Source organism: Ischnura elegans, assembly GCF_921293095.1.
Source record: "Ischnura elegans chromosome 13 unlocalized genomic scaffold, ioIscEleg1.1 SUPER_13_unloc_2, whole genome shotgun sequence".
Taxonomy (NCBI): Eukaryota; Metazoa; Arthropoda; class Insecta; order Odonata; family Coenagrionidae; genus Ischnura; species Ischnura elegans.
In genome coordinates, this window is record NW_025791658.1 from 6,347,036 (window position 1) to 6,419,124 (window position 72,089).

The 72,089-nt window shown below is 38.7% G+C and overlaps 2 protein-coding genes across 2 annotated transcripts; one reads left to right on the top strand and one right to left on the bottom strand.

Annotated features, from left to right (window-relative positions):
- Positions 1 to 1,401: 1,401 nt before the first annotated feature.
- LOC124172759 (protein ANTAGONIST OF LIKE HETEROCHROMATIN PROTEIN 1-like) lies at positions 1,402 to 3,917 on the top strand. The gene is made up of 2 exons (XM_046552247.1): positions 1,402 to 1,585; positions 3,053 to 3,917. Exons 1-2 carry the CDS (start codon positions 1,455 to 1,457, stop codon positions 3,915 to 3,917), a joined length of 996 nt encoding a protein of 331 aa, XP_046408203.1. The 5' UTR covers positions 1,402 to 1,454.
- A 7,177-nt stretch (positions 3,918 to 11,094) lies between these two features.
- On the bottom strand, positions 11,095 to 53,936 carry LOC124172653 (zinc finger protein 37 homolog). The gene is made up of 6 exons (XM_046552103.1): positions 53,411 to 53,936; positions 53,146 to 53,283; positions 45,513 to 45,680; positions 45,027 to 45,146; positions 43,396 to 43,468; positions 11,095 to 13,110 (listed from the first exon to the last, which is right to left on the bottom strand). The coding sequence occupies exons 1-6, from the start codon at positions 53,576 to 53,578 to the stop codon at positions 11,570 to 11,572; spliced, it is 2,208 nt and encodes a 735-aa protein (XP_046408059.1). The 5' UTR covers positions 53,579 to 53,936; the 3' UTR covers positions 11,095 to 11,569.
- Between the last annotated feature and the right edge of the window lie 18,153 nt (positions 53,937 to 72,089).

A 72,089-nucleotide genomic window follows, 5' to 3' on the forward strand; every position in this document is an offset into this window, starting at 1 on the left:
AAGCTGTATTTAGCTTTTGATACAATTTCCGGGTATGAGTTACGCTAATCTATGCTCCTCAGTGATTGTAATCTAATTTAGGGTTAACATTTGTCTTTTATGTTTAGGAAAGATACGAAATATCTAAGCTGAACACTTCAAAATAATAGTAAATAATGAAATAAATAGCATTTGCCACTCCCATTAGAGCTAATCTTGCATATTTGTATACCCAGAAACAAACACCAATTCGAAATCGTCGGCGTACTGCCGCCTTGACGCAGAGAAAATCCGACAGGTTCAGTTTTTCTGCGACGACGCAGCGAGCTGGAGACATGACGTCATCAATTCTCAAAGACGGGCTCTGATTGGCTCGCTAGCCGCGGCGTCAACGCAACGCCGAACTGTGAAGGCCCCCTTGGTTAACCTCTCAATGAAGGGGCAAAGATAAAACATATAGTATTAATGTGCCTTTAAATTTTAAGAAATAGGCACACAAGTCATGTAATTAATGCTTCCGTTGGTATTTTCATTATAGAAAATATATTTATGGTAACTATTAAGACATTCGAACTTTCGATGAGCATAAAGATGTCGGTTATTTACTTTCTGATACCTCGAATGTATAAAGCATTATTTAAATATTTGTTCATATAGGATATCTCAGGGAAAACTTTTTGCTTTGAAACTGCCTTGGAACCCTTTTGAAACTGTTTTGGAACACCAAAATCTGCATTGGAACTGCTGTGAAACTCATTTCCACTCATTTGTACCAAAAATTAGAAATATGAAGACGTTTGTAACTCATTTGTGATCCCATTTCTAACTCCTTTGTACAGAGCGTGTTCGTATGGAACTGCTTTCTACACATTTGGAACTCCTTTTGAACGATTCGGCAGGATTTCCAGACGTCATCATTCGTATTGTAACTGCTGTGTACGGAAAAGATTCATTTGGAACTCCTTTTGAACGAGACGACAGGATTTCCGGTCGTCAACATTCGTATTGTAACTGTTGTGTACTGAGAAGATTCATGTGTAACGGCTTTCCATACATATGATTTTACACTTTCCCGGCGAACAACTTCAGAAAAATCTTCTCGGGATACCGCGCGGGTAAGATTATTTGAGAGCGCCCGAATAATCAACAACATATGGAGAATGAGTTGTTGGTATATTATTATTTTGGCGCTCTCAAATAATCTTACCCGCGCGGTATCCCGGGAAGATTTTTCTAAGGCTTTCCATACGTTTACAATTCTTTGTTGAACGATTCGATAGGATTTCCAGACGCCATAATTCGTATTGTAACTGCTGTATACGGAGACGATTCATGTGTTACTGCTTTCCATACGTTTGCAATTCTTTGACTCAGGCACTGGGATATAATGGGTTAATAAAGTGCGACAAGATCTGGGAGAATATCACCATCTGTTTTCCCAAATAAAAGAATACCCAGACAAATTCCAGGAGTGCATGAGGATGTCACCTGAAACGTTTTCATACATTTGCGCCAATGTGTCACCAAAGCTGGATAATTGCAGAAAATACTGTAACCTCCATATTAACCCTATCTGCTCTGAAGAACAGATTGTGGTAACAATAAGGTAAGATTAGTAATTAATCATTCAGTATAAAAGTATATTATATATAATAATCAAGTCATGAATTTATTGTTGATTTCAAACAGTTAAATACTTGTTCGGTGTTAAGTAATACAATTTTTGGTTCAAGGTGAAGAAATACACTATTTAATAGTTTACACTAAGGATAGTTGGAAAGTGATAAATTAGATTATATTATACAATTAAGGATAACCTATTTATTTGAAAATACTTTGTTACATGTTAGTAAATTTCTGGACATTGTGTTGTTCCTCAATATATGGTGATGTTAGCGGAGTCGGTGTATGAGAGGAAGTGTGGGCAAAGGAGCTGGTTGTGAGGGTAGTACTCATTCCGGTGACTCATGGCAGGGTTTGAGGGACGGTTCTTGTACGATGGTTCCTGTTCCGGTGAATAAGCCATGTCGAATAATTATTCTTGAACCTTCATCCGGAACATCATTTTTTTCCTTGGGTCCAACGTATTTACATGTGGTAGTAGAGAGTTAAAAAAACCCACATCTTCGTCATTCTTGTTAACTTCATCCACTTTGTTCATTTTTAATTTCAGTTTTTCTTTCTCGATATTTACTAATTCTTGGCCAATTTTTGCCTGATTTGTTAATCGTTTTTTGTACCCTGTTCTGGTGTACTCCTCCGTGGTTCTCTTAGATGTAAGTGTAGGTGTAGGCGACGAATTGTTGCTTCCACTTTGATTAGGTGTGCCCGGAATGTCAATTTGTGTAAGTTCACGATCCCCTTCTTCGTTATCCATCACGGAAAGGCTATCCATCTGCTCCTCAACGAAATCGTCGTTCAGTTGCCCTTCGTCAAAGTTCGTGTCGTTCGACAAATCAGTCAGGTTCCCTGTTGATTTCCTCGGGACGAATTGGTACAGGAGGAAAAGCATAGAATCAAAACATTTCCACGATGATGTTGACTCTAGAGCTGCATCTCCGGATCTAGGAGTTTTGCTATATTGCTTCCGGAATTCATCTCGCAGATTTTTCCAGATTAGCTTCACATCTTTATCTGAAATACAAAATAAAACTCATGGCATATTGAAGAATTGAATATAGGTGACAACTTGTACACATAAGAAAGACCTGTAAGCTATTCTTCCATAAGGAATACACAGTAACAGAAATTATTAATTAATTTATTTAAATAAATAAATAAATCTTCTACTGCCTCATCGTAAGCCAACATAGGGTTTATAATGAAGAAAAGTACATTAAATTATTTTTCTATCTAGTAATGTCTTAAGTTTTATTACCACATCTGCAATGATTTCGGAGATCTTGAGGTGTTCCGCGACACAATTGACACCCTGTGAATGTATACACATATTACCAAAACATATCAATAGTTTATTGATTAGTCTATCGACAATAGGATATTTATAATAACTGCTGTATTATGTTTTGATTGTGTTGATATAAATATACTGCATTGAGTTGTTCTATTGCAGGTATTTGGCAACTGGAAGCAGTTATAAGACTCTTGGGTTTTCATTCCGGATGGGGGATAATACAGTGGGAAAAATTGTGAGGAATGTATGCAAACTACTATGGGGCACCTTTCAACCCAAGCATATGCCCATTCCGACAATTTCAGATTTTGAAACTGTGGCTAGGAGGTTTGAAGAAGTTTGGAAATTTCCAAACTGCATTGGTGCCATCGATGGGAAACACTGCAAAATAAAATGTCCAGCGCTTTCTGGGTCCATGTACTTCAATTACAAAAAAACATTTTCGATCGTTCTGCAAGGAGTGGCAGATGACCACTACAAATTTCTATTTGTTGATGCAGGTGGTTATGGCAAGCAAAGTGATGGGGGCACTTTCAAAGCATCGGATTTGGGCAAGTTGTTGGAACGGAAGGAACTAAACATTCCAGGTGAAAAATGTTTGCCCCGAAGTGATGTTAAGGTGCCCCATGTTTTTATTGCGGATGAGGCGTATCCTTTGCAGGAATATTTGATGAAGCCGTTCTCACAAAAAACAGTTGGTGAAGCTGAGGATGTGTACAACACCCGGCTGTCTAGTGCCAGAAAGACAATTGAATGTGCGTTTGGCATTTTATATGCTAAATGGCGGATTTTAAGTGGGTGTATTGAAACATCCCCGGAAAGTGCAGACCAACAAATAAAGGCTGCGTGCATTCTTCACAATATCATAATTGATAAAGATGGCTGGAGTCCAAGTGTGTCCGACATCCCGCCTGTCCCTCCCGAAGCCAATCTACAACCTTTGGGGAGATCCAGAAATTCCGCTTCAAACCGTGCGAAAGAAGTCAGAAATTGCTTTAAGGCATACTTTGGGAATAATGTATAAAAACTGAAGGAAATTGAAAGTAAAAATGGTTTTTTAACAAAAATAATGATCTTGGACCCTAACTTTTTGTATTGATTTGTTTATATTAACATATTAAAATCATTCTTTTTGTACATATGTTACAGTACATACAAGTGTTTGCATGAAAATGAAGTGCCACTGTCTAAATATTTATTATGTTATAGACTCAGGCCTTTTCCTTATACGGTATGTCAAAGTAGATAATGTAAGGATTATAAAATAGTTACATCACCATATATAGTATAGTTTTAAAATACCCTCGTCCCAGGAAATTTGCTAATATATTAGGTTTCCAGCTTCGACTATTGAAAAGTATGTAGGGCTTATTTTTTAAGACAAATCTCATGTTGTATTGTCTTATTTGTTTATTTTTTGCTTACAAATAACCCCGTATTTTTTATTGCCTATATCGGAAGATTATTACTCCTGGAGTACGTATTTCACGCTTTTAGATTTTTTAAATGAAGATATCTATTTTTGGCGATTAAATGAAAAGTGAAAGATTTCAAGCGCGCGAAAACGCGACGGGTAAGGAAATCTCTCCGTGTGACGTATTTCTGGTTCCCTCTCCCGTCTTGTGAGGTGACCTTGATCGAGGCTCTGAGCGCTGATAGGACGCAGGATGCTAGCGGGTAGCTGAGTACCTTGATGGCTGGTAGCGCTTGGCTTAAAAAAGGTTTATTAATACCTTATCAAATGAAGAAAACTTTCCGAACTTAGGTACTTTTAATAGGTGATTATTAAGACATGTTTCCCTGAGCGCTGTGCCTCATGCATGCATTGGTAACCTCGGACGATGTATAACTCCTATCTTCTCCTATAGAAACTAGGTCCCTGTGACGTCACGTGGAGTGGCATCGCATGGGCGCCAATCTGGCCCTTTTCAAATGAGGATAAAAATGGACCATTGCCATTCGTCTAAACCGGTATTTCAAAAACGAAATAATTTGTATATTATGAACACAGTAATGGTGGGTAACAAATCGCAATCAATGCCTTTCGGTTTCTTTGATGGAGGAAACTACCCTATTACCATACTCAACAATTGAAGTTTGAATAGCGCAGTGAAAGAGTTTTCGGCTTGAAATGGGAGGAGCTGCGTTCGGTCTTCTCCAATTCCCAAATTTTTTATTCTCCTCAAAATCGTATTTTGTTTTAAAGTTTTTAATATTTTTTTATTGTATGTTAAGAAAATACCAAATGTTGAATTTGAGCATTTTTTATAACAATTTCTAATTTAAATGATCGTGCGACGGGAATCCTTTGTTTTTAGCGCGGTAGGACGAATCATTGCGTTTCCCTTGAGGGAACTCCAATCAGAATCACTGGTGAATATGATTCCCAGTGTTACAAGGTTTCCTTTACAGGCCCGTAACTGCTCATCATTATTAACCTTTGGGATGATAACTATTGTAGTAATCTAAGGTTCCATACACGTAAATTCTTAAATAGATCTATTTTAGCTGGTTAAAATAACAATTATGGGTGATATTTTGTAAATTTTGCAGCAATTATGCTGTCCGTCAATGTAGTATGCTGTCTCATAGGGTGGTTTCCTTTTATTTTTTTATTGCCTAAATCGAAAGATTATTACTCCTGGAGTACGTGTTTCACGCTTTTAGATTTTTAAATGACGATATCTATTTTTCGCGATTAAATGAAAAGTGAAAAATTTCAAGCGCGCAAAAACGCGACGCGTAAGTAGGAACGCATTTCTGATTCCCCCTCCCGCCTTGTGAGGTGACCTTGAGGCCAGGCTTAGCGCTGATACGACGCAGGCTGCTGGCGGGTAGCGGAGTACCCTGCTGGCTGGTAGCGCTCGGCTTAAATAAGGATTATTAATACCTTAACAAACGAGAAAAACTTTCCGACCTTAGCCAGTTTTAATAATTGATTATTAAGACATGTTTCCCTGAGCTCTGTGCCTCATGCATGCATTGGTAACCTCAGACGATGTAAAACTCCTATCTACTCGTATAGAAACTAGGTCCCTGTGACGTCACGTGGAGTGGAATCGCATGGGCGCCAATCTGGCCTTTTTCAAATGAGGATAAAATTTGACCCTTGCCATTCGTCTAAACCGGTATTTCAAAAACCAAATAATTTGTGTATTATGAATACACTAATGGTGGGTAACGAATCGCAATCAATGCCTTTCGTTTTCTTTGATGAAGGAAACTACCCTATTGTCATCAACTTGTCGCCATTTCCCACCAAGTTAATTTTTCCTATAAAGTTTTTCAGAATAATTTTACCCTTTTCCGTTTCGCAAATGAGCGGTGACGGAAACTTTTCTTTGAAAAATTTCAAGAAAAAATCCCTCGATAGAAAAAGATATAAATTAAGTGAAGAATTTTACTTCTAAACTTTAGGCCTCAATATTCTATAATCAGTGCTGTATTTAATACAGGAAATTTGATGGAAAGGGACAGAATGTGAGTCCAGCTGATCTACTGAGTACAATCCTAGGAATAACCTATGTATTAGGCAATCCTTATTAGTGCACGCACCCCGGCGCTTATTTTTAAATAAAGGAAAGGCTTATCTTGAGGTATTTATCAACTACTCTTCTAGTGCGTACTTTCTTCAAGCAAATTATAGCATCAACACGTATATGATGGATCTACAAATTGGCCCCATATACACTTTTTTGGAAGTTTGTGAGAATCGATTACGGCCTTCAAGTTTTACCCCAGGTAAATTGCTTCCTCGTCCCTGGCTGGTAAAGTCGCGATAAAGATGTAGGGCAAGATGAGGTGCAGGACCTATCAGATGACCAAAGCTACGGCCCGGGAGCACCCGATTGAGCGTTGGAGAGCTGAGGGAGCGGCTAAATTCAGCGCACAATATTTTACCTCCCTAATCGATAGTCTGGAATTTAAAAAGGGCGAATTTTGGTTGAAATTGGCTTTCAGTTTAATCTCGGTCCGTCGTTGTTATAGGAAACCTTACCAATGGAGGCATACATGGATAGGGAAAAATCGTACTATTAAGTCACTTTTTAAGTTGGCTGTCCTTAAAAATATAATAATGACCTAAATATTAAAATCGAAACAGTAACTAATTCATTAAAACAAAAAGAATATTAATGCCATATGATCACTAAATATGTTAGTGCTATCGTAAAAAGTTAAGTCTCTCTTAGATATGTAAACAGTAAAAATAAAGAAACATTCTGCTAGCAACGATGAGGCCTAGCGATTTTTTTTGCAATCAAAATTCCAATTATTTCCGAGGAAACATTTCCATCGGTGTAAATATATTTATCTAATTAACAAACATTGATAAATAATGAAGAAGAAAGCTTATGAAGCTATCTTTATCAGCTTCAACCTACGTAAAGAACTATTTAATGTCAATCAAGTACTGATGGTGGAGTCGAAAGAGGAAAATTGCCAGTTAATTTTTTTTCATTCGTTAATTCTCCTATATCGAACAAATATTTCAACAACTTATTAAGTCTCCTGAATGACGTTGAATCCCCAAAAAGTGTTACGAGCGAGTTGATTTCCGTGTTCCTAACGGCGAAATCGTGCACCCAGCCGGCCTTATCGGGTTTACCATTGGAAGCCAGTCCCCATAGGTACCCACTCTTTCAACGGGTAAATATTTTCAACTCTCTACTCCAGTCAACTACGAGTATAAAAGTAATCTCAAACGCCGCGACGATGCAACAACATTAACGCTCGTTTACTCAACTGAGCATCGTAATGATTTCCTACGTCTCATTTGCCGGGTCTACACTAGTAACTTAAGTGCCCATACAAAAATATCTGTGCTGCGACTGCACTAAATCTGCACTGTAACTGGACTAAACTCTGTGTTTAGCACAGTCACAGTACACTTTTCTGTACTAGACTGTACTATGGCAGCTAGAATTTGAGAAGAACTGTACTGTAACAGTGCTGGATCACTGTGCTTGAACTGTGCTAGAGCTCAGACTGCACTTTGACTGGGCTGGGTAACATGACTGGAGCTGTACTATGGCTCAAACTGGACTGTGACTGGGTTGGGTAACTGGACTGGAACTGTACTATAGCTCAAACTGGACTGTGACAGGGCTAGAAAATATGACTGGAAGTTTACTGTGGCTAAAAGTGGACTGTGACTGGGCTGGGTAACATGACTGGATCTGTACTATGGCTCAAACCACTGCGACAGGGCTGGACTTAAACTAGTCATTGACAGGAGAAAGTATTTCCTATATTATTTCATATTACGATCAACTATCATTTACATGAGAATATGAATGCGTAAATTATATAAAAATTTATGTTGACATTACAGCGGCAATGCATAGCTCCAGCTTGCTTATTATTTTGGTAAAGTATGGTCAAAAGAACAACTTCCGCCGATACTCAGCCATCTTTGTTAGAGCATTGGTTGGCATTGGTGATGAACCGGTTGTAACATTACTTGTTTACGTGCTCTGAATTCTACGCTGTACGATGGATACGTCGATGTAAGATCGACGCTAAGAACATGAAGAAGTGAACTTTACTTCAATTACATCAAAATTAGCTACTTAGCCGGGAATTTTTCTTGCGGGTGAAGTGATATCGTCGATTTTGCTGAAATCCGTGTGGTTCGCGATGAATCAACTTTCCACGATTGATTTCGACGACTCGCAATCTACTCCTTGCGAAGCACGAGAGAGTTGAAAAAAGACATATCTTTATTTATACTCTGCTGCTGGAGGTAAGGACTCAACTTCTCTAAAATTAAATTCAGACAAACTTAAACAGTCAAATTTTGACGTAACACTTTATTAGATATCAGTATGTAATGTTTTTTCCTTTTAATTTCAGGAAGGAAAACAAAGAGGCAAATGAATTGAGCGGCCATACTTAACAAGACTTTCATTTTTATGTTTATAATCATGAGTATATTTGTATTTAATAAATTTGTTTTATTTTCATATCTTATTGTCATTTATTGTGCTCCACGGCGTTGGTACTGAAACTTCATCAACAAAAACTATCGAGGTGGGCATATTTGTGGCAACTAAACAAATAGCACTGAAGTAAATGTTGGTGGTTTTTATGTTGAGTGCCCGTTGATGTGCAGAATAGGATTTGTCAATTTTTCTCATAGAACCTAAGTGCTTCGATAGCAATATTTTTAGTGCCATAAAATTAGTTCATATTAAGGAAGTGGAACGTAACAAATTCAGTGAGTGTCTGTTAGGAATATGGTTTATCTTTCCTTAGACTAGTCAACATTTGAATGAGTGTAGTCGTTTTGGCCACTGTTATCTCTTTGCGGTTTTCTGATTGGATCAGGCAACCAATCTTCAAACACCCAAAAAGGGAACTATATATCTCTGCTGATTGGCCTATCTTGATTTAATTCTGCTTCTTGTTTTCAATAAGATATACAGGGAATGCAATAGCCACATCAAGACTCAATTATTGATTCATGGAAAGAGTATTACAGTAAAAACTGTGCTATGACAACTCCACTGTGACTGTGCTATGGAAACTCCACTGTGACTGTGCTATGACAACTCCACTGTGACTGTGCTATGGCAACTGCACTCTGACCGTGCTATAACTGTACTGTGATGTTTCAATTCAAGTGCAGTTTAAGTAGAGTTACAGTACAGCCCTTTTAGAACAGTTACAGTGCAGCTTTAGTACAGCCGCAGCACAGATTTTTTTGTATGCGTGACTACTTAAGTTGGCTCTGTATTTAAGTTGGTAGTGTAGGTGTCACCAGCTTCATTTAAGTACACCTCCACTTAAGTCATCTTAGAACCCAACTTAAATTGCGTAGGCAACTGTTTCCGCACGGTTGAAGCTCTTCATGTGTTGTAAATGGCACATAATACCCATCTCACATCATCCCGTTGACAATGTTCTAAGTTGTGCTGTATTGTATGATGTGGTTATTGAGCGTTCTATTTCGTTAGTTAATTTCTATTGTTGGGAATATTAATTCGACGAATTTATTTTGTAGTGTTTCTCATCTTATTGTCGGTTTTATTTCCGTGAAAACTAATTGCTATGCCTGTTGCTCACGGTGAAACTCGATTTATAAAACTTAGAAACGTTTTAAGGAATTTTAGGACTGACAATGAGACGACGGCAGAGGATCCGGTAAAACAGTTTATTTTCCATGGTGTCATAATCGAAAATAACGTAAACGAATGCACTCAGTAACTTCCCACACACTGTTATTGAAACTATTGCATAGGGCTTTTATGTTACTCCAAGGGATGCCGAGGGAGATAAGATGTGGCGATTTCATTGGACGTGGGAGGAATTAATGGTTGAAATTTAACATCAATGGTTTTAATAAAGTAGTGGAATTTGACTAGCAATAAGTGTTTTTGTTTACGTTATGAATATGTCATTCCACGAAGTCACGCTTAGTAATTCTAAATTCCTCTGGCTCCATCACCTCTCGCCATATAGCGTTCCCTCAGGAACTGAAATCGGTCTTTCTTTTTAACCTTCTGAATCCAAAATGGTTAATTCACGGAGTTTGGAAGTTTATTTCAAATAACAGTCACTTTGGATCAAAGAATCACTAATTGCTCTCCTAGACCTTCATCTGTCAACATAACTGTTTCCCGATATAGACAATCACGGTGCTGAAGTCGACTTAAAGCTCAAGTGTAGCTACCGCACCACATTTAAGATTATATTTAAGTGAAGTCACTTAAGTTAAGTGTGTAGTGTAGACAAGGCACCTCCCGTGTCACGATGACCCGTTCGTGAGTCGTTCCCGAGCTACCATGAAGATTCATACCCAGATAGTGATCATTCAAATTTAATGGTGGCCAGAAATCGACAATGGAACGAAAGTGGCGCCGCTCGATTTGTTGCAAGACCTTTGCAAATGATAGTATCTGCCTCTAATTAGAGAAAGACTTAGATTACAAATTTCTCACTCGTGTGTACACACACGTGTTCGATATGGATGGAAATTTATGTGAAAGACTTTTTGCAGTATACTCCGGTTAATTGGGACATACCGGTACTTGTGATTTTTGCCCCAACTAAGCGGCTGCCCCAATTAGGCGAACTCTCTTGTATATGGGCATACACAAACGTTGAAATGATAGAAAGACGACTAAAGAACGTTGATAATGCAACATAAGTTTATTAAAATATTAATTTGATAAATAAATCAGCGATTTCAGTTAATTTATTATCATTTTAAAGAATTATAACATTTTTGTTATGCATACAAAAATTACATGGTTGTTACAAAAGTTGTTATAAAAAATACATTCCACAGCCTCGGGCGACGCTGAATGAATGTCTTTTACTAAGTCATATTAAAGAAAAGTCTTACCTTCTTGCGGGTGGTATAACAACAAGATCTTCAAAATAGGGCAAGAGTAGGAACATTTGTGAAAAACAAGAGTACATCGAAGGAGGAAAATATAAAAAAATAGTATTCTTACAACAAAAAAAATTTAATTTCGTCGCGGGTATAGAGTCTATGTCGCCAACTAATCGCCCAAGAAATAGGCATGCTGGCCCAATTGAGCAGAGAATATACTCTGGGATATTGCTCTATTGGGTTCTGTTCTTCATGATATGCCCAAATTAAGCGGCTGCCCCAAGTAACCGGTGGACCCATTAAACGGAATCTACTGTGTTACATGAATAAGGATTTCCTCAAGCGTGCGTACCCAAGTGTTCGATGAGTCTGCTCTTCCTACTGAATGACTTTGCGCAATAATCACAGGAATGAGCTTTTTTTCCCGAGTGTGTTAACATGTGATTCCTAAGGGTAGAATTATGACTGAAAGATTTGCAGCATAGCTTACAAGTAAACGGCCTCTCTCCAGTGTGCGTGCGCAAGTGTTCGATGAGGCTGCCCTTAACATTGAAACACTTTGCGCAATAATTACACGAGTGAGGTTTCTCCCCTATGTGTGTCCTTAAGTGCATCTTAAATCTGTCATTTCTAGAGAAAGACTTTGCGCAGTAATTACACAAAAAAGGTTTCTCTCCTGTGTGTGTCCTCAAGTGTATCACGAGTTTGTCCTTCCTAGAGAAAGCCTTCATGCAATCACTACACGAGTAAGGTTTCTCCCCACTGTGGATAAACATGTGTTGAGTGAGGAGAGGTCTTCGACGGAAAGATTTACAACATATCTTGCAAGAGTGAGGTTTCTCCGATGTGTGTGCAGGCATGTGCTTAGTGAGGTCAGATATCGTAGCGAAAGACTTTCCGCAAATCCCACATGGATGTTTTCTTTCTTTGTGCGTGCGCATGTGATTGCTAAGACTGCTACTCACAGCAAAAGACTTATTGCATACACTGCAATCGAAAGACCCTCCTTTCGTGTCTCCTAGCGTGTGATTTTGGAGGTTTTCAGCACAAGAGGTGGACTTTGAGGACGTATTCTGTGTGTACGGTTTCCCATCCCCACCAGAACAACTCACTCGTCCCACAGTTTTCTCCTCTCCTATTCCAACAGAAATTTGTACGACAGACGTATTTTCTTTTTGCATCGGCCCTTGTCTTTTCCTTCTCAATCCTATCAATGTCTCAGAGGTGGATGACTCACAAGAATTATTATTTTCTTCACTTGATGCAGGGATTGTGAAAGACTCATCTTTTCCCATACATGATTCATCATCAAGATCCAAATTGCTGGAAACAGAATGAATTTCCATGTGTTTTTTCAGATCATTTTTGGTGTTGAATCCACATCTGCAGTTGAAGCAATGATATAACTTTTCGTTTGATTTTTTGCTACTACTAGGATTTTTGATCTGAAAATTACTTATCTCTTCTTTGTATTCCATGACTGCCTCAATGCCACTTCTCCTGCTTTCACCTATTCTGATTAACCTGAGGCTATCTGTGATATTTGGTGCACCACCTCTACCCCTTAACACAGGCATTGTGGCTACACTGTTTCCACTGTTTTTAGATTCTGGAATGTGTTCCTTATAACTTTGTCCACCATTAGGAATTGAGTTACAAAATATCTTATCAGCATGAAGAGCACTGCCTTCTTCCAAATCTTCATCTATCACATTCCTTCCTTCCCCCGCACCGGACGCCACAGTCTTGGATTGAGTGTCTGTCACTGAGACTGATGGAGCAATACTGTCATTGCTAAGATCAATTCTTACATTTCTTTCCTTCAGCATACATGAAGTTGGTGTTGTTTCCATCAGCACTTTGTCAGGAGTTGATGGCCCTAGAAGAGATATTACAGTTACAACTTTCAGGATCAGACATGAAATCTAGGACTCCCTGACCTAATTTAAAAAATTAAACATTTGATAGATAAAAACCCATGCACTTCAATTTATCTTTTTGCCAGTTGTAATGCAAGTAGAACTGGTGTCAGTCTTTTTCGGTCATTTCAATATTGATTCAATTTTGTCCAAAAAGGGAAGGTAGGAGTCAAGAATTATTATATACATATCCATCTTAAAATTGCTGAAGAAAAACGAAATCAGGTCCCTATAAATATTCGATCATTTCAAAGACAAAAATGTGTATTCAGTGATTTTGTGTTATACACATTGCAATGTTCCCTGAGTTGATACTTAAAATGTCAATTAATTTTTCATTTAAGAATACTTTAGGAGAGAATAATGTTTTCCTCATCCTCCTATGCAAGAGAGCAGCAAATACTGCAATCTGTAAGGAATATTATTCCTTGAATGATAAAATTGCTCCGGATTTTAATATGAGTTTGCTTTTAGCAGCTACTACTTGAGATACAAACAAGGACCATTTTTTCACTTAATTACTGATCAGCTGACATCATATATCCCGTGGAAGAGGCCACAATGGATAGTTTTATTTCCAAATTCACAGCACATTTTTGTTGAAACAGAAGTAATTTATCATCCATGAAGCAAGTCCAGTCAACAATCACAGGTAAGTGTTATTAAAAAATAAAATTTGTAAAAAATCTCAATTGTACCCTCATTTCATTCATTTGTGGACCAGAGTTAAAAAAAGGTTATAAGGGAGCAATTGCTCTTGTCGAGGTTGACTATGATATCCATCCAGATTATTTACGAAGTTCCTGATTAGTACTACACAAGCTGGTAGCAATATTAGGGATTTAAATTCTTTATGAATCAATTTTCATAAAACTAAGAAGACATTTAACCACTTTCACCAAGTTGTCCTTTTCAATTCAAGCAGCCGTATTCATAGTTTCCTTAGTAAGCCTATGTAGGTTCTAAGTAATAGCATACTAGCACAATGGTATTCAAAGATTGTTACTAAGGGCTACCAAGCTTACAGGGAGACTTTGCCTAAGTGATGTAAAGAAAGAAGATGAAACATTTTTTACTTGAAAGTAGACACTTAGTGGGGAACTTGTATGCTTTTTTTATTGCACAGGCGGACAGAAAATTATTTTCTGAATACAACAAAGAAAACCGCATGTGTATCTGACAAGGGGAGACCACGAAAGTTGCTCCGCCTTTTTCAATGCCGTATTTTTTATGGCCTTCGGAATGGTGAACACATCCCTGAACTAGTAGTGGTTCCGTTGAATGGGCCTTAGTTTGGCTGTAATTAATTAATTTTCATGCGGTACTTTTCACAAGCCGCGTATAGTTTCATGATATCGCACCCTCCCTTCAGAGGGTCAGGTGGGGTAGTGGTTAGCGTCTACGGCTACCACCCGTAGGAACGGGGTTCAAGGCTCTGTGGAGGCCAAATTTTTTCTTGTCTCCATTGTGATCACACGGCGTCAACTTTTTCATTAATTTTAATTGCGACAAGCATAGACATAAGACTATTTTTTTATCACCATAATGACGTTTAGGTATTTAAGCAGTGTCATTTTCAACGCGGAGAAGTGAAGGCTCCACTTTCTACTCAAAAACATAACGAAAGATTAACGGGGGGCTAAAACAGTGGCTTTATTTTTGGAAGAAATGACATTTGTTGGTGCATATCTTGTTATTATATTGGAAGGGCTACGGAAGATTTTGGGAAGCGGCAAGCACAAGACACATTTGGTGTAATTGTTGCTTTTAACCCTCTAGCGGGCGCGACTGTTATTTCTTCACAACCGGGCGAATGGTGTACTTTTCCCATGTTATGTGCACATATGATAATACTCGATTTTTGTTAAAATTAATCTTTAATTGTAGAAATTAGTAAAATCTTGTACATTTATAGGTGATACAGATATAAAGGTACAGAGGTGGTATACGGCCGGTCGCCCGGCGTAATTTATACGCCACGTGTGACGGGTTCCTCTTGCTGATCTAAAAAAAATTAGCTACAATACCTCGAACTTTGAAAACTCGCAATATAGACAGTCAAAGTACATTGTAGGAATACACGAGACCATTCTAGCCCAGAATGTACGTACGATGTTGAAATCCTTGGCTTTCGAAGATTGACGTATTTTTTACGCCACCACGTCGGGTCCAGGGTCATAAACTTTTATTTCATCGTATTTATTAATGGAAATTATATTTCGGAATGGTTCTTTAAGCACATAGGTACTGTGTAAGTAAACTCCCTTTGGAGTAAAGTGAATTACAAGTGTTCGAGAGATATGGCCTTTTACATTCGTTTTGTGTTCTTATTAATTATATCTGTACGCATGTTGTTGGTCGCCGCGAGCCTATAATAACTAATGTGCTCTAGCAAGAGTGGTTTCCATTTTCAATGTGGAAGTTGATCAGTATAAGCAATGAAAAAATTAACAATTTGGCGCACACCAACCCTTGCTAGTGTAGTCGTCGTATCTCCGTGTTTGAAATGACACTGCTTAAATACCTAACGCCATTATGGTGATAAAAAAGTAGTCTCATGTCTATGCTTGTCGCAATTAAAATTAATGAAAAAGTTGACGCCGTGTGATCACAATGGAGACAAGAAAAAATATAGTCTCCACGGAGCCTTAAACCCCGTTCCTACGGGTGGTAGCCGTAGACGCTAACCACTACCCCACCTGACCCTCTGAAGGGAGGGTGCGATATCATGAAAGTATACGCGGCTTGTGAAAAGTACCGCATGAAAATTAATTAATTACAGCCAAACTAAGGCCCATTCAACGGAACCACTACTAGTTCAGGGATGTGTTCACCATTCCGAAGGCCATAAAAAATACGGCATTGAAAAAGGCGGAGCAACTTTGGTGGTCTCCCCTTGTGAGTTTTCCTTAGCCAGAAATTCAATGATAAATCAAATGAATTCTAAAGAGCGGGAAAAACTCCCTCATCCCCCGAGCCACTGCTGAGGAAGCCTCGATGACGTCAAAGGTGCCTAAACATCACACGAAGCTATTTTTGTGATTGTTTGTTATAGTTGCCAGCAGTTGCGAGAGCTTCATTTGTAAGATGTGTTGATTATTTTGTATTTAAAGATAAATATCCGATGATAGAGGCTCGGAAGCCCTCATATTTTGTATTATTTATAATATTAATATCTAAGTAAGGGCATAAAATATAAAACTGGAGCAGTGAAACCAAACATTTTATAATATCTAAGCAACATAATTGTAGCAGTCTGAGCCACGGCCATTGGAACGGGGATACACCCATGTCTCGTATAGCGCAAGGGATGCCTTCCTTGGGGTCTTTGCGCTATACGAATTTGCGTTATACGAGAGCGTTTTAACATTGGGAAGATAGGGATGCGTTCCTGGTAGCATAGGTCTTGGGTATTGAATTTCCTCTAAAACATCTATATTCCCATAAAAAGGCTTAGAAAACATTATTTATATAAATGTTTATAGTTAAAAACATCTTTAAAGATAGTATGCACGCATTCAAAGACTTATATTCACGTTAAAAAAAATTCTTACGTGCTTTTGAAATTCCCTCCTGTCGTGCGGGTGGGCTGACATCTGCTATCTCAGGGGATCGTAATGCATTGCCGGCAGTTGACGATTTTTCAAAATAGTCTAAAAACAACTATTGTGTCACTCAGGCCCTTTTGTCGCTCATCAAAATGACAGGAAAATGCTACTTTGAACGCCATTTCATAGCTAGCGGAGTTTATGAATGATAAATCATTTTAATTTGAAGTCCTCCGAGTCATTAGCAGCTACTTGAAACTTACCTTTAAATGCCTTGAAACCTCACCCAGGGTTTCCCTGAAAATGAATGAACGAGATTGTATTCTTTTCCAAAACAATATCGTCTCGTCAACACTAAAAACTGGTTGAGGGGGAAAGGAGCCACTTTCAATCACAGCTTGGAGTTCATAAGAAAGTGTTGCGGTGACTGCGCTATCAACACTTGCAGATTCACCTGATATCGCCGCACTGAAAATACCTGCTTGCCGTTTAAAATTCTGGGCCACCCGGAGCTTTCACTAAAAGTCTCGGAGCGATTACCACTCTCGTCTTTTTGCACTGATTCACTATGAACTTTCCGTATTTGTAGACCGCTTGGTTGAAGTTGGTGCGGCTGAGGTCACTCATGTTTTAACTTCGTCTTTAGTCAGAATAAGGCATCGTGTGTTTAAACTTCCGCGCAATATCACTTTGACGTTCTCCATTTTCAAAGCAATTGACCTCTTTCAATTTCTCTTCTAGGTTTATAGTTTTTCTTGATAAATTCTTGATTTTTCTATACGCATTCCCATTTTTTGGCATATTCTCTTGATTTTTACTTTGTATGGCTCTATCTATATCACCTTCCACTGCTGAACTGTATTCCCGAGACGCAGAAGGCCTACGACTGCGGGGAGGGAACGAAGCCATTGTGTTTGAGACTCTATAGCGGACCCTTTTATGTGTTGATGCTATTCATGCGCAACTCGGCCACCGCTCCATTTCTCCCCCGTGAATACCGATGACCTTGAAGGCTTTAGCGTAGACCCTCTACCTGGAAGTCAATCGCCCGATAACCTATGACGGCAAAAATTACGTCTCAACCAGTATTGCTTAAAAAAAAACTCATTTCCACTAGCCCCACGCTTAATTAATGATCTAAATTAACTCATTCTGTTAAGGAGACGAGATAAATTACTTCGGTAGGCCGGTTATCTGGACCCAATGACGAGTAATACTTTTGGCCATTGCACAGCAATGGATTTCGATTAATACATAAACAAAAAAGATTTGAGGCAAGCAATAATATTAGTATGCGTAAAATGATAGACATTTCGTGTGTACTTACAAGGAGACTTTGCCTAACTGATGTCAAGAAAGAAGATGAAATCTTTTTTATTTGAAAGTAGACACTTAGATAGGAATACAGTTGAAGGGTTTTGTCCAAATACGCCCGGGTTTGAGAGAAAAAAGCATTTAAATATTGAAAAATGTGGTCACCTTGAATTTAATTTTAAAAATTTCGCCTATTGTTTAAAAGCGAGTTGGCCGAGTGGTAGCGTGCCGCGCTTCTGATGTGAAAGTTCAGGGTTCGAGACTCGGTGAGAGTAAATTTTTTCCAGCCTGCCACCTCCTCCATTTTTTGTAATCCGTTCCATCCTCTTCTAATTTGTTCATATAGGACGTTTTACATTTTTTTTTACTTGACTGTTGTTTGAGAATAAGCCCTAAACTGACATTTTTGTCGCTAGCTAACCCTTACTTCGAATTATTCTTTCCGTGCCAAGATTCATGAAAGCAGGAGTGGTAAAACTGTGGTGCTGGCTTCGAAGTGAAGGGAACTCATTTCCAAAGCAAAAGATTTTAAGCATGTTGTCTCCGGAGAGTTTCCCGGTTACATACGGGAGAAAGATATAAAATCAGGGGGAACGAAACACGACAAGCTTGAAATGATCGACAGATGGGTATACGATCACTTTGTCGAAGCCAGGAACAGCAATGAGCCGCTGATAACTCGGACTTAACAAGAATATCCTATTTATGCGTGATTTCAGCACATATCTCCAGGATTTGAATTCCCTGCTGGTGCTTCATGGGTTGCATCTTTTAAGAAGAGACACCGAATCGTGCAACGTAAATTAACAAAATATGTATCAGCGGGCGAGCAAGCGTGTGCTGAAGAAATATTGCAATCGGCAATGACGTTTCAGAGGCAAACAAAAAGCCCAATCTCCAAATGCAATAGATTTCATAATTAATACAGATCAGACCGGGTGTCCGGAGAGGTGGATATAAAGAGAACGCGATCAAGAAAGAGAGAATATTGTTCAGGTTGCTCTTGGGAGCGTGATCAAAGTAATACACTCATATATAGCGCAGGAAAGCTGATTCCTAAAGTTTTTATTGTGCTTATCAGAACATGGAGGTGATTTTGGTCCGCAAGTGAGCAAAGAAACTGGAGAGTGAATTTTTAAATGCTTCTGTTGTGTATTCTAAATCTGGAAAACTTACGACTGTGTTGTATTTCAAATTTTTCAAAAATATTCTCCGGCCATGTGTTAAAAACAATACATTTTTATTGCTTATTGATTTGTGGGGGACAAAAAAATAGTGTCATTTATGATGAACTATTTATCGACGGGGAAGGAGAACCGATATACAGCGTAAAAACTATACCACCGAAGTGCACATCCGTAAGCCAACCGTGCTATGTATATTTTTACAAGAAAGTAAAGCAGTTTATTGCACGAAACCAGAACTACACCTTCCTCCTTCAAGGGAAAAGAGAGATATTCTCACATGAGGATGGAATAAAAATCCATTCAATCGTGCATCATCAGTTGTCCTAACCAGCGTTCAATGATATGCTGAGGTATGCATGATATGCCTCGAAGTTAGTAGAGAATTGAATTGTTTAAAAAAGTTAAGGGGAATGTGTTTCCTTGAAGATATAAAGAAACACAATGGCGAATGCTCAGGTAGCAGTTTTATAGAAAGAGCATGGTGCTTTTCAATTAATTGCTTTTCTTGTTTTATTACAATTATCATCCAAATTACTGTAAAGAGGCGAAGTAATAAATAAATAATGAAAAATTGGATAAGGCAGTGGCAATTGCAGATTATTCAATTTTATATATTTGTGCTTTATCTTATGGAGGTATTTCCTCCAATTCATGGTCCTTTACGCGACAGAGATTTCTCGTGGGCATAAGATCTAATGAAAGCAAGAGAAAACCGAATAATATCGTGCTACGGGAAAAAGCAAAATAAGTGTAGGAAAATGGGAGTCTGGCGAGGCCATGAAAAAAGAAAAGGGAAGGGACGAGCCGACAAGCCAAACTAAAAACAGTTCTATCATATGGACATCGACCTCAACAGGTGCAGGCAATGAACCAATTTTAAGTTGGCCGAGTAGTATATTCCAGGTAATTAAAAGTTCACATGTAACGACAATTCGTTCCCCAGCTTATACAGCTTGTTTAAAATCTCTAGGCACCTAAATACGCGGAAATAAGGACTCTGACAATGAGAGGAGAGTAAGTTTGTGGGAGGAAAGCATATCTCGCACATCGATCGGTTAGGGCAAGAGGAGTAGGGAATAATGGTCGGCAGGGTGCCCAAAAATGGCTTTATGGAGACTTACTATTCCAACAAAAAATATAGATGGTACTTCAACCTCCCATTCAGGTTACTATGTGTTGAAAAACTTCGTTCTAATCGTCTAGCCCTTTAACTATTCAGGTGTCGAGGACAAAATTTCTTTCTTCCTTTCCAAAATCCTATTATACACAAAAATTTTAGCCTTTTAACTTTGAACTCAATATCTCCGGTATTTCGAATTCGCTTGAATAGGTTCTTGGCAACAAAATACATGCGGCAAAAGTTATTCAGAAAAATAAATTAAGTTATAAGGGCAATGACTTTTCCTGACGATTACCAAGGTAAAAATATAGACTACAGGAGAGCAACAACAGTTAGAATAGCGACGTTTAGCACTTGGAATACTCCAAATTGATCATACAGGTAGACGAGTGAAAATTGTTGTATATTCTAAATACTACAACAGCAGGAACCTGGGAGACTCTCCAGAGACAACATGCTTAAAATCTTTTGCTTTGGAAATGAGTTCCCTTCACTTCGAAGCCAGCACCACAGTTTTACCACTCCTGCTTTCATGAATCTTGGCACGGAAAGAATAATTCGAAGTAAGGGTTAGCTAGCGACAAAAATGTCAGTTTAGGGCTTATTCTCAAACAACAGTCAAGTAAAAAAAAATGTAAAACGTCCTATATGAACAAATTAGAAGAGGATGGAACGGATTACAAAAAATGGAGGAGGTGGCAGGCTGGAAAAAATTTACTCTCACCGAGTCTCGAACCCTGAACTTTCACATCAGAAGCGCGGCACGCTACCACTCGGCCAACTCGCTTTTAAACAATAGGCGAAATTTTTAAAATTAAATTCAAGGTGACCACATTTTTCAATATTTAAATGCTTTTTTCTCTCAAACCCGGGCGTATTTGGACAAAACCCTTCAACTGTATTCCTATCTAAGTGTCTACTTTCAAATAAAAAAGGTTTCATCTTCTTTCTTGACATCAGTTAGGCAAAGTCTCCTTGTTAGCGCAAGTTCACGTTTTATCACGAGAGCATTTAAGATTTTTGATTAGGCTACACTGCTACACTGCAATGTTTCCCCGAGGAACGAATTTGCGCTATATCGAAATTGCGCTAATTGAAATTGCGTTATACGAGACATGGGTGTATGTTAATTGTAAGTTGATGTTATCGATGGCATATCATTCATTTCAGTATGTAATTAGAACAATTTTGATGTTTATTGTGTGATTTTGTTGTCTGATTTGCTTTAAAGTACAATAATTTCATCCATTTATTTGTAGGTACCAGAGAATTAGTCATTTAGGACTGCCTGTGCTTGTATTATGGGGTAAATTCCAGTCAATGCAACTTTTGCTCGCTGATTGGAGACATCTAGGAACATTTTTTGTGCCAAAATAGTGTCATTTTCAACGTGACATCTCCCGTTAAGCTACTGCTAATAATCACAGTGCCAGTGGTTGTAATGCACAAAGTTTGACAAGGCTGAAAAATATCGGTGAAGAGTTATCAGTGTTCCATCGTGATTGAATTGGAATAAGTGCTATTACGCTATCGATAAATGTCTAATAGTAGTGAAAAAATTGTCAGTGGCGTGTTAACCTCCATTGTTCACCGTAGATATTACATTTCTCAATAAAGCTATCAAGATCAAAACTGTGTGTGAAGTTTGTTATTCTATTATTTCAACAAATAGTAGTGAGAAAAGTCACCTGTGTCGGCTAATTTAATGCTTTAAATCAGTGAATAAATAGTATTATCATCATAACGAGCTCCGTTATTGTAAGTTGTACGTGATGAGTAAAAGAATGTGACAGTGACTTTCAGTTTTTTATTAGAGTATTTGCCTATTCCCCACATGAGGGTCGTAGCATCAATTTTTGCTGTCGTAACACCCCCTGCCACACGCCTCTTTTAGGCAGCTTGCCGGGTATTATGTAGATGTAGATGAATTTCAGATGTATTTCATTTTGCAGCATGCACTAAGCGTATTTCCCTACTCCCTAAGGTTGTTTAGGCACCTATGACGTCACGCCAAGCCTCGGCAATGCTCGGGTGTCTTCGCGCAGTGGTCGGCTCAGAGAAATTTTTCTCTATTCTTAAGTCAATTTTTTTATTTCTTTTGATGTTGAATAGAGAAACAATAGATATTTTTGCAAGCTAATAAATCCATTTTACTTATTCAAAATAGTTTTTAGAGCAATTGACGACCCATGCAAGTTCCCCCTTAGGAATACTGTTGAAGGGTTTTCCATATACGCCCGGAAAAATAAGGTCACGTCGAATTTAATTAAAAATGTCACCTATAGTTTCAAGGTCGATTTGGCCTAGATGTAGCTTAACGCGTTTTTGTTTCGAAAGACCGAGGTTCGAGACTCGGAGAGAGCAAATTTTTCCAGTCTGCCACTTTCTCCATTTTTTGTAAGCTGCTCCATCTTCTTCAGATTTGTTGGTTTCATACTTTTTACATTTTTTTTCCTTGACCGCTTTTTGAGAATAAGCCCAACATTGAGATTCGTGTCGCTCGCGAACCCTTGCTTCGAATTATTCTTTGCGTTGCCAAGGTTCATCGAAGAAGGAGTGATAAAACTGTGGTGCTGGCATCGAAGTGAAGGGAACTTATTTTCAAAGCAAAAGATTTTAAACATACCGTCTTTCAAGATTTTCCCACATTCCATGTGGAAGAAATGTATAAAATCAGGGGGAATGAAACTCGACAAGCTTGAAATGGTCGACAGATGGGTATACGATCGCTTTATCGAAGCCAGGAACAGGAATGAGCCGGTGATGACCCGGACTTTACAAGAATATGCTATTTATGCGTGATTTCAGCACATATATCCTGAATTTGAATTCCCTGCCAGTGCTTCATGGGTAGGGACATGCAAAAGGTGGGTTTATTTTATAGCCAAGAGTGGTGTTATTTTTTTTACAAAAGCGATGTTATTTTGCCCTGAAATCGGTGTTATTTTAACGGCAAAATAATTGATGTTGATTGAGAGCCATCCTTCCAGTGGCCCACCCATTGCCCTAAATTTAGGATTTTTTAACCGGGAATAATTTAAGTAATAATATACATGGAGCATTGACTGAATTCACCTATTTTACATATTTTATCCTTCGCTTATCCATATATCCAGCTCACATAGAGAGGAATTACTTTTAAATTATCTCTAATATCAAATGAAATACTGCTTTTGTGATCAAGTTGTCATCTTTTACATTTGTTCTCTTATCTGTTAACACCGTGCCATAGCAGGAAAGAAATCTTTCTCAGTCCACGTTTGCAGAGGGGATCCAAATTACTAAAAGGCGCTTAGATGCAAACGATGTCTCAGACAATTTGAGCTCTTGACAATTTGCTTTAATTATATCAACTGAACCCTGGGAATTTGGCTTTTGTAGTAATGTCTGTAATTCTCCCAACCCCAACATCAACTTCTCTGTCTCCATTGACCTGAGGCCATGAATTTTTTGTCTGTGAGTCAGGGTTCATGTCTGTAGTCAGCACTTTTTGAGGATCAAAAACTGAGATCTTTTCAAATATGTATTCTGTTTAGATCTTCTACCATAAGAGAACTAAGTTTGGTTGATGCCTTTTCAGCCATCTGCATAGGTATTAACTTTACAGCAGCTGCTTTAGAGGTTGTCTTGTTTTGCAGATGTAATAAGTGGTTTTATCAAAGAAGTACTCTTATGAATATTCTCAAGGCTCATTTTTAACTTCCTTAACCCTTTTAAAACGGTGGAGTTCTCTCCTTAGCATGAATTCAGGACTGTGCCCCAAGACACTCTTCGGTCTTCTCTGTATGGAGCATTTATGTTGGACATTTGTTAAGAAGGGTCTTGCGGATAATCACACACTCAAAACCAATCTTTTTTTATACTTCCTAGTGGGGATTTCGCATTATCTTGGGCTCCGAGGGTGGTTGGTCTCCCTCCTTTCGCAGTTTATAACCCTACCAGTGGCATTGGTTCGCTCTCGACTCATGCTTTGTTTATATGAATTAGCTACATTGATGATTGTTGCTTGCATGTAAAATGCAGACTTCCAACTTCCTCAAGAAGAGACACCGAATCTTGCAATGTAAAATTAGAAAATATGTGTCAGAGAGCGAGCAAGCGTCTGCTGAAGAAATATTGCAATGAGCAATGACGTTTAAGAAGCAAGCAAAAAGCCTAATCTCCAAGTATGATTGGGGTTTCGTAATTAATAGGTAGTAGGATTCGAAGTTTGTTGACGTTAAAATAACTGGTTTGGCAATAGGGTGGTTTCCTATTATTTTTATATTGCCTAAATCGAAATATTATTACTCCTGAAGTAAGCATTTCACGCTCTTGGATTTTCAAATCAACAAATTCAAAGATTGACAATATCTATTTTTTGCAATTAAACTATTTCGGATTATTATTCCCCTATCAAACGAAGGAAACTTTCCGAACTTAGGTATTTTTAATGTGTGATTATTGAGACACGTTTCCCTGAGCTCTGTGTCTCATGCATGCATTGGCTATCTCAGACGATGTAAAACTCCTATCTACTCGTATAGAAACTAGGTCCCTGTGACGTCACGTAGAGTGGAATCGCAAGGGCGACAATTTGGCCTTTTTCAAATGAGGTTAAAATTGACCATTAACATTCGTCTAAACTGGTATTTCTAAAACCAAATAACTTGTATATTATGAATACACTAATGGTGGGTAACGAATCGCAATCAATGCATTTAGTTTTCTTTGATGAAGGAAACTACCATATTGTTTCAGCTCATTAGTAATTAATTCAGCCCATTAATAGAATCAATGAATACCATATCCTTAGTAGATGACTTTTAGGTCTTACTAGCCGACTAAGTTAGTCACCCTACTAGCATGCTTTAGTGGAAATCTATGAATATAGCTGAAGGTATATAAAAATTAAATTCCGAGTGGACTATTGCTATACCGTCTGCTAACTTCCAACAAAATGGTTAATGTATAAAGCTATAGGCAAAAAGTCACAGGAATATCCTAATAAAAAATATATTCTATACAGTCATAAGATATTCTGTTACCAAATTATTCACACTTCCAATTTCTTCCCTCAATTACGGTTGGGCTGCAAAATACTCATATTCAAGAAAAAAGAAGTGGCATGGTTTTACCACTTCTGAAGTGGTGGATAAAAATATCGGCATGAAATCTTTGACAACCAGAAAAAAAACTAGCGTGATCTGGATGCCCACTATCTGCCATCACTCTTCAGAACTAAAACAGCAAATTGCAACACAAGAGGTATTAAAGTTTAGTTGCGCTGTATCTAAGGCACATTGATTTCCTTGTTGTGCTGCATTGGAACATGGGCAAAACCCACTTGAAACACGCGCCCCCGGTGAAGAACGCGTCACCACGTGACCCTCCCCACTCCACCGGAACGCTCTCCTCATCTCCTCATCTTCCCCACTCCAGCCCGCTGCCTTCCCCTCACACCACGCGATTCCCCCACTCCCGCGTCTAAACGCACACCTGGTCTCACACCTGCTCTCACACCACGAACCTTCCCATCCCATTCTGATCGAAAGCGTCACCTCGTGACCCAGCGAAGCACCCTCATTGGACGGAGGGAGGCCAGGGTTGGATATAAAAGACGCTGCCCGGACCATGGAAGGCAGTCGGGGTTGAGGAGGCCGAAGCTAGGACTAAGAGCGAGCACATCCTCATAGTTCCTACCACAGGCCCTCAATCGGCCGGATGCCCCGTAAACTGCGGGTGGACCGGCGCCGCACTCTGCCGGATGCCCCGTAAACTGCGGGTGGACCGGCGCCGCACTCGCACCCTCAGCGAGGAGCGCGCACGCTGTCCCAGAGGGTCCTCTCCTCGGAGACCGCCGCCCGCCTGAGGTCATCACCCGCGGAAGCAGACGGAGGACGAGGCCCATGACCCCGCCGTAGCGCATGGACCCGCCGCCAACGCCGGAACCCCGCCAGAGCTGTCGCGGAGCCACGGAGATTCCCAGAGAGGCAGTTCCGGACAGAGCCGGACCCAGCCACGCGGACCTCGCTCGCCCTTACTTGTAACTTTCCTGAAACGCCTCCTGTAACTTTCTGAAACTAATAAACGCACCCCCCGGGTGTTTTTAAATTCCTATCCCGGCCTTTCCTTTACTCAACGCCATGATCACCCGATCCCAGGTCTCCCTCGCAACCGAGAATGTCGCTGGAGCCGCGACATCCTTTATAGAGTTTACTTCTCAATACCATATCGTATCCTCTTTTTTTCTGTTACTATGTATATTATGACATGATTCACTGCTAAACCTAACCAAGCAAAGTTGCTATGCCCACAAAAATAAACGAATAAGACAGTACAGTGAGTCCTCGTTTAACGTCACTTACCGTTCCTGAAAAATGTGACGATAAACGAAATGACGTTAATCGAAACATAATATCCCATAAGAAACAATGTAAAAAGTGAATATCGGCTCCTGGACCTCACAATTCCTACGCGAAAAAATTTTAGCGTATCATACCTGGGGCATTTTTTACGATGGGAATGCCAAGCTATGGCATAAATATGAGTTCCTGTCTTCATCGACGACAATAGCAGCACTGACGTAAACCCTTCTCCATTTTTGTATCTTCCCGCATTTGCTTTTCAGCTTCGCTATGGTGGTCGCCCGGGCGAGCGTCGCCTGGGCATCATCATCGCTGAAACATCGTCGCAGTTACAGGAACCAAAATTATTGTGAACATGGCGAAAAAAGTGACGACCAAAACTCCGAGTTCTACACGGAAAATCCCTTAAAATCACTTTTTAGGTTCCCGAAAACCATTATTTCAAGTAAAACCTTGCGCACCTACCTAAGAATTCATTTAGCAGAAAATTTTCTAAAACCGTAATCGCAATTAACAATAAACACACCGTTTTACACTTCGTTTAGACTGACTGTATTACCCATGTATTACCGCCCACAAAACGAACAACCTGCAACGCCCGCTGCTTCGCGTTTTTTTCTAGCGCGAAATTTAAAAGCCTTGACATTATCGCGAAGCAAAGGTGCGATAAACGAATTATGGTCTCAAAATTTTCGTGACGTTATCGCGAAATGACATTAAACGGGGTGACGTAGAACGAGGACTCACTGTATGTATTTCAAGGTATAGCACCAATTCTAGCCGTGTCCCAACTCCTTAGCCAATGGGCATCATGTATTTAGGCAGCCAGATTCTGGGCAGCCAACCTCAAGGGAGCATGAATTGGGACATCCTTACGCAGGTGCTGCCATCTACTGGGCAGTGGGCCAATGCAAAACAAGAGATATTCGGAATGATTTGTACAAATGATGAACAAAACCCACCCAAAATTGTTGAAATGTGATGTGTCAAGTGATTTTGAGTATTAGATGTCGGAGAAGAGTATTTTATCATAATTTTAGTATCTTAGGCAACCTTTTTGTTTTTGTAATAGTAAAGGGCCTGCTCTCCGGCTGTGGCGCAGTGCGCACGATTTGGACTGCTTGTGGCATCATATGCTCAGCAGTCCAGCAACACCTTGTCCGGTAGTGTCCGAAAATATTCACAGGGAAGATTGACGCCTCGGTAGCTTAACTGGCTAAAGCACTCGACCGGAAATTGGGGGATCCGGGTTCGAATCCCGGTCAAGGCGAATGATTTTTTCTCTGTGGATCTTTTGCACGATTATTTGTAATGTCTATTTTAAGTTTTTCATTGGATTTTAGCCAATTTTTATATACAACGTATGGTTTACGTACATAAATCATGTTTTGGTATTGTTCTTATAATCACTATAGATTTTAATTTTTGTTACTTAACGATAACGACCTTTCCCTTGGGCTACAACCTTGTCGCGGTGGAAAGGCTTGCGCGTTCCTATGACCCTAAGAGCTGCACTGGCGGGATTAATTCGCAATTATTCCCTGTAGGGCCACCCATGCCAGAGAGGTCGAAGGGTAGGAGCCAGACGAAAGGTAGTCCACGTGATGGTGTCACGTAAAAAACACTGTTGGAATGGAAGTGGGAAACCCTACCAACTATCTCTTCCCTGAAAACATGGAGTTTGATCAAACTAGCCTCGGATGGTCTAATCGCGAGAGCTAGCCCTTAAGGGCGGGTGTCGTAGGTGGCAACGAGATCGGCAAGGTCCTCGGGGTCCGTATCATGCGAAATCCTTGCAGGGACATATCATCATCATCTTTTTCAGCATCAGCAGTAGCATCCCAGGAGCAGGACAAGAAGACCAAGAGGATGGAGAAGAAGAAGGCATCGGTGAATATAGGGACATGGAATGTGCGGACTATGATGAGGGCGGGGAAGTTAGAAAATATCAAAAGGGAAATGGATAAAGGGAGGATAAATATCTTAGGATTATGCGAGGTGAGGTGGAGGGATGGCGGGGACTATTGGAGTGATGGATTTAGGGTTATATATAGTGGAGGGGAAGAAAGCCAGCGGGGGGTAGCTTTAGTACTAAACGGGAAGATGGGTAAGCGTGTGGTAGGTATAGACCAGGTAAGCGATAGGATTCTGGTGGTAGAAATTGAGGCGCGGCCCACCAACCTTGTGGTGGTCCAAGTTTACATGCCCACTAGCAATCATAGGGAAGAAGAAGTAGATGAGGTGTATGAACAGCTCGAGGAAATAATTAGAGACACCGGGTAGGAAAAATCTGATAGTAATGGGGGACTGGAATGCCTCAGTGGGGGAAGGGAGGGATGGGCACGAAATAGGAGATTTTGGTCTAGGAATACGAAACGACAGGGGAGAGAAAGCAGCAGAATTTTGTAGGAGAAACAAATTATTCATCACAAACACGTGGTTCAATCATCATAAAGGGCGAAGGTACACGTGGAAAAGTCCAATGGATGTGGGGAGATATCAAATAGACTACATTATGGTAAGACGGAGGTTTAGGAATAGTGTGAAAAACTCGCGCAGCTTCCCCGCAGCGGATGCGGATTCGGACCACAATCTAGTGCTCATGAAATGCAACGTAAGATTCAAAAGACTTAGGTTAGCAAAGGAAAGTTAGAAAGTTAGGAAGGCGAAGAAATGGAACATAGAAGCCCTGAAGGGGAGTATGAGGAGAGAATATCAGGAGCTAGTGGACATTAGTATACGGGAGATTGAAAGTACCAAGACGGTAGAGGAAAGATGGGATAATATAAAAACGGGAATAGTCAAAGCGGCGGAGAAGTCAATTGGTTACGTTGACAGTAGAAGGATAAAGAAGCCGTGGATAACGGAGGCAATGGTAAATGAAATGGAGGAGAGGAGGAAGTGGAAGAACGTGGACACAGAACAGGGAAAAAGAATGTACAGGGAACTGAATAATCGATTACGACGTGAAACTAAGAGGGCAAGGGAGGCTTGAGGAAAAAACAGTGCGAGAAAATGGAAAAGTTCCAGAAGGATGGAGAAGTACGCCAAAGTTAAATCGCTATCGGGCGGCAAAAGAGGACAAGCCATGTCTAAAATTAAGGCTAAAGATGGGAGGATGCTAACCGAGCGAGAAGAGGTACAGAGTAGATGGAAGGAATACGTGGAGGACCTGTATGACGGAGCGAACAGACCAGAGAGATTGACTCTAGAGGAGGAAAGTGCAGTGGAGGAGGATAATCTTGGGCCGCGGGTATTAGATTCGGAAATAGAGAGAGCACTTCGTGATATGAAGGCTAGGAAAGCAGTAGGCGTGGACAATATCCCATGTGAGCTTCTGAAGAATCTAGGGAAGGAGGTAAGAAAAGGTTTTTCGAACTAATGCGCAGGATCTACGAGGAGGGATGTTGGCCGGAAGATTTCGTGAAGACGGTTTTAATTCCGCTTCCGAAAAAGAAGAAAGCTGTGGAATGCGGAGATTATAGGACTATCAGCCTAATATCGCATGCGGCGAAAGTGGTACTGAGGATATTGAACAGACGAATGGAGGCGAGGGCAAACGAGTATTTGGGTGAAGATCAATTTGGTTTCAGAAAAGGGAAGCCAACTCGTGATGCAATAGCAATAATGAGGTCCCTCGTCGAGAGGAACCTAGAATATGACCAGGACGTATATGCGTGTTTCGTGGATTTTGAGAAAGCATTTGATAGGGTGAACTGGGTAAAGTTGATGGATATTCTGAAGAGAATAGGTGTAGATTGGAGGGATAGACGACTGATTCGTAATCTTTATATGGCCCAGACGGTGCAAGTGAGGGTAGCGGACGGAGAATCTGGGTGGGCAAGCATTGGCCGAGGTGTGAGGCAAGGCTGTCCTCTATCGCCGCTGCTCTTTAACGTGTACGCTGAGGAGATGGCAAGGGAAGCATGGGATGAGTTAGAAGCTGGGATAAAAGTGGGAGGAATGATGCTCAAATCAGTGAGATTCGCGGATGACCAGGCGTTGATCAGCCAGTCAACGAGGGGGCTTCAGGCTCTAGTGGATGCGTTATACGAACGTTGCGAGGAGTATGGGATGGGGATTAATCACAAGAAAACTAAGGTTATGCGGTTTTGTAAAGCATCACGAGCGAGAATGTGAGACTCAAGATAAAGGTGGGTGGTGAAAAACTTGAGCAGGTTGAACAATTCAACTATTTAGGAAGTACGTTAGAGGAAAACGGATACAGTAGTAAGGACATCAGGAAGAGAATAGCATTAGCGAAGGAGGCGTTCATGAACAGGAAGGAGCTTCTGAGAGGATCGTTGTGTAACAGTTTAAAGAAAAGGTTAGTGAAGAGTTTGATTTGGAGCGTAGCTCTCTACGGTGCGGAAACGTGGACACTGAGGAAAGAAGACGAGAAAAGATTGGAGGCATTCGAGATGTGGGTATGGAGAAGAATGGAGAGGGTGAAATGGACGGAGAGGAAAAGGAACGATGAAGTGCTGGATATGGTTGGCGAGGAGAGGCAGCTTTTAGATGAAATACGCAGGAGACAATGGTATGGATGGAGTTAGTGCTTAGCGGGGAGGGGATGTTGAAAATGGTGTTAGAGGGTAGAATGTTAGGTAAACGAGGGAGGGGAAGGAAAAGAATAGGATTTTTAGATAGATTGAAGGAGGGTAGGCCTTACAGTGAATTAAAGAAGGCAGTGCTGGAAGGAAAGGGAGATACTCCATGAAAACCTGCCTTAATCGGTGGAATACTATAATAATAATAACGATAACGATTCCAATTTCGGGACTTTGTCCAATAACATAGAATAATAATTGTTTATTCTGACGGGTGTAAACCTAATGTACAAAAAAGTGTTACATAAATAAGAATTTAGACATGGTGTTACATATTGAAGTATATATAAGAAGCATATAAACATCAATAAGCATTATTTAACACGTTAAAAACGTAAAGGGTAGCAAAAGATAACATGTGATTTAACGCCGCCTTCTCTTTAACTAATTTCTCCATATTTTTTACACTTCTATTAACGCAATTTCATTATTATAAACAAAATAAGAATTAATAATTATTCGAAAGTCTCAAAATATCAACACTACTCGCAAACAAATACTATCCCTTGTTGACAGCCATGATGCGCCTTCTCTGATTTCTTCCTGAAGACGCTTGCACGCTTAGAATCATGGGAAAAGTGGGGAAAAGGAAGCACACGTCGATGCCTAAATCTGGCGGCCGCGTTAGCTGTATAAATTCCCTCCCTTATGCTGACTAATTAGTTGGGACATCCTTCCAAGATGGCGTCATGGCTACATCCTGGGATTGGCATAGCCAAATGGCCAATCGGGACACGGCTTAATTAAATTTCGATCAGAACCCAAGCTAATGTTTGCACTCACCTCACAGAGATTACGTATAAAATACATTCTTACACCCCTCCTCCTATCTTAGCTCTGGCGTAACTGCATGTGATAGCATCTGTTTCATCATGTTGAGAATGACATTTGAGTGTTGAAAATAAAATTGGTGCTGGAATACTGTATAAAAGCGTAAAAATTACTATTGCCATTGAATATTTTGACATGAGCATCATACAGTAAACTCTCGATTATTCGAAGCAGGATTTCACGAAGTTTTCGATTATACGAAGTGATAGTGCGGTCCCGGCGAAAAGCCTATGGTAAATACATGGTGCTATTCGATTATACGTAGTTTCGATTATACGAAATATTTAGAATTTACGAACCTCGGATCGGTCCCCAGGAGCGAATGGCATTCGTTTATACGAACTATGGCGAAATATTTGTCAACAAAACCAGTTACGCCGGCGTAAGTAGCTAGAAAAATCAGCGCTTCCAACTGTGGTTCATCAAAAGTGTGAAATCGTAAATGATAGTGCAACTTTGGAGAGAAAGGGTTCGCCTAAAACCTCACGGTGGGAATTTAGGGGAAGTAAGAGTTAAGTAAAATATCGCGACTGATATAATACCCCTATTTTCGTGCCTATTCGTAAACATCGCATCGACAATACTTCGTAGTTTAACATGTCAGGAAGGTCGAGCGGGGTATTTCGTACACTCCTAATTAACCCTTTGCACTGCTGTGAACGTACCTGGTACGTTCGCAAGGCAGGCTGCTGTGAACGTACTTCGAAGACTACTTGACTACTTTTCGCCGGAGCACTTCGAAGGGTCCCTAATCCGGGACCCTTTCCTCGACGAGCTCACCCTCGCTGGCCCCTCTCTTCGACCCTCCGAGCGTGGTGCCTTTCTCCCCAAAAGTGACCACTCTGACTGCATTTTGAAAATCTATCAATCAATGCCATCATCAAAAATAATTGTTTGCATCGCACTCCTGCCTATCAGGCATTCAAGTACGTCTCTGAACCGTGTTTCTGCGATGAGGAATAACGACTTTGTTAACTTTGCTAAAATGGCCAAGTTAATAAAATTTACTTACTTAAAATTTACTTACAAATACGTACTTTATTTCCTCCACTACAATCGCAAATTGCTGGAAATCGGCCGGATTCCCTTTGATAGCGCATCATGAGGATGTTCTCGAGGTTTGTAATTGATACAACTAGCCTACTAGTAATTCTAGTGCTATAATATCACGGCTATGGTTGATTCGTCACGCTATACATTCAGGAAGCAGCAGCGGATAAAATCGCGGAAGAGATTAGAGGCTTAAAAGATGATTTTGAAAAATTCTTGGAAAAAGCAGGAAGAGCACAGCGCGCAACATCAAACGATTATATTGCCCTTGACGATGAACTCCGGGCTTGCGACAATGGGACGCTGGTACATGCGTCGGAAGAAGCAGCGGCCGGGACTAGTCATAATAGCAGTGACGACGAAGATGAAAGTGAAGTAATTTCACCAAATAAAAAAGAAGTACCCGCTGCCCTCCAAACATTAAGATATATTGATCTGGCTAACGAGTTAGGTCGCCAATTTCATTCCCATTTATGCAAGTGAGAAACCATGGTGGAAGCGGCGATGGAGAAGGGCAAAAAGGAAAAAAATTATTGATATTTTAGTAGTATCCTTTCGTGTACATAATAGCCTTCCTGAATAAACAACTTCAATATCTTAAGTATTGGGCTCTATTAACCTGGATCCGCCCAAAATATTTTTTTTAGATAAATAATTCATATTCTAGGGGAATGGTAAGGGTCTCATTTTTACTATATTCTGAAAATATTTCGTTGATCGGTTGTGTAGTTTCCGAGATACAGGCTGTGACATAAATGTCACATTGGGCGGATCTGTTGTCTTTTGGTGCAAGGTAATATTTCCCCAGAAAAAGCAAATATTTTTCGCATTTGAGCTGCACTGTTCATTTAAATGATAAAAAACACTAGAAAAACATATTATTAATTACGTACACTATTTTCAAGCTTTTGTTTAAATTTAAAGTAAATTGTTTAAAAATTTAGCAATAATTTTCAGAGTTCCATTGCCTGCGATTCATAAATTTTTCGATGTAAATTGTGATTTTTTAAGATGTAGAAGTGTTTTGGATTTTTTCAATGCTATTTCACAAGTTTGGGGTATATTTAAATTTGTAATGTTTATATTATAAACTTGTCAAATACACATCAAGAAAAATTATTTTAAATTTATGTATAAATTTAAGTTTTCGGCAGTAGTGTTATGAAATTACAGAACCTTGAATTGACACAATCAATGGATTTGTTGAAGGTACATTTAAATAATATTTTTACATGGCTAATAAGTAAAATAGTTGAAAATGCATTTCCCAATTTTGGAAAATACATAGAATAAATATGCATGTTTGAAAAATATTCTCACAACATATAAGGGTGTAATACCTTATAAAATTGAATTAAATTTGAATCAATTTGTTTCATATAAACTAAATCGATTGCTTTAGAGTTCAATGCCGGCGTATACGTACCATTTTGAGTGGTAAGTAGTAAAGCAATATTTGTCCATATTTCATGCATCGCATGCAGTGCATTTGACGGAAGCGCAATGTTCTCCAGCACAGCGACGCAATCTTTTGAGACTAATTGATCATTAGCATCGTAACATATTTCACTGTCTGCCTCTGTTGAAAATGAAGTAGTACGGCGGCTATACTTGCCTTTGCATCGATGTATGGTCAGTAATGTTTGCATTATTAAACGCCTGATCTCTAAATGTGACATGCAATGACCAGATTTCGCTCGTGAACAGATTGTGAACAGCTTCATATTGTGAACAGCTACATCCAAAAGTCAAGGAAAATATTCCACCATTACCACCAAAACTGATTGTCCTCCGCCGAATAAATTACATGCAAGGATGGATAGCAAAATACACCACAATCATATTCCTGCCAAAAGAGAGTTTTTTCAGTGGGAAAAATCCCTCTGAAAGTGAAGGTATCTACTCATCACAAAGAACCTATTCCTTCGCTAGGCTACGGTAACCATTGAGTTGTGAGCACCCCCAGAATCTTCCCAGGAGCATCGCTTGGATGGAAACCAGTTACAACCTCATAACAGTAAAATCCCAATGAAAATTTTCATCTCCTCTTTACTGATGCTAGAAGATGAAAAAACAATAGAAGTAGTATAATTATCTAATTCTGCCATGAGAAAAAAGAATGTCATCCGAAAAAACTATTTAAAAAATTTCTACACCTAATTTTTCCCTCTATTCAGGAAGATATGTTTCGGGGAATAACCTATTTCTTACAAAATGACCTTCTTGTCGCAAATTGGCAGCTTCTCTTTTTACTTTTTTCTATTGGAGAAGTGATGTAAGCTTCGTTGACTTCGAATCCTTTTCCTTGCATCTAACTGGTACCGAAATACTTCAGGACTTCTCTTGAAATTCATTAGTATTATCATTATCAAGCTGCAAAACAAGCTCCACTCTTGCCCGAAGTTGTCTTCCCGTTAAAGTTTCCACAAGTTCACCAGCCTGGTCATCTGCAATGTCCTCATCAGTGACAATTGCTGCTTCTGGTAGCTCAAGGTATATTGTACTTCGTCAAAGTCTTCGTTTTCCGGAAGCTATTTGGCTTCACACAGAGTAATATCTCTGAGCTATCGATATCCCTAATATTAAAAAAATTAATTCAAAAGTAATTACCGGAATAAAAGTTAATAAATGCAAATTTATCGACTAATTGATAAATAATAAATCTTTTGGCGGGAATACGAAGGAAAAAACGTTGAAAATGGAATAAATTCTAACTAGAGCATAAAATTCGAGTCTTTGAAGATTTGCATAGGGATCCGCCCAATGTGACATTTATGTCACAGTAACATTTATCAGAGTATATTACAGAAATGGAAAGCAATACCAAACATATTAATGTATTATTAATAATTTTGTATTATTATGTTGATACATACCAAAAATTGTCGCTGTAGCGCATATAGTTAATGAAAAAATTAAATATTTACACAAAGCGAACGTCCATTTTTAGTGTCTAGGGAAGGCGCATAAGTACTAGGAGTACTCAAAGGATAGGTCTTCACTATCACTTGACAATTCTTACCTTGAATTGAAGCACTTAGCTTCCTCTTTCGTATAAGGTATAAAACACAACAATATACCGTGCCCGAACGATGCAAGAGCCATTACAGTGGAGCGATACAGGGTGTGACATTTATGTTACATTGGGCGGATCCAGGTTAACCACCAACTTATTTTTCAGGCTACTCGTAATGAAGACGCACTTCTAACCGTGAACTTTCTTCTCGCGCGTCTACCCGTTTTCCCATGCCGAGAGATCTTTCTTTCCAAAGTCTTTGTTTACTTCCTCCCGCGGCCTTCTGCTGATCTTGCTGACACCCATCTTACGCATCCCAAACCCCTCCTTCCCCAGCATTTCCCATTCACTCCCTCCCCCCTAAGGTGACAGGTCGAGTGCGTCGCAAAAAATACGGCCCCCAAACGTAGACTGAGGCAGAGCTGAAGGCCATTTCCCCACCCTTCTTTCTCCTGCCCCCTTCACTACTGTTCACCACTCCTTTGTGCTGACCACACTTCTTTCCTCAGGCGATCCCCATCCCACTCTTATTCACCCCACCCACTGGGAACGTTCCCCAATTGTGGAGAGAGGCATGGTTCATCATTACCTGCAACGGGGGTAAGTTATTAACCGGAGAGAGGCTGAAGAAGTATCTTCCACTATCAGGGAAATGGTGCCGCGCATATAATTCTCTCTCTTCTTCTCTGCTGACGTTTCAATTGAAATTATTTTCTTTGCTCTTTCCTCACTATATTTATTTACGATTATTGCGCGACTATTTTTTAGTGCTAAAGCTAAGAAAATCTTTTCTCTACGTCAATGATTCTTTGCATAACTTTCAATACGGAGGAGAAAGGGACACGAAAACAAAATGAGGAGAATGTACAGGTTTTCGCGGGTCATTTTTGGGAATTCACGCAAGTGAACCAATACTTCACACACGTTGAGAAATGATGAAAAACATCTCTTGTAGAAAAACAATCAATGCGGATAATAACGTTTCCCTCTTTATTTCTCCGATAATGGAAGATGTTTCTCCTGTCGTTTTCCGGTTGGAACCTTGCTCCTGTCGGCATAAAAGAAGAGAGAGAAATACTATATGAACATAGCACTTCACACCCGGTACGAAGAATATGGTCCGGATGAAGAATAAAGTCTTTCGTAGCAACGTCTGCGAAGATGATGGAGTATCCGGACGGAGAGCTCAAACAGAATTTACTTCAAATATTCGCCAGAAGATAATCATATCCTACGAAATTTAGAATCGTAACTGAATATCAACAAAAATAACCAATGGAAAAGATAGCACATTCAACTGAATATACAGAGTAACTCGAAATATTAACTTACGAAGGTTATTTTGGAAACGGGTGGAGGCCCTCGTTTTTCTTTTTTTTCTCGTCACTGAGCGATAGAGGGCGACATAAATGGCGGTTAGGCCGGCTGCCGCTAACATTCCGTGAGTGCTGGAAACAAATATCTATCATGCGCGAACTTAATAGTTGTTATTCGCTCCTAACCACATATTTATAACATTAAATTCTTATAATAAACTTTGCAATTCATTATTTGATTACGTTTTCTAAACTTGTTGAGAATTTCTTAAGCGATCGTTGATGTTGAAGTATGAACAAGAAATGGGAATTTTATGGTGGTATTATTATTTAACGATTTTTCACATCATAAATCGATAACAAAAAGCCTTTTCTATGGATAATACCGAGAATAACCACCGAAAACATTTAAATAAGACCACTAAAGACAAAAAACGGCGGAAGAAACAAAAGCGAACATTTTTTTCGTGACTTATGAAAAAGGTTTGAATTTACGAAACTCGATTTTACGAAGTGCCGATTTTCCGGTCCCACTGACTTCGTTAAATCAAGAGTTTACTGTATTTCTACCAAACCATGCCAAAAACGATTTCATACAGTCATTTCACCGAATTCCACCAAAACGTTTCATAAAAACACAGCCCATAGATAGGCCTGAAACCTTCATTAACTAGAAAAAAGCTAGCGTGGACAGGATGCCTACTATCATGATTCTTCAGAAGTACAACATCAAACTGTCCCCCGTAAGGTGCTAAAATTGAGTTGTGCTGTATCTTAGCTGCATTGATTTCCTTTACAGAGTTTAATTCTGAATTCCATGTTACATCCTATTCTTTTCAAATTCCAAAGTATTTTCTGACATAATTCAGTCTTAAACCAAGCTTAGCCAAGTACAGTTGTTAATCCCACAAAAATAAACAAATAAGACAGTGGGAGTTTCAAAGTTAAGTGCTAATTCTGTAAGATGAATAATGTTCGGAACCCAAGCTTATGTTTGGACTCATTTCACTGAGAGGAAGTGTTAAATACATGCATACACCCCTCCTCAGGGGTGATATCCCTGATTACATTGTTAAGGTTAATAACATTTACCAGTTTAAAAGGCTTATGACAGCTCAATGATATAAACTTTCCGTGCAAACCTAAATGAAAAATGATCTGGTCATAGTATTCATTGTCCAATGCATAATAATAAGTGCATATATATATATTATGTTGGTATATTTGTAACTATTCATTTTACGAAGACGTGTATAATTTATTTTTTGTTAATGTTTACATGGGTATACTCTTGTATGTGTTTTACCTTTTGTGCACACCGAATGAAAAATAATTTGGTTTCTTGTCCAAAGAACAATAATAAGAAAGTGTGCATATATAACTGTATATGTATGTATATATATTTCACACGTGTGTGTATATAGCTTCAGAAGAGATGCATAATTTATACTTTGTATTTTTTTCCCTTGTTTATAATCTTGTATGAATACCTAAGCATGTTTTCACTGTCATGTAATTGGAATTTTGTCTATGTTAACATATGTATACTCCTTTATGAATATTTACGAATGTTTCTATTGGCATGTAATGCACAGGTATGAAATTCAAATAATTGGTATATTGTCCATTTGCAGCACCAGAACTAAAAAAAACGTTAAATTGTAATCCTGTTCCATAGGACACTAGTCCTCGAACAATAAAATTCTATTCTATTCTCCTCAAATCATAGCTCTGCTATAATTGCATGTGATATGGTTTGTTTACTCACGTTAAGAATGACATACCAGAGTCGAAAATAAAGTTGGTGGTGGAGTAGTGTATAAAATTGTGAAAATTCCTATTGGTGTTGAATATTATAACATGGACATACCGTATTTATACCAAACCAAGCCAGAAACAATTTCATATACAGGCGGTCCCCGACTTTCGTACACAATGCGTTCCCGAGAACTTGCACGAAAGTCGAATGTACGAAAGTCAAACCATTGAATTCCATACTAATTAGGGGTTACGTTCCAAAAGAGCGGAATATATGTACTAAAACCTTTTTTTTCACGGATTTTATTTCAATTGACTTAATTTTAATAATATGTCGATAAAACTCCTCAAATCATCTAATTACTTTCGAAAATACTCAGAAAATGCAAAGAAAAGTTTAAAAAACAAGAACTCTGTTGGCTTTCGACTGAAACTTCCTCTTGGCGTTTAAGTTGACATTCCACTTATTACGTCCACTATAAATGAAAAGACATATCAAGAAGCATAACAAAATGTAATTGTTGAACCCGCACTCTGGATACCTTTTATTTTTACACCAAAATTCGGCATTTGGCAGGTGACATTCGTGATTGCGTATATTTTGCATTTTATTAAAAAAAGACATAAGACAAACGGAATTCGGGTGATATTTCGTGCAATATCATTGCTGAAGGTGTACATGAATTAAACAGCACTCGAATGAAAAATCAAAATTTGAAAGAAGATATTACTAGTTTTATTGAAAGCTATTTGATGATGTCTAGTCAACTTCTTTTGAAAAATATCTTCAATGAAGGCTTTCTTCTTCTCTTGATAAAGGAGCCTATAGGAGATCTCTCCCAAATAAATCACCTAGATTAGAGTCAACTACCAACAATTCCCTTCATTATATACGTTTGTATTGTTCGCATATACTGCCATTTGAAACAATTGAATGTTGGGATGTGCAATAAACATCGCGGGAATTTAAAAAAAATTACAGCCCAACGTCCGAAAGTCTGAATTTAGCGTACGAAAGTCAAGTAAAAGGTGCCAATTTTGAACGTACGAAAGTGCGAATTGTACAAAAGTCGAGTGTACGAAAGTCGAGGACCGCCTGTAGTCATTTCACCGAATTCCACCCTAAGGTTTCATACATACGCAGCCCCCAGATGTACAGGCACTGGTATCACATGCTAAGCACCCTTGATGGATGATTAATAATTAGAATTTTTTTCCTAAACACTGGTTGTATAGGATAAACATTGACTAAATTAAGGGGGAGATCTCATATGAATCCTTCACTGCCATAAATGCTGTATGTCACTAAATCCTACATGAAATTTTACAAGCCAATGGCCAAACTAGTTAAATAGCGATTGACTTCAGGAGAAAATATTTTACTCAAAAAAACTTAAACTATACACAAATGTAAAAAGAAATGAAAATAATTATAAAAATACATTAAATTTTACATTATTAGAAATCAATAACTATGCAAAAGTGTACTTATATCTTTATAAAGAAAAAAATTCTCCCATTCAAAGACATGTACACTTAAGTAAACAAAAATAGGGAAGTGCACTAATTTTTTTTATTGCTGAATTTGAAAGTTTAGCCTAAAAAAGAAACATTAGTATAGTCACTTTTATTTTCTGCATCTGGGGTATGCACTTTAAAACGTTTTGAAAGTCGGAAAATTTCATGTTGCGCTGAAACACAGTGCCTCCATCTTGATTGAGATGCGACGTCACAAGGCAGTAGTCACCAGTGGAGTATCGCTGTATTCCGTCGCCTTCTTTAGCGCCGCGAGAGTTTCCGGGAATCGGTGGAGTTTGCCTCCTAAAAATGTCGTCTAGTACCGAAAACATGAATTCAAAATAGAATTATAAATGATTTTTTATTCCAAATTTCATCTCGACGTCGAAACAAAAGCCTGGAGAAGATATTCATTCCCGTGCCTTAAGCACAAGCTATACGGAATAAATGGTTCAAGGCTGCTCCTGACTCTTACCTATCGATGATATTCTGTTTTGAAGATCATTTGAAGGTATTGTAAGATCAAATTGATATTTATATTATAATAATTTACTTAATAGGTCCCTCAGTCACATCAGAAAGTGTGTTGAGTCAAAATATAGCATCTTCCGCATAGGCCTACGTAATTTATAAACTGAAAGTAGTTTGGTTAAAGAATTATGGCGCGACTGTTTTTTTACACGACCGGGCAAAATGCGTACTTTGCCCATGATATGTGCATATATGATAACAAACGGTTTTTGTTAAAGTTAATCTTTATTTGTTGAAATTAGTACATTTATAGGTGATACAGATATAAAGGTACACGGCAGGTCGCGTGGCGTAATTTGTACTCCACTGGTGACGGGTTCATCTTGCTGATCTAAAAAATTAGCTACAATACCTCGAACTCACAATATAGGCAGTCAAAGTACATTGTAAGAATACACGAGACCATTATAGCCCAGAATGAACGTACAATGTCGAAATCCTTGGTTTTCAAAGATTGACGTATTTTATACGCCAGCGCGCCCGGTCCAGGGTTATCAACTTTTATTTCATCCTATTTGTTAGTTGAAATTATATTTCAGAATGGTTCTTTTAGCACTGCTACTGAGGTAAACTGGTAGGTACTGAGTAAAAGGTACTGAGGTATGTACTGAGTAAGTAAACTCCCTTTGGAGTAATGTGAATTACAAGTGTTCGAGATATATGGCATTTTATATTCGCTTTGTGTTTTTATTAATTATGCCTGTACGCATATTGTTGCTTGCCGCGAGCCTTTAATGGTATGTGCTCTTGCAAGAGTGGTTTTCATTTTTAATGTGGAAGTTGGTCAGTATAAGCAAAGAAAAAATTAACATTTTAGCGCACACCAACCCTTGTAGTCTCTTGGCGTATGTAATGACACTGCTAAAATACCTAAACGCCATAATGACGATAAAAAAATTGTCTCATGTCAATGATTGCTGCAATTATAATTAATGATAAACTAGACGCCGCATGATCACAATGAAGGCAAACAAAAAATAATGCCGTGATGTAGATTTGAACCACGAACCTTCGGGTAACATCTTTCTATAGACTCGTGCACGCTACCACTACCCCAACCGTCTCAATGGGAAAATGTTGATATTTTAAATTTATATATATAACTTGTAAAAAGTAACGCATGAAAATTAATTAATTACAGCCTAACTAACGCCCTAATTGAAAAAGATGCAGCAAGGTACGCTGTCTCCCCTTGTTAGCCTTAACGTCTTGCATTTCTATGGAGCGTTGAACCTGTCCTCCTTATTCAAAAATTCAGTAACCATAAATACATCAAAGTTTGGTATACCATTTATGAATCGTTGGAATTTTCCTTCTCCCAACCAAGATTATCTTTTCTTGAACGCATCCTGGACAGCGAACCATTGTAACAACCAGCCAGCTCGGAAATAAGGCTAACATCCCATGATTCTAGTATAGCGAAGGGCGAACGTTCCGGCCGGCGTGAATACACACGCAACGAATAAGTCTTGCAGCAAACGTCTGAAATAGGTTTATTAGTTTGACTCGGTTCTTACAAAAAAAGTTTGTGCCAAAATATACCCAGCGAAAAATAAATGCCATCATGCATTTATTAAAGATTCAATGTGCTATTCGTACTACTCTTTCCAAACTTGAAGTTGACACGTAAATGAATATTAATATATTACGCAATGATGAAGTCGTTTGCTCAAAAGAGAAGCAGCCACATATATAATCTGAAGATATTTTATGACAGCAAAAAACGGATACCCTCAAATTCTGTAATTTTTCTATGCAATAATGGTGGTAGAACTAAACGGTGTAGAAGCTGCCTTCTGCTACTGCCTTGTGACGTCACGGCCAATATTCAACATGGACACCCGTTTTCGCGGCCTTTGAATTTTTCCATATTTCAGACGGTCATCTCGAATCAAGTATTCACTATTAGGATTTAAACTGTGGTTTTACGACATTATGTTATTCTGAACTCTAATTTAAAAAATGTGTTTGGTGCATTTGAAACACTAGTGCACTTCCCTATTATGCATGGATTACTAACTTATGTTCTTCATCCTTCAAAAAAGTTCAAAAAACTATTTCATGTGCATATATCATTGCAATCCCTTAAGTGTACTCACCCAGAGCCCCTGTCATAGAGTCAATGGTCATTTCACAGCTATTAAAAAGTTTTTCATCCTCGGTAAATGCAGGCTGAAAGGAAGAATCAACATATTAATCATGACTGAACAAGAGAATCAGCAGTATTTTAGGAAATTAACAACTACAACTGAATTAAAAACCATATTAGATCAAAATTAGATTTTTCCCCAGAAATATTTTGTTTTACAAAACAAAACTTTCTTCTCTGCACTTAAGAACGAGGCAATCTTTTCGTAAAGCAAAACATCGCTCCAAACAAAGTAAATCTCAGAGTAAACAAAACAAAAGTCTTCTGTTTTGACCCAACATAAAACTGGAAGAAGCTGTACTCATTAAAAAAAAAACATTAATTCATTGTTCTCCCAACCTTAGTCCTAAACAATTCCACAGAAATAATTAGTTTTACAAAATTGAACTTTATTCTACACATTCACAGCAATCAACTGCATTTTTTCTCATTTCCTTCAACAAAGAGACAGCCATTGAATTACATTCATTCTAAATTTAGCAATAACTCTACCATTGATGTAATTTTTTTCGACAATTGACAACATCAACTTAGTACTCCAACGATTCATTCAAAATGTAGAAATTTTTTATATCTTATCGTGGTTCCATTTCCCAGTTGAAAATTTGTCGGTCTCCAGAGAATGGAGATCCATTTAAAATATTAACAACCCTGAAAACGTAATAATTCCTGTGCTGCAAAGAATTAAGGCTAAATTTTGAAACAAGGCAATCATTTTTTTAAAGTAACACATCACAGTCAACAAAGTAAATCTCAGTGTAAACAAAACAACGACTCTTTTGCTTTGGCTCATCATGCAACTGGGATAAGTCGTAATTATTTAAGAAATCATTCAATAAATTCACCAGAGTGAGTACCACCTTGAATCTGGATCATCATCTGAACAGGAATTGGTTACCTATGCATACAACAGTGGTCAGTTATGCTACCACCAGATTACAGAAAGCACTGTTGTTGAGGCCATAATTTGATGGGGGTAGGAAGAAAGATAGAAATGATCATTTTGGAGCAGTGAGAGTGATAATGCACACCCAAAAAGCTTTGGCAGAGAGGAGGAGATATTAAAGGAAGATAAGTTAAATTATTGTAAAGTTATGTAATTTCCTCTTTGGCTTCATTTGTTACTGTAGTGCGTAGCACAGCTACAGAACTATTGTGTTCACATCTATCCTCGTCATCTGGTGCTGTGAAGGCAAAGCATGCAGGATGCTTCATGTGTCTACCTTGCAAGTTTTCACTGACCCAGCTCAATCAGTTAAGTGGGATTTGCTGACTTTTAAGTTCTACACCCCACTCTTATCTCCACACATAAAAGTTTTTCAATTCCAACGACTTAGTTTAAAAGTTAAGAGTGAGCATAATTTGCAATTTATGACATCTCCATCATCAAAAAAATGTATTTCACTGCTAATTCTGGAGAAAAGGACAAACATACATGTAATGAAGAAAATGGAGCTGATTACACTACCTTGTGGGACAAAAGATATATGCTTCTGCTAAATGATGCTAGCAATTTTCCACCAAGGATAGAATTGTATCAGAATACAACTGAATCACTAAACAATGCAAAAGTACACTTACCAAGTCATCATTTGCCAGAGGGTCCGAAGCCTCACTCGAGATGCCAGCTGTGTTCGGTGAGTCAAATGCAGGATAATTCCCTCCACAGAGGAGCTGTTCATTCTCCTCTTTCACATTACACTAGAAGAGAATGTTGAGTGTCAATCAATAAAAGGAATATAATAACCTTTAAATACTTTTTAAATTGATAATAAAGAAAAAAATGTCCTATACCGGAGACGCACAACATTTCTGTCAGAAGATTAGTGATGTCGTACAATGAAGATTGACTTGCACGGCAAAAGATTAAGATCTCAAAGGTTTTGCTATATATGTATTGTAGAACTGGTAAAGTTGTACAACAGAAGCTTGCACATTTGATGGTGACTTATCACACAAATGCATTCATATACTAAAGGCAAACATACTTTTCTCATACAACTTAGAAGTTTACTAAACTGATAGTTATTCTAATTTGGTTTCACCACAGATGAGAATAAAACTTACCATAACATTTGCTCTGGGTGATTGGCAGTCTTGCACAGGAATGTATATTTCAGTCATTAGAACTGAGCATGCGAACTGCGGAGTTCCTTCAATCGCATCTGGAATACATTCCTTTGTGTCAGCAGAAGATCCTGCATTGTCATCAGCTGTCTTCTCTTCCTTGATACTCTGTGGAGAAAGTAAAAGTGATAAACAGCTCACCTCCATAACAATCAACAAATAAGTGATTCCCACCGGGTGACCTGTTCAGTCAGAGCCAACCTTTCAATGGCTAGCTCTGCCATCCTCCTCAGGGCATTGAGTGATGGACCAAAAATTTGTCTGCGCGAATGACCGTCGCTCTTTGACTGCTCAGACTTGCGAGTAATAGGTCCTCTCCACAAAGCTGCCAGCTCCGCCCGATTTCGGGTTTTTTCTGTAGTGCAGAGAGCTGCTACTCTCTGGTTGGCGTTAGTCGCCATGTGGCTGTGAGGTGGATTTTCTCTTCCTCTCCCAAAAAGCTGAGGGTACATGCAGCCATTCCCTAATTTTTTTTTGTAATTACAGGAGTCATAATTTTATTTTATTTTCACCTCGTCTTACAAAGTGTGGTAAGATGAAGAGATGAAGTTGCTGGAGAGTGTGACCTGTGTGAGTGTGTGTTACGTCTAGAAACTTCCCCATTGGAGGTTTGTTTGCATATGGAGGAAATTCATCATTACTCCCAGAATTTTAATGAACTTGTATTAAAGTCTTGTAGAAATACAACTTGTATCTGTTACATTTCACCTCGTTGTAAAAGGTTGTGACGTACCTACCTTGGTGGTGCATCCAATGCATGCACCTGGCGCCCTATTTGTCTATCTCTCAACCAAGGTTTTGGGGAACCACCCTCATCCCTACCAGCATCGGTGCGTTCACCGAGTCACAGCTACGCCCGGGCAACAGACAAGTAAATTTTTATTATCTCGCGTAACTTGTCAATGTGGGACTTTGACGTCGCAGTGGTCAACAAAAGAGGGATATCATGACGATCTCTGATGTCGTGTACCTGTTCAGAAGATTCATCCTCAAGGACATACTCCAGCAGCTGAGAATGCCCTTCAACCAGAATATATCGGAACTGTTTCATCATGTACTGGCAAAAACATAATACATGAACGAAACAAGATTCCTTAAGCAGATGGAAGGTATCCCCATGGGATGAAGTCTTAACTTCTCTGCTGCCATAGCACCTTTTTTAATGGATGATTTTGAGAAGAAGGCTTTATCCAGTGCCTCACAAAGTATAAATATTTTAACCACTACATAAATGACACATTCATTGGGTGGCCAGATGAGCTAAGATCAAGTTCACGATGGAGCAGAATAATAACGGATGTCTGCCATTCCTTGGCATTCTAATACATCGAACAGAAGGCTGATCTTTTAGACATCAAGTGTACTGTAAGCCCATTCATACAGATCTCTAATTGAATGGGTGGAGTCACCACCATCCCACCCAATGAGGAGGGATACTGAAAATTTGGTTCCTTAACCATAGCCAATGAAGACAGCCTATCCATTGAATTGAAACACCCGTAAAAATTGTTGAGGCATAATAGTACAGTGAAAAAGACATCCATTCTGCTCTAAAGAAACCCCAGAGTGAAAACACGCCCATCCTTACCTGTACCAAAAACAGAAAACCAGTCATGAGGGCTTGCCTCCCACTCATTTCCACTATATCCAGGAGAATATCGAGGATTCTGGGAATAAACAAATTGAGACAAATAGGGATGGTCGGATCGGTTACCTCGGATCCAAATATCCACGGATATTGCCCTTCATTGGATACATCGGATCCAAAGTCGCGGAAGACATCGGATCTGGATCCAAAATTTTAAATAATAGCTTCAGTGAATGAAACGCGTGATAAGGGTGGAAAGAGTTCCGATTCGCTCTTCGAATGTGCCGTTGCATGCGATTCTTGTCCCACTCATGAACCGTTTTGTTTGAAAGCTCTCGCAGAGGTTACATAGGAGAATTTCAGCCCTAGAAAATAAAAAAGGCAAAATATGACTGGCACATAGCGTGACTCTTCTCAGGAGATTGAACAATCATCGGGGGAATAGAGGAGATTCCTTCATCGAAGAAAACGAAAGGCATTGATTGCGATTCGTTACCCATCATTAGTGTATTCATAATATACAAATTATTTGGTTTTCGAAATAGTGATTTAGACGAATGGCAATTGTCAATTTTTATCCTCATTTAAAAAGGCCAGATTGGCGCCAATGCAATGCCACTCCACGTGAGGTCACAGGGACCTAGTTTGTACATGAGTAGATAGGAGTTTTACATCGTCTGAGATTAACAAACATGCATGAGTCACAGAGCTCAGAGAAACATGTCTCAATAATTACTTATTAAAACTGGCTAAGGTCGGAGAGTTTTCTTCGTTTGATAAGGTATTAATAATCCTTATTTAAGCCAAGCGCTACCAGCTAGCAGGGTACTCTGCTACCTTCTAGCATCCTGCATCGTATCAGCACTCAAAGCCTTGCCCCAAGGTCACCTCACTGGTGGCAGCGGGAACCAGAACGACATCACAGGGAGTTTTCCCGGCATTTATACATAACTGTAACGTTTTTGCGCGCTTGAAAATTTTCACTTTTCATTTAATTGCAAAAAATAGATATCATCATATAAAAATCTAAATGCGTGAAATACATACTCCAGGAGTAATAATCTTTCGATTAAGGCAATAAAAAATAATAGAAAACCACCCTATTTCAGCGTGTTTTTTTCCAAAATCACATGGACTATAAATCATAGTCTTTTAAGGAAAATATAAATTTCCACGAGAACAATTGAAGCGTGTTTCCAACAGACCTTTCCCGTCTCACCCACTGACCTTTTTTAGCCCACCTGCTTCACTTCTCCGTTTCAAGACGACAAATGCTAGGTGAGTGCCGACTTTCTTGGCCTGAAAATGTCTCCATATTTTCAACAATTAGATGACATTCATGAGATTTAAAAAAGAATTAGACCAAATGTGATGCATTCCTGAAGATATTTCTGTTTATTTTTCAGCTCTAATTGATAGCCACTAAGTTTTCTACTTACAATACAATAGTATACTAATATGCAACATTGTCCAAACAGCACCAATTTTCAAAGAAACAAGCACAGCATCAACCCCTCAAACAAGTATAGACGGATTGGAAACGGCAATTGCATCTCACCACACTAAAGCATTTTCGGGCGAAATGCAAGCCGGCTTGCGATTACAAAGTGATAAAATTCAGGGGAAACGTGAAGAAAATTTGAATGCAGTCACTGGCAGTGGGGTAGCCAGGAATTTTTTTAGGGGTTCCAAAACCAGGGGGGGGAATTTTTCAACGATAGGGTAAAAAGTAGTGTTTTCAGACTAATTTTAATACCCTCCACAATCGAAAAAGAACTTCATTTTTCAAAGAAATCTATTGTAAATTCATGATTTTTCAATATTTTGTTTCCTTATACGAAGGAAAGTAATTATGTTTTTACATTTTGGGGGGTCCGGACCCCCAGACTTCCCCCTTTATCTACGCCATTGGTTAGTGATTTATCCGAAGATTTTTCCTATTTTCATTTCCAATCCCAAGCGTAACAGTTTAGCTTCTGAGCATGTAAAGATGTTTTTAAAAAAACAACTTGAAAGCCTATAAAAATGATTTTTAATTTATAAAAATGTGTTTGAAAACCTAAAAATCATTCCTTCGATTGTACGTACCCAGAGTCAACTTGAATAATTACTTCGTTTAATTGCAGGAATTTGAAAATGCATTTGGATCCGAAAATATCCGATCCGAAAAATCTGGCTCTGAAAATCAAGGATCCAATCCGAATCTGGATCCGAAAAAAATCCTAGATCCATCCATCCCTAATGACAATCAATACGCCACTTTGGAAACTAATTAGCTTAGGAAACGAATAAGCTTAAGCTCCTGAGAACGCCCTTTGACCACAATATAGTAGACCTATTTCATCATGTTCTGAAACAACTGCAAAAATTACCTATTTACGCAGAATGGATACAGCAAAAATGCAAACACAGTGCTCTTACGAAACCCTTCGATGAAAACATGTCTGTCCTTAGTAGGATCGAAAATAAATAAAAACCAGGCATGAGGCCTTCCTTCCCATTCATCCACTTCATATCCAGGAAAATATCGAGGTTTTGGGGAATAACTCCAATTGAGACAATCAATAAGCCACCTTGGAAACTAAAGAGTCAACTAACCAGAGTCAAGGATAATCTTGAACTGACGACCCCAGAAGCATACTTCATCCCCTGCGAGTGTGGTGAGGACTATATTGGAGTGACAATTGGTCTGACTATGGAAGCCCACAATTAAGAAGCATAAGAATATCATTAGACCGGCTAAAACCCAGAAGTCAGCCGCCAAAATGCATAGTGAAATCTAATTACTATTGACGATGAAAAAGTTCTTTGAAGATCAATTGGATAATGAGACCAATTGAGTAACGTGACTTCGAGATAAGGTCGGCAGACAAAATCTTCAACTATGATACAGGATACTCAATCCGCCGTGCATGAAAACTTGTTCCCAATATTATTAAGATGGTGAGAAAAATAATTAGGCAAGATAGACAAAGGCCAATCAGAAATCAGAGAAGGTACATAAACCTAGACTAATTTTTGACCCAGGCATCCATGCCCAGCAGATGGTGGAACAGTTAGCCATTGAAACATCGAATCTGGCTGAACAGCCCACCAGGATGGAATCCTGCAACGATTTCATCCATATCCTGCACCAGGAAAGCACCAAGTCTTATAAGTGATGCTCATAGGTTCGATGAAACAGTTTTTTTTAAATCTAATGCATACAATAGGGTGGTTTCCTATTATTTTTTTATTGCCTAAATCGAAAGAATATTACACCTGGAGTACATATTTCATGCTTTTAGATTTTTAAATGACGATATCTATTTTTCGCGATTAAATGAAAAGTGAAAATTTTCAAGTGCGCCAAAACACGACACGTAACTATGAATGCCGGGAAATCTCTCCGTGAGACTTATTTCTGGTTCCCGCTGCCCCCCTGTGAGGTGACCTTGAGGCGAGGCTTAGCGCTGATACGACGCAGGCTGCTAGCGGGTAGCTGTGTACCCTGCTGGCTGGTAGCGCTTGTCTTAAATAAGGATTATTAATACCTTATCAAACGAAGAAAACTTTCCCACCTCAGCCAGTTTTAATAGGTTATTATTAAGACATGTTTCCCTGAGCTCTGTGCCTCATGCATGCATTGGTAACCTCAGACGATGTATAACTCCTATCCTCTCGTGTAGAAACTAGGTCCCTGTGACGTCACCTGGAGTGGCATCGCATGGGCGCCAATCTGGCCTTTTTCAAATGAGGTTAAAATTTGACCCTTGCCATTCGTCTAAACCGGTATTTCAAAAACCAAATAATTTGTGTATTATGAATACACTAATGGTGGGTAACGAATCGCAATCAATGCCTTTCGTTTTCTTTGATGAAGGAAACTACCCTATTACATATTAGGGGGGGATAAGCCAAGGGGTTTGAGTGATTTCTTTTCTAAACAGGGTTAGGTACAGAAATTAGGCACAGACAACAAACAAGATCAACTAGTTATTTAGTCGTGCATTTGTATTTCTACTCTATGTCAGCACAGAACAGAGACTCACTCATTTCCAATGGCCACCAAGTTTTCGTAAATCCCTATTTTTAAATTTTGAACCTAACTCTCTTAGCCTTTTCCCAACTAAAGATGTAAATATACGTGTGGACGTTTCTTGACTCCGGAGACAAGAGCCACATATTTTTGTCGGAGATTTTTCTACACAAGTGAACGAATGCCGAATACATAGGTTTCCTAGCTCTCCCCCTTTTATGACACTCCCAGGTGCACAACGCCTTTGTTTTGGGACCCAACCCTGTGGGGTTTAGGCTTCACCCTCAGAATCCGGGAGCAGGTGCCATGACCCATCATCTTATCATATCATATCAGTACCTTACAAATAGAATTTCACAACACAAATAATTTTTCAAGAATAACAAACAATTCTTTGCACTAGTTGACCATGAAATTCGTAGAAACCAAACTTCCCAAATGATATCACCCGACTTCAAGAAATCAAATATAATTTATCAAAAAAATTATCTTACTACATGGTTTTATATGCAAACACATTAAAAATTGTAATTAAAGAAGTGACATAGATAGTGTAAGCAAAATATAAATTTAGTAATGACATCAATGAAAGATGATGCAAATATATTGCTCTAACATAGCAACTAACACATCAAATTAACAGCTGCAATGAATGATGTGCCGCTTAATTTTCATGAAGTGTTTTTTTTTATTTATAATTTATCTTTTGATTTTACTGGATATTTTGTATTATAAATTTAAATTTTAATCCTACACCACTTTCCAATTTCAAGTATCACTCTTCTGTTTACACAATAACCTTTGAGAATACAAAATATTTTCTGAAATATCAGCAAATACACTTTTTATGCATGACGTAAACCTCGATAGCTCAAATTTATATTAAAAAAATAGAGGTAAAAAACAAACAAATGTATGAGCTTATTTTTTGGACACTTGAGACTATACTTAAAAACAAAAAAAAATCAACCTATAGGGCTATCACAGTTCATTATTTGAGAGTAAGGGATTTGTTTGATTAATGTATCATTCTCTGCCTTTCTTTCATTCCCTGTAGAATGTCTATGGGTACCCAATATAGTTGTGATGATACGTAACTGTAATGACTCAAAAATAAAAAAGCTAGCCATGTAATGGAATTAGTGGTGTTCATTTGTACGAATCCTGGCTCCCGAATTTTCTTTGTGAGTTACAACCCAGAACAATTGTACTTGTAATTTTGTTTTTTTTGATGAGTAAAAGTGAACATAACATAGTATCTCAGAAACATAGTAACCTCAGCAGTCCATAATTATGTGTAAAACAAAGGTCAAGAAAAAAATGTATTCATGCACATCTTCCGCAACCAATAAATAAACTACTCTACAACTACACCACAATTCATTATTTAGCAGCTTTTGGTAATGCATTTGTACGTTCATTTTACAATGCTCCGGTTTGCTGAGCCATTATTTTATGAGGGATAGTGGTACAATACATAGGGTAGCATGCCTTTATGCATAGATCATTGGTGAAATTGCTAGCTATGGCTGATTTGTAAACACATACTTGCGCCAGATGACAAAATTCCTTCAGTCGACACCATCGAATCGCCAACTGCAAGTTTTCTAGTACCCTGCAAGGACTCACGGATTGGGAAACAGTTCGTTGGTAATTGGACTTGTTTCACCATTCCATCGACCATGCATGAGAGCCTTTTCAATGCCCTAATATTGTAGACTAACAATGGGTTATTAACTTTTATCTCTAATCGCGATCAATATAAGTTATGTTGTAAATATTTGATTTCCTAGTTGTATGCAGTCATAGCTCACGATATTTCTCCACTTTATCATCAAGCGATTGATCAATTACAATATTGAGTTATTCCCTTCGACATTTTACTATAACTAGTAGTATACTATAATAATCTTCCTCATAACTTTACATCATCCGCAACTTATCAGAAATAAATGAAGAGTACTCACCTTGAATAAATTTCTCGACGAACATTTTCTCAGTTCTGCATCCGAATCAAGACAAATCCTTTTAAAATCACTTAATTCCATGAGCTTTTTCAAACATAGTGGACAAATGGTGACAGGCAGGCCATCTCCCAAGGCAACCTGAGATATTAATGAAGACGCTATGCCTCAGCATATTTCCCAATAATATTGGAAACGATGTCCATAACACAGAATAAATTGAGAAGTTACATTAAGAAAATCGATAAAAAGGAAATTTGCCACTTACTTGTAAACCGACTAAATCATGTAGACCATCCTTCACAGTGATTTCGCATGTTACATTCGAAGTGAATATGTTGTAATAACTATCATTATTCTTCATACAAAGTCTGCACAGAGTAGCCTCTGAATTACTTCCTGACGAATCCGAGAGAATCACGGTGGTACGACTCATGCTTCAATTTCCGAAACTCATTTAATCTTCAAATCAGTTCGATGGACAATGAAAACGTCAACGCTGCACTGACAGAGTTCTCAAAACCTTACCACGAAACTAAATTCACTTATTTGATGCATGAAAATGAAATAAATTTGGTATGCTCCCGATAAAAGACAACAACATGTGCTAGCAATAAAAATCACCTCGAAGACAGAATGTTTATCCGTAGTTCTACTGTTTATCTAAGATCGGGTGATGAGAGCAGAGTTTGGTTTAGATTAAATGTTAGCTAGTTAGGGTTCTCACCGCCAGAGGCACAGGTATATAGCAGGCTTTTTATCCGAGTTCAAATATTAGCAACAAAAATACCTCTCATTCGATGACGTGAAAAATCTAAACATTTTCTTGAATTTATATTATTCTTGCTTTGCTGATGGCATTAAAACGATTTATATAAAGGCTTGATGATGCGGTTGGAAACAGAATTTTCGCGCACTTTGGATGCTAACAATAAGCATTAACGGTCTTGCTGTAACTATATATAAGAATTGAACTTACCTTAATGTGTACTGCCAAAAAAAGGTTTATATATACTATACTACAAAAAATACATGTACTAATTTTCATGTAATGAAGGCTAATAATATTGAGGTTATCATCGCGAATGTAAAATTCTTCCATTTTTCGTCATTTAGGTGAACTGCAGTAGCAAAAAGGTAGTTAATTGTCAATGAAGTCGCAAGAAGTCTCGAGTAGAGTGGCAAAGTTGGGACGAATAATTAAATTATAAAATACACGTACCTACTTAGGCGTAAGTACAAATATAAACCGTTACGAGCATCATATGAAAAACATTATATTCTGGAATAAAAGCGGTATCATGATGATGACATGATTGAAAAATTGATTTTTAATAAATGTTATATAAAAATTACAATTTAAATACCATCATATACGATGAAAAATACAGATTATATTTTATATTCCAAAGAGAAAAACACGGTTGCTGTAAAGAATCATGAATGTAAATATTTTATGTCCCCATGTAGAATGGTATGAAAAACATCAAAAGAAAGTTTTTCGATATTCATCCGGAATATTCCTAAAAAATCTGTTAAAGCAGCTTGGGGAAACGTATATGCTGTGAAAGCAATGTGGAACTGCCATCTACCTGCTTAGCAGCAACCGATTTCTAGGTTGCTGTCGAACTTCAGTGGATGTGAAACATGATATACAGCATGCAGTGCTGTGGTTGGGCCGGCACGGCGTACCTCCGAAGATCAAAACTCGTTGGAGTATACTTCGAGTCGATCTGAAACCTCCTCAAGTGATTTTTATCAAGTACCTACCGCCTAAATTCTTTCCCTACTACAGCATTGACAGTATGGCTCATGAAGTCATACCATCCTGCCATGTCATCAACTCATTTGCGGATAGGCACATCTGTCAAACTTATACTTAACACACAAAGAACTGCGCTTTGGGCTTGTCATGGAAAATGATATGGAACAAATTTCCTTCCGTCTCCCACCTTTAAAACTCTTTTCAAATACACATTTAATAGATTTTTACCACTCATCCACTCGTGGAACTCATTCGCAGTGGCGTAACTAGGGATATGCTTTCGGGGGCGGAGGGCGGCGGGAAAAACTAGAGCTGTGCGAGAGTGTCATCGTCCTGTATTTGTTTCTATCTCTTTGTTTCAATTTCTATTATATGTTATTATGATTGTATATTCGCCTGTGGCGACCTGTGTGAATGTGAAATGTATACATATATTGTGACGGATCATGAGAACGCCACATATTTTACCGGGTGGGGAGGGCATCATTAGTCCCGAGTACGGAATGATCGAACCATTATTGAGTACTTTGAGACACAAAAAATATATTTTCCACTTCAAACATAGCATACACACATTTATCGAAATTAAATACCCTGATGAAGATGAGGTGAACGAAAAATGCACAGTATGATATGATTAAATTGCCCCCCCTCCAAAAGAATACAAAAAGAAACAATTTGTGATTTGTAGAATTCGTGGGCGGAGTTTACAATTTGCCCAAATTAAGTTTTTAGGCTGCTTTCGTGGTAACACTGAATCAGATTTCTGACAAGGAGTCAACAGTTTGGTGATTAGATACGGCTCACCGGGATAGAGAGAAAGAACCCAAATATTTTGGCTACACAGTTTGGGGATTAAATCGGGTCTGTGCGAACGAGCACTGGGACGGGTCGCTAACTGCGACGTTCTTACGGTTTCGTCGGAGCCTTGAGCAGTGGGAGCCGTCGATGATGCGACGCGTTGGACCCCAAATGTCCGCGGGATCGAGGGCTGTCTTCCTCCCGACCTCTGGGCGTTGGTCCTGTCTGTCGCTCGTCTGCAATCTTGCTTTCCGCTGCTGGCTACCTCCGTAGAACAATCTCGTCCCGCTAAACAGCACTCTCTGGTTACACCCAGAAAAATGACGACCATCAGGCACGTCACCAATCCCGTTCTCTCTCCGTCGATCAGGCTAGCGTTTCTCGCCCCAAGGCTCACCGCGGATTTATAGTGATCTGGAGGGGGATGATACACAGGGGATGGGGTTTTTTGGGACAAGAGGCGTATTGCTTACACGTTCCTTGTCCACTGGGGATCGATTCGACTTGATCAGGTAGTACAAATGGTGCAACTTGACTACTTTAACCGTCGTCAAGAGCCCCACGCACGATTTCAGAGGTAGGAAGGCCGCGTGAACCTTCCCCCCCCCCACACAGCCAAACAATTCCACCACCGAAGAAAGCGGAGAAGAATATATGGGTTTTTCCGGCAAGTAACCCATCGCACGAGGAAGAGAGGAGACATCTGTTTAGTTTGGTAAACATATACAAAACATACTGTGCAAATAAATTTTCGGAGCATTTCGAGCATGTTACTCCAATATTTTTTCTTCACATCGCCTGGTGAAAAATACGTAAATATATACGCCTATGTAAATATTGTCATTTGCGTCACGGTTACCATCCGTCATCGCGTTCATCCATGCCGGCGGTTAAAGATTTTCAGACATTTTTTCAATGTTTACAAGTTAAATAGCAGTCACTCCTCAAGTAGTAGGTTATTCGGACTACAAGTAGTGCCTACATTTTGAATAACGCAACTTATTCCCATACTGTGAATAGAAAATTAGAAGAAGTTTTTAAATTTTTACCGGTCAAAACTACCGGTACGGCAATATTTTATGGGAGAAGATAATTTTGCATTATTTTTTCGAATAAGCAATTGGATTGTCTTTAAAGTTTATTGAATTGCTTTTAAGGTAAACATAAATTTTCACTAAAAGAAGCGGCGAGATGTTTATTGGCATCAAGTGAAATGGCAGGCTGTAAGACCATAATGCGTCGGAGGAAGTGTTGTCCTTTTATTTATGGGAAATACTCTTACATTAATATTGTTCATTTTTTTTAAGAAAAACAGTACAAGCAACATGTGCGTGGAGTTATGATGGTGAGTCAACCATAGTTATGGTGGTCATAGAAAAACATCATTTACCTGCCTTTCTGAATTGAAGATTTTACGAATCACCGTGCCTGCGCCCCTCCCAACTTGAACTTACCCCTTTAATTAAAAGTGACGCCCATTCGAATTAGGCCCTATCATTCTAACCATATCCTTACTTTCATCCCAGACGGCACAGAACCCTCTGTATCTAATTCGTATATTCATAGTACCCATTGACTAAGGGGATACTATGCCGCTCCGTCGCTTTTCGTCAATGGATAATTTCCATTCGCGGCCTGTCGACGAAGCGCGTACGCAGCATGTGAATGTCCGCTACTAAGCACGTACGATTGGATACGAAGCGCGCAGGAACACGGAACTCAGGCTAATCTCAATCGATTAGGTCGAAATTAGATATATCGTAACTCGCACGATCGAAAAATGCATCGAACGCAACACAATCGATAGCTACCGACCGTAGCGAGAACCTTGATACGAATCATTATGAATTGTAAGTTCTCAATAGGTAAATAACACCATATCATGAATTCTAATTACCATGAAAGACTCACGACCGACAAAGTTTTTGTCGGTTGTGAGTTTTTCATGGTAATTAGAATTCATGATATAGTATTATTTACCCATTGAGAACTTACAAAACTTATTCGGCCACTTAAATAACTGCGAAAAATGAGATTCTCAAGGCTAATTCACGCATCCCCAGCATCCAGCATTCTTAAGTGGCTCGTACTTACTTGGAAACCTTGAGATGTTAATAAGAGTAAATTCTTATTAATTTTTACACTAAATAATACATCACATAGCCCACGAGCATTAAAAAGCTTACCCTAAAGCCTGACGAAATAAAATTTTTAAATAAAAATTGCCGATGAAACAGGGTTGCTGACACATCTGCTATTAGTATGATCGAATTCATCAAAATGCAAGCAAAAATTAACGTATAGTTCAGTCTCAGCTACTAAAACTTACCCATATCAGGCGCTAAAGTATTTGAAAAATTATTTGGGATGAGTAAAAGTCTCTAGGTCACTGCAGTAAATGTATCAACCTATTAAAAATATGAAAGTCCTGCCAAATCACCAGCATAAACACTTGTAAAATAAAACATGGTATCTCTTAGATCACACCTCCGATTTTATACTTACTTTGCATGAAGTCACCACCACAAGAAATTTTAAAGAGGCAGGAAAGAAAAAACCCACAGAAATACAATCCATATATTATTTATTTTCTATTGTCAACCACAATAATATTTCCAATTTTCTCTTCTATCCCACATCTAATTTAGCGAAACAATTACTCTTATTCTCTTTCGAATAGAAAATTATTTAAAAGAGCACTGGTCGATACATAAAAACTATCTTCAATACTTTCTCCGATGAACGTCCACTATCACAGCATCAACTTGCACAAATCAAATCCACATCCACAAATATGTCACTTCTGCCGCAATGTCTGTCTTCTTGGCGACAGGTAACAGTGAAGCAATGGTACCTTCCTCCAATCTGGGTACCTTCAATTCAGCAAGAATTTTCTCCTCGTCTTCTCGTCCAAGGCCACAGATTATTTTCTGATATCACAAGGTGCGATGTGAAGCTCACACACCTAAAATTAATAAATAATAAAACACCATGTAACTTATTAGGTGAAATCATTTCCAATTTTTGGTATTTCTGCATGAGAAATCAAATTACTAGGCTCGTAAATGTAGTAAATATTTGTATGCCTGATATTTTTATTGTTTTAAACTATAGCATAAGATAATTTGAAATGATGAAAGCCGACGTGTAATACACCATAGGGCAAGCTAAGAAACAATATTCGATCCTATAAACTTGGCAGCTTATTCCTAGTTTCTCCTTTAACCACACGTTTACCGAATGAATTAATACAAAAAAGCATAGGCGGATCCAGGGGGGGGGGCACGGGGGCACGTGCCCCCCCCTGACCCTCAAAAATATGCATGATTTTTAATACGGTCCCATTATCATTGCGTTCGTTTTGTATTACGAGGTATCCTTGTGCCCCACCCAGAACAAAATCCTGGATACGGCCTTGCTTGTGCCCCTCCCAGAAAAAATCCTGGATCCGCCCCTGCAAAAAAGACAACTAAAATGCAAGAATTTTCAAAAGAATTGCTGCTACAATATTTTGAATCACCATTTTTAGTACTGAATAGTACTATAGTACTTCAGTACTTGATGCATCAACATCCCGAAGCCACTTCTAACTTAAAATTACATCCAAATAATTACAGCGAGAAAGAGTACATACCTCACAGTTTTTCGTAGGGGTGAAATGTTTTCTTCTTATCGCCCAAATGCACTTCTTCTTCAACTCAGGATCTTTTGGAAAGCTAAAAACTTGAACCATGTCCCGGAATTTCCATTACATCCCGACAATACACACACGAAAGGCATTTTTAACAAAAATATCTCACAAACACGTTTCTGAAGCCCAGTGAATGAAATTAAAGAATAAGGGAAACTTCACCATTACCAGACACTCTATTTTTCACAAAATTAACCACAAAAATCCCTGAAATGTGGTGAGACGTGACGTAAACGATGCGATCTCCAACGGCTTATGAAGGCATGTGATCTTTCTAGGAGGATATGGCACGATGGCACAACCCGCGAAAGAAAATAGTCCCAGACCGAATACAGTTTTATCGATGAGATACAATTTTATCGATGCATATGAATTTGCCAGTCCTCTTGCATCTTTTTTCGTCATTAAAGGAAATAAAGAAACAAAACCTTTTTAGTAACTTCCTAAGCGCGATTTTTGTATCTTGATGGTCCACCCTCGTATTCAGGTACGAAAACTTCCTGTGCCGTCTGGGGCATGTAGTTATGGCCCTTGCCATTGCATTATTATGACCTTTAAATTTTATTTCCTAACTCGGAATATTCGAAAAATAGCTAATTACATACACTCAATGAACATGAGTAACGTGGAATGTTATCAGGAATATTTATTAATGATATCTATTGTTCAAACAGATTGTCCTGGTCATGTTATCTAAATAGCTCTAACTGAGTAGACCATGAGGGCACAATTATTGGATATAAAATGGAATTTTATCTACCTTAGCTACCAAAAAGCACCTCTCACGCTGTATTTAGCTTTTGATACAATTTCCGGGTATGAGTTACGCTAATCTATGCTCCTCAGTGATTGTAATCTAATTTAGGGTAAACATTTGTCTTTTATGTTTAGGAAAGATACGAAATATCTAAGCTGAACACTTCAAAATAATAGTAAATAATGAAATAAATAGCATTTGCCACTCCCATTAGAGGTAATCTTGCATATTTGTATTCCCAGAAACAAACACCAATTCGAAATCGTCGGCGTACTGCCGCCTTGACGCAGAGAAAATCCGACAGGTTCAGTTTTTCTGCGACGACGAAGCGAGCTGGAGACATGACGTCATCAATTCTCAAAGACGGGCTCTGATTGGCTCGCTAGCCGCGGCGTCAACGCAACGCCGAACTGTGAAGGCCCCCTTGGTTAACCTCTCAATGAAGGGGCAAAGATAAAACATAGTATTAATGTGCCTTTAAATTGTAAGAAATAGGCACACAAGTCATGTAATTAATGCTTCCGTTGGTATTTTCCTTATAGAAAATATATTTATGGTAACTATTAAGACATTCGAACTTTCGATGAGCATAAAGATGTCGGTTATTTACTTTCTGATACCTCGAATGTATAAAGCATTATTTAAATATTTGTTCATATAGAATATCTCAGGGAAAACTTTTTGCTTTGAAACTGCCTTGGAACCCTTTTGAAACTGCTTTGGAACACCAAAATCTGCATTGGAACTGCTGTGAAACTCATTTCCACTCATTTGTACCAAAAATTAGAAATATGGAGACGTTTGTAACTCATTTGTGATCCCATTTCTAACTCCTTTGTACAGAGCGTGTTCGTATGGAACTGCTTTCTACACATTTGGAACTCCTTTTGAACGATTCGGCAGGATTTCCAGACGTCATCATTCGTATTGTAACTGCTGTGTACGGAAAAGATTCATTTGGAACTCCTTTTGAACGAGACGACAGGATTTCCGGTCGTCATCATTCGCATTGTAACTGTTGTGTACTGAGAAGATTCATGTGTAACGGCTTTCCATACATATGATTTTACACTTTCCCGGCGAACAACTTCAGAAAAATCTTCTCGGGATACCGCGCGGGTAAGATTATTTGAGAGCGCCCGAATAATCAACAACATATGGAGAATGAGTTGTTGGTATATTATTATTTTGGCGCTCTCAAATAATCTTACCCGCGCGGTATCCCGAGAAGATTTTTCTAAGGCTTTCCATACGTTTACAATTCTTTGTTGAACGATTCGATAGGATTTCCAGACGCCATAATTCGTATTGTAACTGCTGTATACGGAGACGATTCATGTGTTACTGCTTTCCATACGTTTGCAATTCTTTGTGAACAAATCCAAGCGATTTATATACGTCATCATTTGTTTTGGAACTGTCTTCTACGCGCCAACATGCCATGGCCAGGTTCAGTCTGATACGTTTGGTCGGCAAACGAAAATTCTTTAATATATATGCAATAAAAATGCATAAGTGATTTAATAAGAAATAGTCGCAAGTCAGTTAGTAGAAACGGAACTCCCAAATATTCACTCGAATGAGTTTTAAAATTATTCTATTTTCCTTGTTGCTTAAATCGTATTTTTGGGTCCAATTTGAAATGCGACAAGATTATCTTCACTGCGTACCGAGAATCTTGGTTGCGTATAATAAAGGTATTCAATAACAACTTCATAGCGCTCGCGTTTTTTTTTGCGTTTCCAAGTATATTATTATCTCATAAACATAAATGTTTATGCTTTCAAAGTATATATACTTCGCACATATAAATATTGAATTTTACGGCATTTTTGCAACCTTTTTTTTTCATTGCTTCCGTTCTTTCATAGTACCGGAAAAGTAGTATTTTGCATTGATTAATATACATAAAACATACCGATGTGTTGTCTTCGCGATCCCTAGGAAATGGTTTATGTCCATATTTGGATCCGTATTTTAGGGCTGAATTTTTTCGCCATGAATCCCTCCTTCGAAAATATATTTCATTGTCGCGGTAGACAAGTTCAATTACCCCGAAAGGCCTTTTTTCGCATTTTCCATTGAATTTTCAGATATTTAACATGACTGTTTTCAAGAAAAAATATCCAGAAACGAAGGCATTCCACTAAAAAATGGACACTGAATGATCCGCATCAACCACGTAAGATCGGAATTAAGCTCTCGATAAGGACTTTCTTGACCACCAAAGTGACTTACCCCTCACTCCGCAACACGAAAATATGAAATTTGTGTTAAGCTTGTCAAGCTTGAAGGTCCTTCGCTGATGACTACTGCTTTGAAAAGCAATGGGATTATTGCATGATGATGACACTGCAGCACATCATTTCGCAATATTTATCTTGCCTAAATTTCCGAAACAGACTAAAATAAACTTCAAGGAAATTGAATACGCCATCTTGAACTGCTACAAAGCAGGTGGCATGGTGTAGGTACAAATTAGTTCCAAATGGGTGTCCAACTGGTACAAATCAGTTTCAAAACGGATGAACGGGTGGTACAAACGAGTTCCATAGCAGTTTCCAATGGAAATCCAAAGCAGTTCGAAATGTGATACAAATGAGTTGATGACATGGTAGGACGCTATGACGTCATGAACTGCTGTGTGCCGTGTTTCAATTCCACAGCAGTTCGAAAGCACATACAAATCAGTGGTACAAAGCAAAAAGATGACAGTTCCAAATGACTTACACAGCAGAAATTTTTCCCTGAGATGTTAGTAACGACTGGAATAAATATGATACAGAATTAAACATTACAATTCAGCGCACATTAATATTTTTGATTTCTCGCGAGATGAGACACGTAGAAAAATGTAGTATAAACCATGGTAAACATATGTATCCTAAGAAAATGGTTAGGAATAATGAATGCGCCAAACAGTGTGTTTGAAATACTTAAACATAGAGCAATATATATTGATGGTGTTGGTAATAATGTGTTAAAGGTATAATCTAGAAGGTTATTTTGTAGGTAACTTTTTGAATACTCTTTCAGTCGTAAATTCCAATTTTCGTTTCTTCCTCATATGTGCGTTGCGACGCAGATACGTCTCGTTATTTTTTAGTGCAAGCCAGACTACTCGGAATATCATTTTCAGAATACTATCAGGGTGGGAATCCCATGACTGAGAACATATGCTTCGCCTTGTGTCATTTGAAATTTCGTCAGCGTAAATGCGGGGAAGACTTAACATTGTAGAGATGGTCAAATCATCGGGACTCGACGAAAATGTCGCAAATTGCGGGAAAACGTAAATTGCGGGGGCGTAATAGCGAGGTTCTACTGTATATAGGTATTAGTGCATGTTCACTCATCAGCGTCAGGTGATTGAGGTGGTTGGACAAAGGGTGATTTACTCAGTGGCGGATACAGAAAAAAAACTCAAGGGGGGGGGGGGCGCAAAAGATATCTTGAGCTACCTTTACTTTTATCGTAATAAAAAATTAATCAAGCCACGTGCGAAGTTGAATAAAGTAATATTTAAACTCATTATACACGTATGTAAGTCAATATCTTACGTTACAAAAAAGTTCTACAATGTTCGGCAATGTGAGCGGCCCCACAAAGGGGGGGCGCCCCCTGCGCCCCCCATCTGTATCCGCCTCTGGATTTACTCTGGATTCCTTAATGAAAAGGGAGTGGTGGAGAGATTTAATGTAACTCACCAATCCAACATTACCGACGCCAGGAAGCAACATTCGGCTGATTAACAGGGTCCAATTATGTGGATTGATGTGTATGAGTCTCTACGTCCATCTTACATCTCAAACGGAGGAACAAAGACTCAATCGTAGTGTGTTAACGGTGGTAAAACTTTGCTGCACGGATTACCGAGAATCAGAAGTGAAATATGAGACCACAGACGCCATTAAGGGTTCTCGTCTCTGTGTTACAAAGTTTGTGCTTGAAATTTAAGACGAAATGGAAATGTACTAAAATTGTTGGATTGTTAAATAGATGCGGTACCACAGACTCTAGTAAGGGCACCAGCCATGATAAAAAGAAGAACACAATTGTAATTTCCACACTTTTTATATCACAACTCAGCACCGACCATGGTTTCAACACATAAGTGTCACTATCAAGGTTAATAATGGTACTTATGTGTTGAAACCATGGTCGGCGCTGAGTTGTGATATTAAAAGTGTGGAAATTACAATTGTGATCTTCTTTTTATCATGGATATAAAGAACTTCCACTAAATCGAGCCGGATACGATTTTATAAGGGTACCAGCAGTGGCGGCTTGCCCATAAGGACTCTCGGACGCCGCCCCTCCCAAATATTTGAAAAAGTAAAAAAAATAAATACCCATTAATTTATAATTATACATCTAAGTAATCAGAGTGTTTTTCCACTCGCATACATGGAAAGTGTAGGAAAAACACGAAAAGAAATAGTGCGAGAAGTTCGTATTTGTAGCCGTGGGGCGCTGGCCAAAACGTCCCAATCCATCCCCATGCAGTTATATGGAGAGTGGTAGTGGTGGGGGCTGCTGGTGCTATGACGCGTCTAACCTTGTGCCTTATGGGAGTCTTGGGACGTCGTCCGAGAATGCGCAGAGCGACGTGTGAGTTGACATCGCTGCGCAGGCCGGCGGGCGTATAATCTGGCGTCTTCTTGGTGCTGCCACAGAAAAGGGACGTACGGAATTAGAATGGTCACTGTACTGGGTGTAGTTATACGATTTTAATTTTTAATTACTGGTAGGTATTGCTACAGAAAATAAATTATCCCATTATGCTTGCTTTTTTTGGGTGTTTGAATTCCGGAACACATAAAATCCAACCAGTTAACCAGTTACCAGGCCGTATTGACGTAGAAAAACTATTCTCGGGTATTTGCCACAGTTCTGTTATGATTACGAATTTCAAGAACGTTGGGGAAACTAATAGTATAATATTTAGGCCTTAACAATGTATTCATATCTTCCCGATGATTAGAAATGCGGTACCTATTTTTCAGATAAATTTATCTAAAGACCTGCAGTATTGGGAAAAATCAGTCAACATTCCCTACTGATTTATAATTTAAGAAATAGGTGCATGCGTGATAGAGTGAAGGATTGAACATGATTTAACCCGTAAAACGTGACTTTAAATAGTCATTCAATGAATGTCAAGAAGTGCAGCGTACAATGCACCTTTTGTGTGTAGGTTGATGATTTTTCTAACCGTCCTTGTTCTATTAGTTCATGTTCACCAAATTCCTCAGCGGCAGAGCGGTAGCTGTCTGACGGAAAATGTCCACTTGGGTCTGATTTAAGTGGCTTCAAAGAGTTCATATCGGTGCGGAGATCCTTACAGCTCCCATCTGTGGCTCAGAGTCGTCTTCTTTTACGATCTAGAATTTATTTTCTATTATATCATGGCAATGATTTCGAAGACATGGTTATTCCAAGTGCGACCCGTTGGCGTTTCGTGTGTTAACCACATATGAATCTTAGACTCAAGGAGATGGTCCGTGACGTCTTTTGTTTGCTTGAATGCCTTTGCTGACCTTAAATTCGTCCCTCAGCTGAATCAGTATTAGTGAACCACGACTTCTATCTCCCTTGAGTCGTCCTTATAGTAACGGCGAGACTCTCGGAAATAACGGAGTGAAATGAGTTCAGACATCATTTTAGAGGAGTTAACTGTGCGTAATTGCCGATTTCTTAGTGCTGTGTGTACATTCAAGAAGACAATTTTAATTAATCAACAGTGCTCGTTTTTGTTTTAGGGAAATATAGGGAAAAATTGTCCCAATTCTGTGTCCAGGCACCTTGCTCCTTTTGGTCGTATTTTTCGTCGGCCTATTTTGTGTCGTCTCTTGTTTATTTATAGACAAGTGCCCTTGCCATGTGTTCAATCGGAAAGAAATTGTAGTCCGGCGCTGATTTCAACAAACGTGTAATTGATCACTTTGCTGGACAAAGGGAAAGAAGGATGGACTTCTGCAATATAACTAAAGGAATGTGGGTATTTCAGATTTTTTTAAACATGTATGAGAAATGTTTAGTTGTTGATTTTAAATCATATTGTATTCAAGAAGCAAGGCGAACACCGCAATCAAAGTTTACATCTGCAATAACAAAACGCGCGCATTTAAGTAGTGTTTGTTGCCTAGTGGAAGTCAGTGACACTCCCCTCCCTCCTCAGGTGTTACAAGTGTCATTGCTACCTAAAGCATTGCAAATATGGTATAGATTTGACAAATAACGCATTATGATTGCAAAACGAACAACAGAAGTGTACTGCGGGCATATCCGCACGAAGAATGTAGGCGCTAAAACCTAAAATTACATATTTTCGTTTCTATTTGCAAAATATCGCAGCAAATATATTTTTATCCTTCAAGATCAACGATCAGTATAATCGAGAGTCCGGACTTAGCCGATCCGTATGACCGAGAGTCTATACTGCATTAAGTATTTATTAATCAAGCTTTATTAGGAAAACTAGGTATTTTTGTTGAAAAAAACGGAACATATGGCATCACAAAATTTAATTCCTAGATTGCCGTAAAAACTTAATAAAATACACGAAATATTAAAAAGTTATAAACCCTCCCCCGTGGAGTGCGTTAATATTTGCTGCCCCCCCCCCAGAATTTGACTCACGAGCCGCCACTGGGTACCAGCCCTGTATTATAAAGTTTTTACTACAAATTCAAGAAGAAAAGATGAATATACTTTTGAAATGGAGAGGTTATTATTAAAAGTGTAAGAGTCGGCTGTCGCACTTCTTGCCCCATTTCCTGTCCCTTCCGACTCGGCGTTTCCTCCCTCCCTTTCGTTTCCACGTTTGCAACCACCCAACCCCTCCACAACGTAAGGTAAGACATTCCGTGAACGAGATAACTCACCTCGTCCCTTAAAACGTGCCAGTTTCGTGCAACTGAGTTACTATGAAATTGCACTGTCAACATAAAATGAAATTTTTCAATAGGGCTAAGGGAATAATGACGCACGCAAATTACAGACTTTGAATTGAATTCCTCTTTTTTTTCTGAGCATTGTCAAATTTTAAACTAAGTTCTAAGGCCAATATTAACGCATTTAATGCAGCAACAATTTCCATGTTGATTTTTATACATAACTCGAGATATAAGTTGATATTTATCGTAGAATTTCGTTTAGAAATTGTAAATGCTGCTCAAAAGACAATTAATTCAATTCTTAGTTTATTATTCTTGAGAAATGAACAAATATTTATTTCGAACATTGACTGTATAAACAATTGTATGACCGCTGTCCCTTACCGCTAAGAGGGGTTATAACCCAAGTAGCAAAAGAATATTGAAAAATGATTTTAAAGTTATTTCAAATGATTTTAAAATCAAAATATCATAAGATGGCTAAATTCATGACTTTTTCAAGATTTTAAAATAATTTTAAAATAATGTATTAGGCGTTGCTCTTTTTATGTCTTGTACCATTTGATCTCACTTTGTTGATAGTATATTCTTGGATATGCAGGAAGTAATGGCTTATTTTTTCCAAAAATGTTCCTTTTTTAATTTCACAGAAAAATAATTATGTGAACATTATTTTAAAACCATTTCAAAATTATTTTACACACATTTTAAAATAATTTTAAAATAATTTGATAATTATTTTCTAATCATTTTAACATAATGGTAAAATCATTTTAACATAATTTTGAAATAATTAGGTCATTTGAAGTTCTAAGGCCAATATTAACGCATTTAATGCAGCAACAATTTCCATGTTGATTTTTATACATAACTCGAGATATAAGTTGATATTTATCGTAGAATTTCGTTTAGAAATTGTAAATGCTGCTCAAAAGACAAATAATTCAATTCTTAGTTTATTTTTCTTGAGAAATAAACAGATATTTATTTCGAAACCTGACTGGATAAACAATTGCATGACCGCTGTCCCTTACCGCTAAGAGGGGTTATACCTGCTCCCGGATTCCGAGGGTTAATCCTAAACCCCGCAGTGTTGGGTCCCGAGACAAAGACGACGTAAACCAACGTCCGTCCTAAAAGGGGGAGAGCTATAAAACGTATATATTCGGCTTTCGATCTCCTGGCCGGGTAATTCTCACACGTATATATATATACCCGTCGTCTCCCGGGTCAGGAAACGTCCACACGTATTTATACGTGCATAGTAGGGAAAAGGTTAAAATCCACGCGAATCAGATCACAGAGAAGTTTAATGACTGAGGTTGGTGATGAGTTTACAATTGTAACTGCGACGGGCAGCACACCCCGTCGCTCTCGTGTCTACCCACAGACTGCCCCGAATTCCCGCGCTCGTGTCGTCAGGGCACAGGTCAACACCTCCAACACCAGCGGAAGGGTGGCTTCACTCAACCCACCCTAGGAAATGAGCAACTCATCTTCGTCAGCGAGACAATGGCCACGTGTGCAGAAAATTTAGACGTTTATGACTGGTCGAGGAGACGCTGGCCTCGACGACCGATGACCCAAATTCATGAGCGGGAACCCTTGCCTTCGAAAAATTTGGTGACGAGACGACAGTACTGTGTTCTAAGGATCGTCTCGCAACCTTGGGACAAAGACATACAATGCACATTGGAAATATCTGACCCTTCGTCATACACATTACAAAAAATAAATACACAATACGACACACAATCATTACATATTAATCATGAATAAGGCTTCTATATAGTGTGCATGTGTGTGTGTTTGATGAGGTACTATCATTTGCAAAAGTGTTGCAACAAATCGAGTGGCGCCACTTTCGCTCCACAAAGATTGTGCCCGGAAATTGTATGGTTTTAGGGTGTGTGCAGCAATCCAACACTAGTCTTCATGGTTCTGTAACGTTACGTCGTAAAATCTGGTTGATTTTTCACGTAAGTCCAGACAAGGGAAATACTCCAACCGTCGGTCACATGCTGGATCAGGGTAAGACTCCACAAACAAGAAAAACAGCTCACAAGAAAAAGGTAGCCAAAAATAATTTACGAGTTATTACCGTACGATATCTATTCAAAGTAGAGTATTCAAAAAATCAGAAGTATTACAGAAAACAATGATAGTAAATTCATGATCCCAAAGGAAACATTACCAGCTAAATACCAGCAGAAAATTGCTCTAAAAATCTCATGCCTCACAAGACATGTGACTCCCAGCAGGCCACGACCAGAAAGAGCTTGCCTATGCAAGGCGAGACAGCATTTGAGGGGAGGGCTTCTTCCAGGGAGTGGAGGGGTAGCCAGGCGAATTCAACAACCGCCCACTGATGCGTCACTGCCCCTGCAGAAACGGCCGCTCCGCAAAACACCATTCCCTGGTTTTGAGACAACAGCCAGCACCCAGAATTTTCCCCTCAACTTCTGGGTTGGAGACATCAGAGGAATCAGAGGGATAGTTCATTGGAACACATGGAGGGGAAGGAGATACTGGGGTGAGGTGTTGGAGGGAGAGAGAGTTGTGATAGGACAATGGTAAAACTTCTCACTCCAAGTGCAATACTAAGGCCTTAGCACCGATTTCCCCTTGCTTGCCAAGGAGAAGTATTTCTCCGCAGTAGTCCTATATAAGTCTTGCATTGCAGGTAGGCTGGTTCGGGGCTGGTTCGGAGGCTGTTTCGGAGGCTGTTTCAGAGGCTGTTTCCAGAGGCTGAGTTTCCAGAGGCAGGGTTTTCAGAGACAGGATTTTGCGAGACAGGATTTTGCGCGAAAATCCTTTGCGCGAAAAACCTTAGCGCGAAAAATCCTTAGCGGGAAAAGTTCTGCGGATAAGTTCGGAGGAAGTTCGAGGAATTTCTGGGGAGGGGTGTACCAGAAATTTTTGGGGGGGGGCACTAAAAATGCCACATCCTCTGTGGGAAAATGACCACAAAAATTGCTTGAACTTGGGGACCAAGACACGTCCACCAAGAACTGATTAATGCCTAGAAAACTTATCGAGGCATCACAGGTCCACTGGTTTTCACTGGATGAACCCCCACTGTTTAACCCCCATGAATTTCACAAAAACCATTATTCAGTGGTTAGAATTGAACTGAATATAAAAAGTTTATTGATTGAGACAATAGTTTTCAAGAAATATCACTCAAAAGATAGTTTTGACAAGAACATACATTTTTATCACTCTGTAAATAATAACCTCAGGAGTGATGTTTGGAATTCAACAGAATTCTTAAGTGAGTAACATGGCATAATTACAAGAGTGAGACAAGAAATATTGCTGAATTGATATAGAGTAGATTATTTAGTATTACATAGCAAGAAAATAAAATTAATAATCAATATGTTATAATGTGATGCTTGTTTCGGTGTACAGTGAATCAAAATTACAAATAATTATCATCAGCGACTAGAAGGAACTGGGAAGATTATTTTTGGTATAACACCAGGATATCTTTACCAAACTCAAATGTTCCTTCTCTCATCAGAGATATTTTGTGGTTTTTAAAACCAAGTAAAGCAATACAATAACCAGCCACTTAGTAAATGGGCAAGATTGGGTTGGAGAAGCAGTTGGGTTCATGAGAACCCTGGGTTGTCCCATTAGTTGGGTTCAACCACCTTATCAAAAAACAACGATTCACAAAAATGGGTTTTAACTTCTACCCAAATGGATATAGCAACCCAAGAGAAAGTTAGGGTTGACCAAAAAAAAATATATATCCCAATTTATATAAACATTAAATACAAGGTTATTCAAATATACGGTTATTCACTAAATAATTATTAGTTATCAAAATAGCAGCAAAAATATTCAGCATAATATGTGTCTCACTTAATTAATATACATTGGCATTAGTATTTCTCCCTTTAAACCCTCCATGTTTGTAAATATTATCAGTCCATAATTAATTATCAATAAAGAATCCTCCAAAATTCAACAAGATTTACATAAATGACAATAGATTGCACTAATTTCCTCGATTTTCCAATAATTATTAACAATTTACAAGGCATATGTTATTCATGTCAGCTATTGATCAAGTACTGACTAAATTTAATCAAGATGTGTATATATATCTCTCAGTATTAATTAAACAAGTCAAAAAAGAATCATAGGCGATGCTAACAAAATGACAACTGCATATTGCATCAACAAAAGAAATCACTCTAAATTTCACTCTTCAATTAACAATAGAAATGGCTTGAAAAGCTACGTGCTGTTTGCGACAAAATGAAAGTTCATACTTGTCGGGCGATGAAGGTCGCAACTCAACGCCAAAGCCACACTAAAACACAGTAGGCAGTCTTAAGATCAGCTGATCAATTCAATCACTCAGCCATCGATAGAATATCGAACACTGCAAAATCACGACACTTATCACTGTCCAGAATTGTGAGAATGTCCATAAGTCTTGGTGGAGGAAAGGTGACACAAAACACAATTGAATCTTAATAACTGGGGCCACCTCCACAGCTTATCTGGAAACGAGCCATCTCGGGGATTTCCCCCAAGTTATTCTCCCGTCCTCTCCCTCCAAGCACCCATAATTCCTCCACCTTACCCCATCTCACAATCACAGTAGACCAACACTAAATTACATGAGTGAATTAAGCAGATGAGAATAAGCAAGTACAATACAATATTTCAGAACAATTTCAATTACAAGCATAGAAATAGACTTATTATTCATTATTCAAAACAATATTATTAGGAATCAAGAGAAATTCAACACCGAAATCAAGCATCAAATAGTATTTGAGAAAGCAAACATTAGCATTCATTGAGAAAAATAAAAAAAAATAAAAAAAAAATCAATGATATTTCTCTCCTTTTAATTACTGGAATTAGCAATGCCACCATGATATGCCTTTAAATGAGAAACATGACAAATTTTCTCTTTCCCAGGAGAAACTTCCAGAATAACTGTTACAGGAGAGAGATACTTTTTAAGGACGAAAGGTCCGTTCCACAGAGGTTCCAGTTTTGCCATTT

Excerpts from the sequence above, each read along its gene's own strand:
- LOC124172759 (XM_046552247.1), top strand. The coding sequence starts at position 1,455 with ATGAGGATGTCACCTGAAACGTTTTCATACATTTGCGCCAATGTGTCA. Across the intron at positions 1,586-3,052 it reads CAGATTGTGGTAACAATAAG|GTATTTGGCAACTGGAAGCA; the intron begins GTAAGATTAGTA and ends GTTCTATTGCAG.
- LOC124172653 (XM_046552103.1), bottom strand. The coding sequence starts at position 53,578 with ATGAGTCGTACCACCGTGATTCTCTCGGATTCGTCAGGAAGTAATTCA. Across the intron at positions 45,147-45,512 it reads CACCCAGAGCAAATGTTATG|TGTAATGTGAAAGAGGAGAA; the intron begins GTAAGTTTTATT and ends ATTCTCTTCTAG. Across the intron at positions 13,111-43,395 it reads CTCTATGACAGGGGCTCTGG|GGCCATCAACTCCTGACAAA; the intron begins GTGAGTACACTT and ends TATCTCTTCTAG.